This window comes from Scomber scombrus, chromosome 15 (assembly GCF_963691925.1).
Source record: "Scomber scombrus chromosome 15, fScoSco1.1, whole genome shotgun sequence".
NCBI lineage: Eukaryota > Metazoa > Chordata > Actinopteri > Scombriformes > Scombridae > Scomber > Scomber scombrus.
Window position 1 is genome coordinate 12,011,303 of NC_084984.1, and position 66,797 is coordinate 12,078,099.

Here is a 66,797-nt window from a genome sequence, read left to right on the forward strand (position 1 = left end):
ATTAGACATGTGTTTATTTAAAAGAAAAAAGAAAAAAAAAGAGGGTACAAACATTAGGATAGAAGTTATCTAGGACGGGAAAGAAACATCCAATCACAAAGCTTAAATTTATGTTACATGTGCTGCTAACAGTGAGCTGAAGTTAAAATTATAATGCTGTTGAGGAGTCGGAAAATACAATCAGCAGCTTAAATCAATTCACTTTAGGGCTGAAACTAATATATTCATCAATTCATCTGCAGAGCTTTTATCATTAATAGTTTTGCCTATAAAATGTTATTTATAATCTCTTAGAGCCCAATGTGATTTTGTCTGATCAACAGTCTACAAAAAGCTACAAATTCTCACATTTAAGATGCTGCAACCATTAAATATTTGTCATTTTTCCATTTAAAAAAAGTTGACCATTGAAATATTGGATTATTAAAATAGTTGAAATTGCAGCGGCTCTAAATTCACTTTTGGTTGAATTCAGCACTGTGAAGCGTTTGGAACATCCTTCCGTTCAGATTCACACCTCTGACGGGCTTCCAGCATTTCCAGATGGGAAATGTTAAAGTATCATACCAGAGGCTTAAAATGATCGAATTTTGAGTAAAATTATTGAACAAATAGGCATAAATGTGTAATTTAAGGAAACACGTATTTCTTCAGCAAACTTCTTTTTGATACCACTTACAAATCTAGCCACATTGTTTAAAACATTTAAATTGTGACATAGTTATATGATGCGACACACAACTGTGTCTTTCAGGATTCACTCATATAAAAATGTCTCAACATTGACACAAAAGCAACAATTCAATAAACTGAATAAATAACATGCTTACCTTATCAGCTCAAGTTCCACATAACCTATAGTCTTCAAATAGACATTAACTGGAAAGATGTTACGTGAGAAGATGAACATAAACACAGACGTAGGATCTATATTTCAGGAAATTAATAAAAAGAAATGGTAGTTGTAATCAGTCTATGCCAAATGTCACAAAATTATCAAATTATCGTACTTTATTGGATTTTTAGCATTACTGACTGTACAGAGCTTAAGATTATCATACAAATGCGGTAATTATCGTACATCTGGCAACGCTTCTGGCTTCCTCCCCATGGTAACATCTTTGAGCTGTCCACCATGCCAAACCCAGGGACAAAACATGATTTCTCAACACTATGTTCTAATAATTAAAACTGGTTACCACAATGCAACAGGATCTTTCAGGATTCATTTTCTTGTGTTTCTTTAAGTAAAATTAAGAATATTATTTAGAGCTTAAATGTTATTTGGGAAAATCACTTCTCTCTCTGGCTCCTCACAACTCACTACAAAACCCAACAATATGAATTTTTCTGTAATCATAACAAAGAATAGCAGCAAATCCTCAGTTTTGAAAAGCTGAAACCAGTGAGTTTTTGGCATTTTTGCCCAAAACGATAACTCTAATATCCAAAAAGATGCTCATTAATTATCTTTCGATTGACTAATTGATCAGTTGACTAATTGTTTAAGCTATGGTAAGCATCATAAACCTTTGCAGATTTTGATTTGAAACTTAACCATAAAAACAGCCTGTGTTGATCCATAAAACCAGGAATGAAAAGTCTCCTTAATCTTTCCCTCATTGTGTCTCTCTACGTCCACACAAATAACACCATCTTGTTGTAATGTGATCTGATTGTAAATTAGAGACACAGCTATAGTGTCTTCAGGGTTTAGGCTCCGACAGCAGAGCCAGCCATTGAGACGTTGCCCCTCAGGGCCAACGTGCCTGTTCAGCTGTCCATTTTCACTGCACAGGGCCAAATTAACCGTGATGCTAATTGTCAGCCAAGGCCGGCTCTGGCTTTCTTCCACCATTTGCATTTATTCCTCAATAGGCTCCCATACTGTACCAAGATCCAGGCATTTCTATATATAATCTATACGATTCCTCACTTCATCTCCTCCTACATTTATTTCACTTCGTCTGTCTTCCCACTTACTCTTTCCTCTCTTCTTCCACTCGGGCAGCCGAATCATTTTTTTCTTTCTTTACATTGTTACTGGATAAAATCTTCCCCATTATCCCGTTTGCATTTTTCCTGCTTGGAGGGTTAAGAGCAGCTTACAGGTGTTGTACTTCTAAATTAAAGACAAAACATTGTCATAAATCCATTTCTGTCAAGGACTCGACAGGGACGAGGAAACAAAGCTTCTATTACACTTATTATCTGTCAAATGTAAATATTCACACACTTGGAATGGTGTTGCTTGATGTGGACGAATGTTGAAGGACGTCCTATAGGTTGGCAGGACGGGGGGCCTCAGTAGGGAGGCAACCCCGGCACTGAGAGCTCCCGTTGGGACGCCCGCAGTCGGGGAGCCCCAGGCATGTGTCGGGGCTAACCAAAGGCAAATCACCAGGCCAAGGACGAGCTGCAACACTCACACATAGTTATTAATATTCTGAAGTGTGGTCTGTTTTAATGTGTGACGATGTAAAGGCAGAAATGCAAATGAGGGAGTTCCAGTGTGCACATGTATGAATTGTTAGTATAATGGCCTACTGTGGTGCCAAGATTAGTTACGCAGTCTATCTGGTAATGGTGGAGGAAACGATGTGTGCGCCATTGTGTGTCTTTTGTGTGATGTCTGAATATGTTCATGACGCCACACACGCTGATTTGAGAGTCGAACTCCCGCGTCACCGCGCTGGTAAGTGAACCCGACAGAAAACACGACACAGATTCTTCCGTCACATCTTTTTCCTGTTAGTTTATTTTTCAGGAGCTTAGAAAAACAAAACAAACAAGAGCTCACAGATGACCCACTATTGCGAATCTACAGCCTGTCTGTGCGCCAACCGGAGCCTCGTTTTTTTTTTTTTTTTTTTTCAATATTCATGAGAATATGCAAATGAAGGTGCGTCTCATTCAAATGTCAAGTGAGTCATGTGACCCGAGCAGAGGGGTCTAAGGGCACGCGGGGTGGGGAGGCTCCAGTGCCACAGACGAATGGGGAGGGGGCGGATCCCACCTGCCCCCATCTGCTGTGAGAGCGGGCCGCTCTTTGCATAATGCAAACTGACCGATGGGTTAATTTTTTCTTCTTTTCATAAACTAAAACACAGTAATACCACACTTACACACTTGCCAGCAAGCTAGGTATCACTGTTTCAGATGTCTTGAAAACCCACCAGAAGAGAAAATTATACAAATGAGCTAAATATAATTTAAATAGAGCCCTAGAAATAAAATACAGACAACAAAAGACAAAAATAAACAAAGACAAAATAAAAACCAATGAAACAAACCACATTTTGAGCAGACGCACTCTTTACAGATGATTAAGCTGCACCTGCAAAAACATTTTTTTCAGTTTGAAATCACCCTTCTCATCTAGCTAATCTTCTTGGATGTGTTTCTACCACACAGGATCTTAGTTCTTGATGCAAGACAGAGAAAATAATATAAAAACACTTAAAACTGCCCACAGAGATTCAATGGGAAACTAAGTATATGTATGCATGTGCATATGTTTGTGTGTGCGTGTGTGTGTGTGTGTGTGCGTGCATGTGTGACTGCTTCCAAGCAACGAGCTAATTCCTGATAGCCACACAACCACAATCTTCCTATGTGTAACGTTTCTGTTGCACGATTCCCCTCCGACAGCTCGATCACAATGCTTTTAAATACTTATTATACTGTATGCAGATTATATATAGAGCCCATTTACAAATGGTACATGATTGGCTTGGTACGTCAATATCATAGAACACACGTTAGCTGGAATAAGGGTCACATATGACTAGCTATGAGGTCATACAATTAGGATTTTTCTTCTTTTCATTGTCATCTTCAAATACACAGGTTAATAGTTGTCATTTTTCTCAAAAACAAAGCAAATACAGTCGATATTAAACACTTGCAAAATGTCCACTGCAAAGAATGGCTTGAATAGGAGAAAATCTTTAAGAAGCGTTGCACTTCTGTTTTCTTTTCTCTGTGTGCCATGCTCTTTTTTTTTTTGATGTCACATCACCTTTTTCTCTACTTCAAATGTGTATTTTTTTTTTCTTCAGCAACAGAATGATGTGAATAACTGTTCAGTCCTCAGTGTGTCCTCCGCTGCCACAGGCCCCGAAACAAGAGGGCTTCCTATAAAAATTGACAAGGCCACTAGTCCATTAAAACATCCTAAAATCCCTCACTATACTCAACCCACTTCTCTCACTACTGAGATTTTTAATATTAATCCACAAACACTGATTCAAATTCAATTTTTTTGTTGTTGTTGAATTTTTAAAGCAAATTCGCCTCAAAACAGTGCAAACAAATCAAACCTGTGCAATAAGGCCTACCACTATAATATCTCATACGTACATTTTTTATCATAAAAACGAGACTTCAAAATGAAACAACAATAATAAAAACAATAAATGATTAAAAAAATAATATCAATGATGTGGTTAACAAAGCATGGACATGCACGGCTTAACAGAAGAGAAGAGACATTCCCCTGTAGGACAAAAACAAAAGAATTAAATCTAATGCTGCACCCCCACCACACTGCAATATTTCTACTGTTTCTATTGCAAACACTGGCCGAGCGCGGGGAGCGGGGCGCTGGGGTGCTAGAGTGGTGTGTGTTGGGAGTGTGTCGTCGCACAAGGGCTCAAGCAGCCATCTGCCACCCTACTCTAGCCAGCCTGATCCTTTATCCTGAGCCCAGCCTGGCCCAGCAGGCCCGCTGTCTCATCCCCACAAAAAGGCTTCCTGCTGGGGGGGGGGGGGTGAAGTCGGGGGAGACAATGGCGGTGAGGAGCAGTGGGAGCCCCACAGCGAGGCCCTTTGACCTGGTCCCTGGCCCGGTGGGGCAGACGGCCCAGACAGACAGCACCGTGTCTACTCCCTGCCTCCTCCTCCTCTCTCTTTTATCAGCCACACAGACCCCAGGGGCTGACGGAGAGACAGAGAGAAGGGAGGGTGGTGGGCAAATGAACACAATGAAGAGACTGACACGGACTACCCTGACCCGTCTCCTCCCCCCACCATTCATCTTTGGGTACGGATCTCTCTATTCCCTACGGACAGGCTGCTGCCCTCTCCTCCTCTCCCCTACGTGACCCATCTCTTGTCTGTTCCCCTCCTTTATCCCTCCGCAGCCACAGCCAGGCAAGCTGCTGGACTCTGTGTGGCCAAGCACGCCCCTACCGGTCGTCTATTAGTTAGTGTTTTCTCAAATCTGTGTCAAGTAGGCTTTCATTGTTTGAACGCCACATGTAGTGTTGCCACGACGGCTCGGGCCGTTTGGTGGCTAGCGTGATCGCCCGTCTTTGAGAAATGATCGACTTGCGCGATTAAATTCAATAATAACTTAAAGCATGTATGTATTTAGGCAGGAAAGTGATGTTATTATTAAATTCTTGTGTTACGGGCAAACTAGAAGAGAAATTTTCCTCGGGGCTGTCTCCTCTCCTCCCAGGCAGGGGAGTTAGGGGAGTGCCTAGGCAGTGGTGGTAAGCTTTTGGATGGTACGGTTGTAGTATTGGGTGGTGAGAGCCTCCAGGGGGCTCCAGCGGTGTGCGTGCAGCTCGATGACCTCCATGAGGAGCGAGCGGGTCAGCTGGGACTCGGCCGGGCAGAGCATCTTGTCCCTGACGGCTGCTAGCAGCTCCGTCATCATCTCTGGAAGCTGCTCTTCCAGGAGACGGCCCGCACTCTGCAGCTGTAAGAGAAACGTGGCAGGAGGTCAGACAGAGAGTGTGTGTGTGTGTGTGTCTCCCTTTCGGAGCGCAAGACACAACGTCTGGCACCTTGTTACTGTGGATACAGTCAGACAGCAGAGGTTCACACACCCTGTGGCCATAGAGCTGCGTGTGTGTGTGTGTGTGTGTGTGTGTGTGTGTGGGAGCATGCTAGTAAGTAATCAAGACAGGGAGGCTGTGTTTGTGAGCATCTGGGATCTGTTTGCCAAACAGAGCTCACCTGTCTTTGCTCTTTCTGCTCTTGAACCTCTTGGCCTTATTTTCACCCTCAAACCTTGCGAGCGCTTTCTGCTCTCATACAATATGAATCAGATTTAATCTATAATTCTACTTCACCTGAACTACTTTATTATTCACAACCCTCGGGAGACCAGCAGAGCAGAGATGGTCAGAACACGAACACTGCTGCTTTAGAATAACAAAGATGTGCGTTTGAGATGGTTATAAAACACATTTGCTATTGTTCATACTGAAGATAAAACAGGTAAAAACCAAACATGAGCTTTATAGGATTCAATAAGTGTGATGTTAGTATTTGTTTATTACATTATTTCAGATGTTTTACTCTATTTAATCTTGCATGAATTTTAAATTAGCCTGTAGGTTCATTCATTCTGCCATAGGCTACTTTTGGGGACAGATTTTAGACTTGTGACCAATTAATTGGGGGCAGCTTGTCCAACTGGGGACGAAAATCATGTCCACATTTGGGAAAAAGATGACTTTTTGGGTTGGTTTGGATTAGGGTAAGTCTCCAGGAAATTAATATAAGTCTATGTGAAGTCCCCAAAAGTGACCAAGATCTGTGTGTGTGTGTGTGTGGGTGTGTGTGTGGTCCATACCTCCATAGAACAGCAGAGGACTGCATCCTCCTTCACATCTGTGGACTCTAACAGCTACAGGGAGACAAGAACAGACATGTATGGATGAATATAGCGTAACACTTTATTTTACAGGTCCATTAATTTTAAACAAATTTCCTGGAAATCTTTTTTATGTAATTTGTAGGTACCAAAGGTACTGATTGATTTTCAGGACAATTTGATGCAATTTGGTACAGATGATAAGAAACATGGCGGAAAGTTGGTTTGGACTGTTTGGATTTTGATTCATGTGTAATTTTCCAAAATGTTTCTTTTAATTTTCATGTAATTTGGTAGTAAAGGAACTGTGCTCATTATAGTTAGATAATAGTAGAGTTTTTAAGAAACAATCGAATGTACTAATATTACGTTTGACACAGAAAATTACACACTGAAAACTGAGTATTTTCTGTCAGTTTTGTAAGTTTATATATATACTGTAAGTCTGTGGCACAGTATTTAACTGAAGAGACCCCGCCCTCTGCCCGTAATTAATTTTTCTTATTATTCAGCTGTGTTCAGATTATTCTAGGTGTAACTTTTGGGCGGTAGGTGTGTAGCTCCCTGCCAATAACAGCCAGCAGGCTGTGAGGTTTTCACTCAGCAAGGTTACATTGCAGTGTATATTTGATTCAGTGTTTCCTCTGCTTCTCCGTCTCCTTCCTCTGCTGTGTGCTGCTCCTCTGCTGTCTGTTTGACCAACACGCAGAACAGAGACTGGACATGTTTATTTGAGCTTTAGAATGTAAACTGCTGTGAAACAATCAGGAAATAACATTTTATTACTCTGATTCACGGCTTCTCTCTTGAAAGCATCTTTTGCTCTCTTCATTTACTCTCTAGCTCACACGACCGCTGATGTTTTCTCTCTCTTGTTGGGACAACTTTGGACGCTGTGTGTTTACAAACACTAACTGACAAATCCTGCATAGCATACCTTTAATCAGTCTAATTTATTTCAAATTTTGGCAAATTTACAGCTCAAATATACTTAACACTTTTCGGTTTTTTGGTACCAAATTGCAGCACTCTTTCTGTAAAAATTTCCAGGAAATAAATTAAAGCGTTACAGATTTGAGCTGCACAAAAAATAAAAATAAACAGCAGAAATCCAAATGTAGCAACATCAAGAAGTGCAGCATAGTGAGCGGGAAAAACCTAACAAGGCTCGGAGATATACAAACATACATAATGTATATTTTATATATGGGCCACATGAGCAGATTAGGCAAATGCCAAGTGTTTGTGTGTGTTAATCAGTTCACAAGAGAAGGAGAGAAGAAAAAGACCTAATCCGGATTGTAAATATTTTCTCCATTAACATTTTAAATCTTGGAGGACAACAGAGCGGGCTTTCATCCTGTCGAGCTCGCCAACCATCACACATCAAGGCCTGCTTTATGCACACTGTATGTCCACATACTGTACACACAGTGTAGCCAAAAACAAACAGTGGAGCTGGTAAACATGCTGGCTGGCTTCTCCCCTAAACTGGCCCCATGAACAGATGGGCATACAACTGGCACTTTCAAACAATGCAGGGAGCGATGGCGACAAAGGGAAGTAAAACAACACGTAAAGAGTTTGAGCATCTAGCATCAGATTAAACAGGTGACAAGGTTGCCTAATACTCCTTTTCCAGCTCAAAGACTGTTTTCACTCCTTACAAGTCTGTTTATTAAGTGTTTGATTAAGAGAAGGAGGTTGGAAAGGAAGTGACAGGAAGGAGGGAGGGGGTGGGGGGTGGTGAAGTGATGTCTAATTAAGCCTTGGAAGGGGGAGACCTGCTGCAGTACGAGCAAAATAAGACATAAATGCAGGATACCAGGATTTACTTATGGAAGAAAAATAGGTGAGATCATGCGTTGAATACACAGGAAACGACTGTGTTTGGGAGCAGGATATGTGACTATAATGTGAATAACATCAACAGGATCAAACTGAATAATAGCAGTGTTTTCAGTTGGCAGTTACATACAAGTAAACCAAAGTCTGTGTTTCATTTTAACACTTTTAGAAGAAGTCCATACACAGACAAAATAAAGTATGCAATTAAAAAAAAAAAGTGTTCTAAAACAATATTCAAGTGCCCAAATAAACATTGACATGTTTTTCTTGCTATAATCATTCCTCCTGTTCATACTGGACATTTAGAGAACCCTTTATAATGTAACTGATGGGTCTTTCTGTACAAAAATGTATTAAATCAAATTAATCAAATTGAGATTTTGTCATTTTAGTGCCAAACTCTTTTTGTTATGATCCTTCCACTGGACAGGAAAACACCATCCATCATTACATATACTAAAAACATTCTAACTGTGGAAGATATCCACTTTATTTAACAAACTCAGGCAGCTTAATCCTCATATTATCTTCAGATACATTTTAAATGCATTTGTGCTCAAAAGAGGACAGTGGATTTAGTCTCCTATCACTTTGGAGGAGATCTTCTAATGGTCAGTATAAGCAGGAGGAATGATTACAGCCAGAAAAAACAGTTTCAATGTTCATGTGAGCACCTGACTGTTGATTTGTGAGACTATCCTTGAAGAGACAACACTGTCATGGAAATGATGGCTCAGTCTGTGGAAAAAGGAACAAAAAAATAAATAAAATAAAAATCACCATCTGATGCTGCGATCCACCTTCTATGTGAGCTGGCCTCTTATTTCCACCCTGTAAGCTTGATGGTATTCCACCTATCATTCAGGCCCAGCAGTAGCGCTGACGTCAGCTCCTCAGTATGCTTAAACGGGCGTGGTGACAGTGTGGCTGTTTGATGTGGGAACTCAAGTCTCGTTGCTCCCAGAGAGGGAGAACTATGCGACAAGCAGGATTAGCTCATAATGAGTTCTCTTGGGAGTCGAGGGTGAAGTTTTGCTCAATATGTTTAAAATGGTCTAATCTATACTCATCTATCATCTTTCCTTTGCAATGGCTCCTACACCATAACATACATTCCACTGCTTAGTATTACCTTAGTTTTTCAGTAGAAAAGGAGCTTTTTCAGAATGAAAGGTCTCTGTGAGAATGCTTAACACACACACAGCGTATTTCTGACAACAGTCACCCAGATCGCGTGTCAGTTACATCATCAAGTAACAAAGCTAGCTTCGCTGGGAAACCTCAGGGTTCTCTGTGATTTCCATTTACAGTTTATTCATTCAAAAGACATTTGATCAGGAACATAAAAAGAAACAAAAACTAGGACAGCTGTGATTGTCTTGTAGCACTGAATGGAAGAAATGCATCTGACATGACAACAATACCTTCAGTGGCTGAAAGAGCTCAACTAGAGAAACATCCTTATTCATGTACATTTTCTGCTGCGGCTTTTTGTCTTTCAGTTTGACGTTTTTGATCAAATACACATATATTTGTAAATGTTGAAACCTGTCATCCCACTGCTGACTTAAAAAGAAAGAAATGAAGCATTGAAGCTGAGAGTAAAACATGTTTCATCTGTATAAAAATGACACGCAGGAGCACTCAAAGTCAGAGCTATGACTACTTCAACCTCAACTGGGTTTACAGTAGTTGCATAGCAACAGCAGGGCTAGCGTAGCGCAGCACTTCCCTAAACCGGGCTCAGACCACATGAGTTTTAAAACTAAAAGATTTTGAAATTTGGTTGCATCACGCACATAAGGAGGAAGAAATTATGAAAAAGTGTTTGGAGAAATGCGGTCAACAGCTGTTAGTGACATTTTAACCACCAGTTTTAATATCTGTCAACAGCTGTGTGCTAGCTAACGTTAGCCTCAAGGGCTAGAACACTACCATTGCTTGGCAACACCGTCAGCTGCTCCGGGAACTTTAGCTTGTCTCTCTCATTAGCTACTGTGGCCCCTCAACCAGATTTTAACTCCTAAATATCAAACATGTTTGAAATGAAATGAGGTTTAAGATTGGATCTGTGAATCTCTCATGTTACGGGATAATCAGGGCCAAACATCGGGACCGACCAAGGTCCCAGACCAGATTTCTCCTCCGATTGTCAGGAAGTGTGAATCTGGGATAAATAGGCCCAAAACTCCCATAGTCTGAGCCCGGCCTTAGTGCTTTTTTAAACTGCTTAAGAAAAAGGCCTGAAAACAATTAAAAAAATATGAAACAGACATTATAATATTCAAGATACACATTTTTAAAGCAAACACACGTGTGCAAAATTATTGTCAATTAAATAATCTGAGTTGACTATGAGGGCTCATGGTGAATTTCAAGGAGGGGCACCAAGGCACAATATAAATAGCTAATGATGTCACCACCAGACACAGTGCATGCATGCTTTCTGCAGTCTGCAACTGCAAACCAATATCCTGATGAAAGCCTCTGTGGGCCACACGCAGGTCATTTGCTTTAATAAAAGATGGGTTTATCTGCAAGTTCAAGCTACCTGCTACCTCCACTCTGAAGTTCAGGACTATCATGCTCTGTTCCTCCATAAAAAACCCCAAAAAACATGTTTGTTATCTCCTATAGTAATTTTAAAGGTTTAAGGCATTTTAATAAGAATCCATTTTTTTCATCTTGCCTAAGCAACTGACTAAAGGTGGCACTTCATTTTTTTCCCTTCTAACTAAACATTCATTTCTACTTTGCCATAGTAGGTGTATTAAAACCTTTTATTGCACGTCTTTTGGCTCAGTGGCTGTTCTAAATTTAAACACTTGCCACAACGTTTTTTAACAAGCAGTGTAACCACAGTAACATGCTGAAACAGTAGCGAGCCGAGTAGACAAACAAAAGAGAGGAAACATTTTGCTGCAAAAATTTTGCACAGTGAGCCTCCATTCAACAGGAAAAAGTTGACATTTTGATTTACAAAGATGTATTTATATAATTTAAAGTTTAATTTTTCTTTTATCAGTATTTTTATTTAAACATAACAGCTGCAACTACTTATTTATTAATTGATTCATCTGTCAATTATTTTGCTCGATTCATTGATTAGTTTAGTCTACAAAATGTTGATTAATTATTGCTGCCACTCTAATAAGCAAAAGGATGAAATGACTGTGTGTAATGTAGAAGGAGTCGCCCATAATGACAAAAAATCACTGAACTCTGCAGTTCCCCTCAGCTCTGTGGAGCGTTTTAGCATCTTTCAGCTCATTATTTTTAGTTTTACAGCCCCTTTGATTTAACTGTCTTTGGTTCAGTCTCACCGCTTTCATCAGCATCGTTTCCAGACGCATCAGGCAGCGATAAAGCTCTAATAAACCAACTGCACACTACCTGCCTCGCATTTAACAGCTCACATAGTTGGAAACTAGCTGCTGAACATAGTGGAACATTTAGCTGCTTAAGGAGCCCGACATTTCACTCGGTTGGACGGTGGAGAGCAAAACAGAAGTAATAGTAGAGTGAATATTGGTGACCAGAAACACAACAACGAATGGACAACTGTTAAACTGCTAAATCAACTTAAAAGTTGAGAATATGTCGGCTTGATGTGCTGCTCCAAAGTTGCAAAAAAGAAATCAATTGATAAAGGTTGAACATTTCTCATGGTGTGCAAGGGAATAAATGGAAACTCATTTGAGAGTCTGCTTTACTGCAGTTTTACTTCAGGGTTATATAACTTATTGCATATGTGGATTGTGGCATTTTAAAAATCACTAGGAAATGTATATATATTATAACAGCCTGTCAGTCGTGAATGGATGAGATCACCACTCATTATGTATACTTTGTCTATACATACAGCTGTCAAATATACCAAAACACACCTCCTCACACACCCTCAGTTGTTACTTAATCCAGTTCTGTAGGCTACATCTACAGAGGAGAGCTGCCGCGAATGGCACAGGCATACGTATACACACATACATACAAGTATGACGTGCAGACACATGGCGAGCGCACATCATGGCAAAGCTCATAGCTGACATGTTACAACAGGATTGTCAAAAAAAAACAGCAGATGGATGAAAAAAATCAGGGAAGCACCGATTGAAACCTAAACACACATTCATATAATTATACAAATATTTGGACAATTGTTCGCAGGTGTGTTCTGACCTGAAGCACCATCAGCCTAAATGTGGCGCTGCTGATGCTGGAATATGGAGGTGTGTTTTGTGTGTATTGCTGACACTGATTACGCTGCGTCGTGTCCACACCCTCGGTCATGTTGCGGAGCCTCCTAACAAGCTGCGATAATGCCCCCGGGCATACGCTCAGACAGGGCGTGGATGACATTATGGTGCTGCGTTGCGATTGTTAGCCAGACGCAGGGTGTGTGTGTGTGTGTGTGTGTTGAGTGCCAGACCGGAGGAGGCGTGGACGTGGGTGGTGAAACTACCTGGCACGTGCCTCAACCCTGCCATTATTTCTTCCTCCCTCGCAAAACTACACATTAAAAATAATTTTCACTCCTGGATTCTGTCATCCCCCTCCTCCTCCTCCTCTTCCCCCCCATCCCATCTCTTTTCTCTCCTCTACCTGTCATGCCATGAGTTAACTTCCTCTGCATTAACTGTCAACCTGACCGCAGTCTCTGTCCGCTTCCTCTCACCTCCTCTCTTCTCTCTTTTCTCCCGCTACCCCTCCACTCGCTTCCCCTTTCAATATCCCATCTGCCGTTAACCACTTCTGTATCGAAGTGGGGCTGTTGTGGTTACCCTATATGGTTTCCATGGTGACTGAGGGGAGCGTGTGTAAGAGAGTGTGACTGGCTGATGAGAACTGAACCTGGGGTCATGCTTTTTCCTGGAACTCATGATGTCCTAACTTGTTTGCGCCACTAACCAAACCAACTGTGGTGTCTGCTGTCTAGACTGGGTCTGGCCTAAAACAGGAAACTCTGACTTTGTGCACGAATTGACCTCAACGGACAAAATATGCAGACGCGGCTGGGCACTTTCTTATTGGAACGTGTGGGTTGGGGTTGGGGGGGTGCTTATTGATTTAAAAAGTTGTCGTTGTGTGTGCTGAGTCAGATACAGACCTCTCGTAGGCAGGTGTAGATGGGACAGACCAGCACCCTGAAAGGCTCCCCGGAACTGCTCCTCATGGTCCCAAACACCTCACACAGGAAGGTGATGAATCCTAACCACCTCTCCACGTCGGACTGCTGGAGCTCGTCACGACGTGCAAAGTCCCTCTGCAGTGAAAGAAAGAGACAGATTGAGTTTAGAAGATACACTGAAACGCTACAGTCAGACTTTTGTAATTCTGTAATACGAGCTCTAAGTAGGCGGTAGGTAGGTGGATATTAAAGTGTTTCATAAATTTATCAGTGGTGATAAACTATCTTTCCTGGCAGAGCCATTAATCACTGTTAACATCTTTACCATCTCTCTGATGGGAGTTTTTGTAGGTGGAACACACACGTATTAACCTCACAACCTGAAGTACTTACAGCCAAAAAGCAGTTGAAAAACACATTAAACATATTCATAGATTTCTTTTATCTGCCAGAGGTAGAGGAGAATATGTTAATTTAGTTTGAAAGTGAAGGGTAGCGAACCGTGTCAATGCTGTGAAAAGTGTTGGGGTTAATATGGGTTAATGCTTAATGCGCACTTGTAAAGATGTTATACAGCAGGTTAAACGAAAACTTTATTAACCGACTCCGCTTCTCATATTTTTTTCTAGTGTGTGTGCTGCCTGTTACTGCGAACTGAAGAGCACTGGATGCGGCACAGACTTGTACAACCACACTGAAGGCCTGCCTGTAACACTGAAAACACTTTCCAAGCTGCAGACATACACACAGCTAACATCCAGCTTTGAGTGGATTCAACAGAGAGCGCCACACACTGTCACAAACAAACATGCTGTCAAACCAAGGACATCGCCCCGGTATGTGACACATAAACAAACCAGCGGAGAGAAAGAAAGCCGATCGAAAAGATGGCTGAATTCAACAGAAAAGACGAGCTTAGGTAAGTTAAGAAGGCGATGAAGAAAGTGAGAGAAGAAAAAAAAGAAGAGCCTGGCTAAATAAACAGCATACTTCACAGGTAACCGGCTGGCTATGTTTAATCACAGCAGCAACAAACCTTGATGCCTCTCTTTTAATAAGCAGAGCGGTCACACACTAATTGCCCTCATATTGAGATCCGGGGGTCTAGACGCGACATAGTACATCATTAATGAAGGCCTTCATGAGCCCACTTATGACATTTAAAATGTTTTAAAAGGAAAAAGCCAAAATGTCAAAGACAAGAAGGGGGTCCGCACTCGCTAGGAGGAGTGGAATAAAAAAGAGAGCAACAAAGAACAGGAGGGACCACACAGCTGGGAGAAAAAAAAAGTGGGGAAAAGGGGGTAAAAAAGGATGAAAGCATTTGTGACTGCTGGGTTTAGAATAAAGATCTCAATATCTGAAGATGTTTCAATGGGAAAAAAACACAAAAGCAGAAGGAAAGAAAAAAAAGTGTGGGAGTGAAGCCTAAAGGAGCATTTGCAAGAGAAGAAGTGAGGGAAGAGGAGGGAAAAGGAGGAGACACGACGAGGCGGCAGGTGGGTTAACATTTAGACTTTGAATGTCATCGTAAGACAGCTTGTTTGTCTTGTTTGCCGACTTCTAGACAGTTTGCAGCTCTGGCAAAGTTGTCTGGCCCTCGAGAGTGGAGCGAGGGGTGAAAGGGAGAGAGAGAGGGGAAGTATGCAGGGGAGAAGTAGTGAGGCACTGGCCCGTGTCGTTCTGGGTGAGGAGAGGCGATCAGACGAGGGGGCACGGGAATAGAGAGCTCATGAGGGACGGGGGGCGGGTGAAATGTAGAACGGCTGAGAGGATGTTTTTATTGCGGGTGTGAGACTGGAGCTGAAGGGATGGAGGGTGAAGGGAGGGACAGGTCTCTCTCTCCCCTGGGTGTTTTGATTTGTTACTTTGCCCACTGACCTTTACAACATCACACACACTCACACACTGTCTGCTTCCACCTCAAAGTGCTTTTCTGTATAAAAACTGAGGTGGAATCTAACTGCTGAAATTACAGAGAAGATTTTGCTAAAACACACAGTATAGAAAATATTTAATCTACAGTATTATCAAGCGCTGCTAGCTCAAAGTGAGATTTAAATAGTTAACAGTTAACAAGTTAACAATAACTTTTTCTTCAGATTCTTCAGATATTTGGATGGAGGCACCATAGGGAGGGTTAAAAAAACACTAAAGTAATGGACTTTTTTTTAAATAAAGGAAGGTCATTTTTCAGGTTAATTATCAATTAATCTGACTCATTTTTTCGATGAATCAATTAAGCTTCCAGTATATCATAAATGAATAAAAAATGCCACTCATAATCTCCTAGAGCACAACGTGACACATTCAAACTGACTGTGTCGAACCTAAAGATTTTTTAATTATATGAAACAGAGAAAAGCAGAGAATCCTCACAGTTAAGAAGCAGGAACCAGATAATGTTTGACCTTCTTGCTTTATAAATAACTTCAGTGATTCAATATTGAAACTGTTGCCAAATAATCTTTATGTTGATGGACTTGATTTATACTGAGAGAATCCACATCACGCTGTAATGGAGCCAACAAACTTGGAAAAAAAGGTTTTGGATATTAGCCATCAGTATGTGACCTAGATTCAATTATAATCAACTTTTTACTGAAGATAACATTATTTTCTAATTAAAAACTGAACATCCACATTTTTTGACCATGGAGAAGTTACTGTGTCAGCTCATTATCAAGAAAGCAGCTTATTGCCTCCAACAGCAACAAAGAAAGCTATCATTCAGGGTGAGAAAGGTGACAAAGATGCAAGTATGGATTAACAGTACAGTCTATTTTAGCATGAGGACGTCAAGAAAACTAACGCTAGAATTGATGTAATCTTACTGCTACAAAAGTTCAGGACTACAAGCTACATTAGTTCAGGACACTTGAAAAACACTCAAGAGTGATAGAAGAACATCCACCCACACCCATGTTTATGTTAAAAAAAATCCACATAAGTTGGCTTTTGTTGCAAATTGGGCCTGCTAGAAGACTACAGAGAAAATTGATGATATAAAGTTGGAATGTCAGTGATTCATTGATTATCGGTTAATTGACATTAATAATTCAACCAAATAAAAATATATTAACGATAATGCAGAAGACGAGGGACGTGTAGTGCGATTATCAGAAAATGTGATTCCTTGCAGTACGTGGTTGGTCCACTAGGTGGAGCCTCATTTTTAATGACATTGAGTTACAGGTGTGTTGGGCGACTGATTGTAAAACAAACGCCCCTCTCTGGTCTCCAAGGAAGATAAAAGTCTTAGTGTGCCTAAGTGGTGTTGATCTCTGAGGCATAAAGTTGTGAAAATTCCTCGGAGTTGTTATCTTGCAGATGTCCAACTTATCTGAACTATCATCTTGAGCAGCTGCTCGGTTAATGCCGGCTGAGAGCTAAGCGTCACACAGCAGAGAGCACCGCTGTAGCTTCTAATGTTCAGGACCAGCACGACTCTTTAGATACACCCTTCCAACAAAAACAACACAAAAGTGATCAACTGAATAAGAGACACTCCTCTGCTCAGAGTATAAATGCGTCACTAAGAGCTATGAGCTGGTGTTAAGCGATGCTCTGTGCGAAGATATTTTACGCTGGTCTGTGTCGCATACATGCATGCTGTAAACCATCTCATTGGCTCGTAAGTGTGACGATCTGAGAGGAGCAATGTCTGGTTGGATGCAGCTATCACCCTTTTTTTTTCATTATCTCTCACTCTCTCAACACCTGCTGTTGACAAATAACTTTTAATTGCTCTCTGATGGATAAAACTATTTAATGGAGACACTTTCTAAATTATCTGAAACATATTCTTAGCAATTGTGTACTCCAAGACATGAGGATCCATCTAATATATCAACTCAATAAGGAAATAAAAAGCATGTACCTGAAATGATTGAGACTGTTATGAAGTCTGAGGTATCTGAATGCTGACAAAAAATAAGAAAATAAGAGATGAGGAAAGCCTGCAGCTAACAAAGTCTCACCTGCAGCATGTTGAGAAGCAGCGATCTGAACTTTGTCCCCTCCACCATGAACAGCGCCATTTTTTCGCAGAGCTTGGCGGCTGTGGCAGCAAAGCTCCTGTCCGACACAGCCTTGGAGTAGATTGTGCTGACCACCTGAGCTAGGGTCTCCTCGGACCGCGCAGAGCACTGCGCCTCCTCCATGAAGGAGGCCAGCTGCTGCTCCACGCCGCTGCTGTTGCTCCTCATGCTGTTAAGGAGATCCACCAGCCGGTCCATGTTCTGCGATCCGGAGCCTGCCGCCTGCACACGCGCCTCTTCCTGAGGAAGGACATGAGACTGGACTTTAGTGGTAGGTGATGGGTGATGATACATTTTTCAATTTAAACACGAATGTGCGAATATTTATTGAGCGATTACAGAAAAAATTGTGTTGCAAGATGATTGCAGCAGGTATTATGAGAGGCAGAATTTTATATTTCTTTTTATTTTTAATAATTTCAAATATATATTCCTTAGGATTTGGGGTGCCTTTTTATTCCTTATGAAGTAGCTGCTCTAGTTATACTAGACAAACATCAAAGAACAACAGATGTTTACATTAAATAAACAGATTAAAGGCTGCTACCAGTCTAGTATGTTGATGAAATATAGTTGAGTTTCTTGAATTGTACTTACTTTGCTTTATATGCTAATTGATTCACCTGCATGACAGATTATACTCACTTTGCTTCCTGTGTACTGAGTACCCGCTAAAAACATGTCAATAGCAAGATCATCAACATGACATGAGACCCAATCAATGGCTTGTGACATAAAAAGCTATATCTTATTTTGGTTTGGTGATCTGTGTATGAATTTCTCCACAAGAACATGATGTCAGTAGTTAGATATGTCTTTAAAGTCATGGTGAAAATGCTACACAACTAAGAAACAATGCTGCTTAAATAGGTTGCAAAATGAAATGAAATATTAAGAATATTATTTGCTTGAATGTAGTACACCCTCATCAAGTTAATGCTGACTAGGAGTCTGGATTCATTGATTCACTGGCGTCACTGAGGATATGTTTATCATTTTTGTGCTTTGCTGCCTGCTGGGGAGTCCCGTGCTGTCAAATCAAACCACCCCTGCTGATAATGAGGTAGGTGTAGAAAGAGGAGGCTGAGAGTAGCAACACAGCCGGCTGACTCGCCAGTTTAGTGCACACAGTGGAAAACATCAAAAACAGTTAAGCTAATGCCACTTTAGTTTCGTCACCTCCTTAGTGAGAACATGTACTCTCCTCCCCGCCAGTCTGAGTGTGTCAATCTGAATGCTAAATAACTGAGTAGAAAAATGACTTAAGCAAGGCAGTGTGGGAAAAGTGTGTACCTTCATGTCTGTATTTTTTTAAAGTGCATGTACATTATGTGTGCAAACATAACGAAAGTAATTATAAGACTAAATGGCAGCGTGTGTACACATACACATTAGTCCTGATTGCATTAATACTGAATGACAGGCTTAAGCAGCTTTTCAGTACCTTGTCCTTTAGTCTCCTCCTCAGCCTCTCCTTTGATGACTGAAGCAAGCTGATTTTGGGCTGCTGCGAGTGGCCCTCGCTTGCCCTATCACTTCCTGGTGGGTTGGGAGATTCCTTAATAACTGTCAGATCTGGGAAAGCGGTCGTGTTGAATGTTGACTCTGATTGGGGCAACTCATTGGGACTTTTACTGCTGCCGTCTTGAGGCTCCTCTGTTGGTCTGTTGATCTGCTCGTTACCCACTTTTACATTCTCAGTCTCTTTGTCTTTGGTTGTTCGTGGGGGTAATCCTTTATCACACGTAGGATTTGTCTGTCCATGCCCCTGACCTTTCTGATTGTGGTGCCAGCGCCGGTTCTGGCTGTATCCGTGATGTGGGGGTCCTCCTTGGCGCTGCCCATGTCCCCCTTGATATTGACGGGGCGGCCGACCGGCGCTATTGTTTCTGTTATCTCCTAATTCTGTCAAAGTCTGCTGCTGTTGGTTTGGAGGCTGAGTTTGATCCCTCTGATGTGATGGTGACTGCTGTTGTATCAACAGAGACTGGTTCTTCCCTCCTCCGCCGCCGCCGTTGCCACCGCCACCTCCTCCTCCCTGAGGCCGCTGCTGTCTCCTGGAAAGTGAGCAGGTTTCAGTTAGATTCATTGTGATGTAGCAGTAGCAGCGGGATTGTCCCTTAAACTGTTGTCCTCCACTCTGACCACACATCTGTGTCACACTGACACCATGATGGTCTACAACCTCTTCTTTTCCCTTCTGTTCTCTCACAACTAACTACAACACCTCAGTTATGTAAAAAAAATGGTTGTTGTCTAGTCAAAGCGACTAACTAGTCATCCTCTGTCAATGTTACAAGGACAGTTTAAGCAGTAACAGTATCTACTAATACAAACTAACATTTCTAAAGCCCAAATGGCTGCTTACATGTGGATGCACAGTGTGCCTGTGTTTTCTTGTCCTGCATAGCTCTGTCCTTTTGCTGTACTGGCTCTGGACTTGACAAGCTGCTGACATATGGTCAAAGGGATTAGACACTTTGGCACAGAGGAGGTAACCAATTATCTGCCTCAGCCTGTGAACTACCACAAAACTCAACTAGCAGCTGATAACACACCTTTGTTGAGTTGATACGCTCAACTCCATAAGTGCTTTTCACCCCAGTTAAATAATGCATGCTGAATATGATCTACACATGAAGGAACTCTAACTCTAGTTTGTAAGAAGATAAAGGGTTATGGTTAGGTTTGCATCTTCTGGGCATCGGACTGTATATAGTTATTCAGTGACAGATGATTTGTCATTTAAGGTAGGTGATTCATTTTATCTTAGGTTGCTTGAAGTTGTCCCTCTGTGCTGTTGTGGCCAGACAGTTAGAAACTCAGATGGAAATGACTGAAAGATCAAGTTAGCTGAATTTGTCAGTTTCAGCCGCCAGATATATTTCACTGTAGTTCACCACAAACTTGCTTTTCTTCATTTTACCTGACCAGGCACTGCACATGCAAAAAACCTGGTACAAAGCATCTCTTCTATTTGCTTGACATTACTATTCTTCCTCCATAGTCCCTGACAAATCAATTTAATAATAAAAGACAGTGTTGGGCTATAACTCACAGAATAAAGGCTAACATCAAGGGCATGTTGAGAAAACCACATCGCCTCAGACTACAGAGCGAATGGGTAAGCCACTAAATGAGCCACAACAAATTAGATGAACCATCAAAAACTGTGGGGAATCCAGCCCTTATGTTTGAAATTATAGAAACCTTCAGTACAGTAGTTGTGTCTGATTTTAAGTAATTACAGGACATATAAATGTTTAATGTTGGACCCTGTCTGTCGGGCCATTTCAGCAATCAGGCCTGAATACTTGTGTTCTCAATGTGATCTCTTCAAAGACCAAAGAGAAGGTCGACCACAAGGTGTCTTTAATACAGATTCAAACAAAAGACAAACCTGTGACATCAGTTGGGCTGTGTACTGTAAGCCTCGTAGGAGGCTCGACTGACTAAAAAAGAAAGGCTGTGTAGCTTTCCTTAGTGCAACTTTCCTCAATGCCAAGAATAATGTGGTTTTCATCATTCCTCACAAAAGCCCTTCCTTGCACTTCATTTGCCAAAACTTAAAAAGCTCAATTATTTACACCCAAACATGACGAATGAACGAGCCAGACATTTTTGAGGTTGCACAACAAAAGGCACATGGACTATTCTACCTTGTGAAAGAAAGCTGTGTGACACTATCACAGACAAAGTTAAGTTTGCAAACGTCTTTCATAAAAAATGTAATTCCATCCCAAATAAATTAATATAACAACCTTGGAAATGTTCTTTGGGTTTAAAGGAAACCAAATGTTAGACAAACTACAGCATACTTACAGAGCATGATTTTATTGTAGTTAAAACATAATAAACTTAATAAACTTTACAAATTGACTTGTGTGTCACAGTTATGTTATTTACATGTAGTCTACCTTTTCTAACAATGTTCAAATGTATGCTTAATCTGCGTGGTGGAAGATAAACAGGCCTCCTGGCACAGCTGAGGACTCTTAAACTGAAGCAGACAGATTTATCTATATGTCGGCAAGATGTAAGTACAGACGGATCTGGTTACTGCAAGTTGTGTGTGTGTGTTGTGTGTTTTAAGCATTTCTTACATAAGGGCATGGACCAGCCCTGTGACAGTAACTTTGACGCTTTTAACCAGCACTGGGATGAGGTGCCACTGATAACAGGAATACACTCACTCAAAACTGAACGCCTGCCTCTAACATCCAGGCGATATTATTGGTTAGAGTAGCTGCATGGCATGTTTGCAGAGCAGTGATACCGGACTCTGCATGCACAGTGATCAGTCCGCTACGTGCTTTGTTGAAGAGGAGCACGTGATCAGTTTATCAAACAACCAAATCGGGCGGCGCTCATTTTCAGGTTGTTGTAGTCGACTAGTGGGGCCTGATTTGATTGTTTGATAAATAAATTGTGTGCAACCCTTCACCAGAGCACATCATGAACTGATTAAACTCTGTATCCAAGAACCCTTAAATCGGACTAAATTGTGTAATATCAGCCAGACTATTGTAGATTAGTCATGGAAAATGAGAACCTTGCACATTTTTCTTTTGTATCAAGTAGCAAGAAAATTATAGCCTGACATGTTTGAGATAATTTGCCTTCATTGAAATTACACTTCATGCGGTATGACTATTGCACATCGTGATGATCGATGCTGAAATGATAATATTGTGCAGCCCCAATAGCTAAGGGCCTGGCTATAGTCATTAAAAATAGCAACAGAAAAAGGTTGCCAAGTGCAGATGTCATCAACACACATATTTCTAGAGCTGCAACAATTAGTCAATCTACTAATTAGTCCATCAACGGGATTTTTTTTCGTCTTTTCTTTGTCATGCATTGCAGTAAATTCAATATTGTGGGGTTTTGTCACATTGGATTATTAAACATTTAATGGGTATTTTCACTGTTTTCTGATGTTTCAAAGACTAATCATTTAATCGAGAAAATAATGGGAATAATTGTAAACCCTACATAGTTCTTGATTGTTGTGAAGAACAATAACTTAAACTACTAGCAACCATTTCCACAGCTTGCGTGTCACGGTGTCTACCAACAGGAAAGAGTCTAACATGAACATCATCTCAGGCAGAGGACAGATGGCACTTTCTACCAACATCATTGAAACACAGAATGAGGGAAAATCTGTATTTTCAGAGAATGATGTTCTGTCCCTGCTGCACAGACTGTATGTTGGTTTGTCCTCTATTGTCACCCATTTGTGTGTGTGTGTGTATGTAATAGTATGAGGAGAGAACGTGAATGTGTGAAAGTGTATTTATAACCTTTTTTGTGTACAAGTTCATTTGGTTTATGTCTTGCTGGCCCCTCTTCTTCACTCTCTTGGGGAGGTTCGGAGACAGTTCATCTTGTGACTCTCCCCTTTACCTCCGACAGCCTTTCTGTGACACACTGCAAATATTCTCGATGTCTTTCTAAGTCAGATGTTCATCATCTTGACACGTTTTTAATTGCGTGGCTAATCTAAGTGTAGAATGGTAAATCGGATTTTTCATTTTTTACAGCTAACATTCTCGACATTTCTCGAGGTTTCAATATTTTAACCAATCTTTTACTTAATCAGTCTAATACTGTGGCTTAACGCTGACAGGCAGAAATTGTGACATCTCATTTCATATGACTGCAGAGGTTGAGATTTCTGAATCTTTTGCAAAGCCACCGACTGCTCGACAGAGACTCCGTGACAGTTGAAGACTACAGTCTCTCAAACACACACACAAGTTTGATGATTAATTTGATCTTTACAGCAGCTGTTAGTTTAGGCCCAACTCTAATAAGCCATTCTCCTGATCTACTGGCGATGCGGAGAGGTGAAAGTTAGACAGTAATTAAATGTTAATCACTTTTAATGACTGCAAGCTCTGCAGTAGTTTGAGTGTTGCTCAGACTGACCATCCATCAGTCACATTACTGCCAGGGAGATGTTTGCTCTAAGGATAAATGATGGGGCCACTGATGAAATTTCATCTCACAAAATCTTGTTACTTGGAAACAGGTTGTCTCTGGAGTGATCAACTATCTAATCAAATGAGAAACTGTATTTTTTTTCTTTTGGTTTCAGATGATGAGTCTGGTAGCATCGAGGTAGTAATCAGATAGAAATGATCTTAGTGTGATGCTGCCTGTGTGTGTCCTTCTTTTTTTTTCAAATTCCTCTATTTCTACTCTACCTACTTCTTATTTTAGGCTACTCAAGTATCTGATGAAAACAAAATGAAACAAAAGAAGCACTTTATTCTTGTCTCACCAATTACCAACTGACCTTCAGATGTTAAGCCTCTGTCGAGTAGAATAAATCAAATTTATGCCGTGCCATATGTTGAAAAATGTATTCATGTCTCACTCCTCCATCTTGTTGTCACTGACCTGGCTGAGACTTGCCGTCTTCCCCCTGGGCCAGTTGGCAGAAGTATGGTTAACTGGTCTCGGGTGAACTGATCAACCAGTCTACAAGCAGGAGAGGAGGGCATGCCACAATGCAGGTTGATTGGAAGGATGGAGGGATGAGGGATAGATGAAGAGCGAAATAAAATGGCAGAACAATTTGTAGAAAACGGCGGAGGGAGGGAGGGATTGGGATTTGGGGGGACGGGTTTTTTTTTAGATAGCATGAAGAAAGCAGGAAATTATAGAAGACAAAGGGGAGAACAAAAAAGCAAGGCAGCAAAGCGGAAACAAACAAAAAACTACAGGTTGATAACTATGTCATTCAAACAACATGCATAGAATTACAGGAAGTGGAGGGTACCATGGTAACTTAAAAAAAAATAAAAAAGGTGAAATGAATTTGGCAGATATGATCATGGGAGGAGGTAGGATACTGATGATCGATCATGGCTGTTGCTGTGGGTGTACGTGTGTGCGTGGATGGAGAACTAGGCGGTCCGTTGGACCATTGGTTGACCCAGACTAGCAAATCGATTGGCCCGGGGGAAAAGCAGCCTGCAGGCAGACAGTCAATAACGCAGCCCTATCTTTATACAGGCCACAACACACTGGTTTAATGGACTGTGGGGAGACGACTTTTGACTGCCTGACTGAGCATTTGTATTATAGCCCGACCGATACAGGACTTTTGAGACTGATACCAATATTGATATTTGAGAGTTTAAAAACAATCTGACAATGATACACCAGCTGGTTATTATTACCAGCTGATTATTATTACTTTATTCTTTTTTTACAAAACCCATAACATAAAAAACAACTGCAACCTGGAAATGTACTGGTCAGGAACTCTCTGGTGGATAAACTACAGAACAGAGAATCTATTTCAAACTATTTCTTTGGTTTTCCTGTCATTTATTGGCCGATAGTTGTATATCTGCTGAATTAATATACCAATATTATCAATCGGGCTTTTACTCTTTCAATTGTTTATTTTTTAAGTTTCAAAAGATACGGCTGGCAATTTTCTGTATTTTTCTTATTGTCAACAAATGTGCCATCACCACTGCGCTACTTTGTTACACTACTTATCACAACCTCTTGACTTTGTACTACATTGTACATTTCTCAAATAACTTCCCCCCCTATGCACAGAGGCCTCTGCCTTGCACAGAAATATTCTCCACAGTATGAAAACATTATCACTATTATTAGATACACACACAATATTTGTAAGTAGGATCTATTCTTTGTTGGTTTGTCTCTGCACATGAGATTTGGCAACAAAAAGAAAAATATGGAAAATTGCCAGCAATATCCTGTAAGATTCAAAATCAAACCTTAGATACTGAATGTGCATGCATACATGCATGTATAAATTGGAGAATATAGTCAGAAACCTTGAGTTGTCACGGCCAGAAGATATCAGCATAAAAGCTTCAGTAGGGGTCAGAGAATCAAGCAGACCAGCTGTTTACTTTTACTCGATTGAATAAATGCATGTAAACACACACACACACAGACACACACACAAACAGCAGACATGATATTGATTATAAAACAGACGGTGGCATTGGTACTGCATGTGCTGACATCCAAAACCTCACAAATAATTAAATAAACATTTCAACTCTCAGCTCAAAAAGCTCAAATGAGTGTGCGAACAGTGTATGAGCAGTGGATGCTCAATCAAGCAGGTAGCTGGTTTAGTAATGAAATGTTAAAAATCATATATCTTCAAGTGTGAGCGTGAACATACTTATGACTAAAAGAACACTTGTTGCAAGACGGACCGAATAAAGCCTACTGTTGATTTGTAAAAGCTCCACAAAAAATGCACAGACGTTCATCTTTTTTAGAAAGAGAGAGAGAGAAAAAATGGACGAGGAAGGAGCATATTAGCTCGTACTTTGCCCCTTTGCTGTTTGGAGCAGCGAGCGGTAAGCAGCACATTCCAGTAAATCACAACTAATTTCAGCCCTGCTTGACGTGCCTACTAAAGTAGAAACACATGCATCACCTCCCCTTTCTTTTCCTTCCAGCCACATCCAGCCTACACTTTTGCTTTACTCAATCTCACAGACTCACTCTGTTTCTTTTTTTCTTGTGCTGTACAGCTAACAACCCTCAAATCGCACAATGCACATGTTCTATTTACTGATACGCGTTGTACACAAAAAGATTAATATTCATCTCCATGTTTCCTCCTCTGCTTCCAGGTTATTACTATGAACTTTTGTTCACCCAGCTGTATTGATACATCACCTACAACATAACACAAATGTAACGTTATCTATGTGGTTTCTCACGACAGTGAGTATTTATTGTCATAGGCTACTGGTTTTATTTTGTTGGGCAACCTGTATGCAAAAGAATATCTATATAAGCGGCTTACCATGTTTCATGGGCAAACATGTGCAGTTGATGTGTTTGGTCAGCAAACACAATAAGCTTCATAAATGACAGTATGGACACATGAAAACTATGGAGGCTAGTTTGTTTTTGTTTTTTCTGTGTCAGTTGACAAATTCTTTACTACAATAACCTGTTTCCACAATTTCATATCTAACATTTTATACTCAGCTCTGGAGCATTGTTGCTTGGCCAGGCTGGATGGTTGTGATGACTCACTCACATTACATTATATTTTCTGTGTCTACTCTCTACGATGTATGAAAGCCTTCCTGACTACCAACAATGATGACATTCTACAGTACATTTCCTTTCCAATTTACCTGATATGCTACTTAAATAAACAAATGGCAGTATGAGAAAACATTACTAAAACCCCCAGATTGCTTTTATCCCTGTCTCACTTTCCAGTTGTTGATTATTCTAAAGAAAAGAACAAGATTCGCAGAAAGATCCTTTGAAATGGAGATCGCAGATTGTGAGAGTAGTTATAGCTTAATTTCTCTCTGCAGTCTGTTTTACACTTTTCTGTCTTCTTATCCTCATCTCTCCTTTGATATTTCTCATCAGAAAGCTAATCCCCTCTTTCCTCCTCTGCAGAGAAAACATTTGGCCAACCTGTGCAATGCATCTCTTTGGTATAAGGAGGCACAAGAGGGCTTTCCCAGGATATATAATGCAGCACAACATAACCACAAATAGTGACGAGTGCTGATACAATGCTACAGTTGGGTTCACATTACAGCTTGGTGGGACATTTGTATCAAAAGTTTCAAAGGCTTGAACTCAAATGTGTGTCAAATGTGTCCTATGATACTGCCAGACTGATATACAAACTCCTTCCCATGTTATAACACGCTAGTTTATTGTCACAGTGACACACTTTGTGCTGTTATGTTTGAATATTGACCTACTGGAAGGACTGCAGATGACAATGAGCAAGAGGCCAACTCTGGTACAGTACATTAAATGGTAATATTCATGTTTAACTCACAATAAACAAATTAGTACTGATTCTACTTTTCTTGTTACTACTAGATACAAAATTATTCTGTTTTAATAAGAAACTTTTCTTGTAATAAAATATCACTTTATCTTGTCATATCACAATCGTTGTCGTTATTTCGTCATCTTCACTTTTTCTAGCAGCTGTAGGCTATAATATCATCTCTTTAGGCACTGACTAGATCTTTTTCTTGTTTAAATGATAGACATCCATTAGGTGATATAACGAGAACGATTGAGAACAAGATAGTGGTGTGTTGTTCCAAGAAAAGTTTCTTGTTAAAATGGAACAATTTAGTAAATAATAATACCAAGAGAAGTACATCATCATTATAACATGAAACTATCTCGTTATAGTCTTGTAACAACACAAAAAGGAATATTTCTCTGTCATGGTGGCAGCAATATGCTGCATTAATTGGGTGGATTTCTTAATATTTGGTATGCCAAAATCACAGGTTGAACTCTTTAGGAATCCATAATTTGGAGAACTGTTTAGGCAATGTCTTCAGGCATGTCTTGTTATAGTATAGTATATTTCATAGTTTCTTTTTCAATTGTTTCCAAAAAATGCTAAATGGGTTGGGCTGGGGTGACTGCGGAGGGAAAGTCGTGCAAGAAAGGCCTTTCTTTTACAGTTGCTTTTCTTTGGACTTCAAACTCGCCTGGTATGCTTTTATGCGAGCCATGTCTCTGTAGAGCAGAGTGGCCCAATTCTTTGGTCAATGTGTAGTTGGTCCTGTGCGAGTCACTAACTCTGACATAAGTGAAGCTTCCACATGAATATTTCCACCACCCTGGTGGTGTTAAGCAACCGTCAGTCAATGTTTCATGTCATAACAAATGATAAAAACAAACACTTCTTGGTAGTTGACTCAGACTTTTGGGCCCCACTCTGCAAGTTTAACTTCTGCCCAGTTGCTAAATTACACCTCGACAACAGACACATACACACACACCAGACATGTACACAAACACACATACTGTATGTAAAACTGGACATTTTGTCAGCCGTCAAATACAAGCTGTAAAGTACTGACTGAGTGTGCTTGGAACCAGAGTGAACACAAAAAAAACAGGATGGTCTCTTGTTAATATTTCTAGTTCGCAAAACAAATAGACCGAAACCTAAGCAAACTGCTGTTGGTCCAAGTTTATGTTTTTGTTCTTTTCTTTTTGCCAGCACTGCGCTGCGCCCATCGCACATAAACACAATAGCTCTGGACAGCAGCAATTATTCTCTGTACTTAAAAACAAGGATGAAAGTGCTTTTGTCCATTTGGTACAGCTAAAATTTCCTCTTTTTAACCACAAATACAATCCAAATATTTTCTCTTCGCCTGTCTCTTAGCAACTGAAGAACAGTTTTCCAGTGACATCAGGGCAGGGAGCGAGAGAACGAGAGAAAGAGAAAGAGAGATGGGTTTTTTTTTCTCTCTTAAGGACCTGGTTTCAATGAAGTCAGACTTGGTTGAAATTAGATTTCAGAGTGTATACAATTAGAGCAGATGTGCCAGTGCAAAATTTAGTGCCAGAGTGGCAGACTTTTAGGTACAGGACGATAGGTTGAATGCCACAAAGCAAGACAAATAAATCCATAATCAGAAAAAAAAGGACAGAAAGTTTGAGGAGGCAAACATGGGTGACTGAATAACTGGCACATATTGTTGAGTGACCTATTAAATGTGAAAAAAAACCTTGAATGTCTCCTCAATGTTTTTTTTCTTCCTTCTTTTTCCTGTCTGCAGTGAAATGTGGAGCCTGCATTCCTGTGTTGACATTGCTTTGGCTGTGGAGAGATGTTAAGGCTATAGGACTGGCTGTGCACTGACATCTGACATCAACACAGAAAAACATTCCCTCTCACTGAGGTAGGCATGTGTGTGCAGCGTGGGTGTGTGTGTGTGTGTGTAGTGTGTGTGTGTGTGTGTGTGTGTGTGTGTGCAGGCTCGCATGCGTCATTACCGTCTGTCATTCCTCCTGCGTCGGAAGAGCTTTTTGGTGTGTGCAATCTCGGCCTCATTAGGAAGGGGTGGGAAGACCTGTTACAGACAAATCATAGAGTAAGAGACAGCTGTTGTCAAGAGCAGCAATGTACACTATATCACTTTGTCGAAAGTATCTGCAGCATAGAATTCGTCACTGCTATACAAGCAAAACTACATAGAAACCTGCTTGTTTTTCTTATCATTACAACACACAAAATCTAGGTAATTCTGAATCTTGGCACTTTTTGTGAACATGGTGCACTTGAGCATTACTGATGCCAGACAATTTCATAAACTTAAGACATTCTAACATTTAAACACAATTGCCTGTCATTTAAGTATTTGAATTATTTGTGCAAAGGAATACACTTAATAAATAATTGAAATAATCATTGGTTGCAGCCACTACTAAATTTATTTGATTCTGTCTGTTATGCACAATATTAAACCTCAATGTTACCACAGAAGCTTAGCCAATCAACTTTGAGCGAGGATTATTTGTGTAACCAATAGAATCAAATAAATGAACAGTAAGATGGAAAGGGAGACAGAGATAGATAAAGAGTTCATGTCCCTGTTTAGCTTTATGTTGCCAAGCAACACAAGGGAAAGAAATTGGGAGGTAGAGAAACTACATTTCATGATATTAAAAACAGAGAAATAAGATCAAAATTAGTTTAAGTAAATAAACAACGGGTATTTTTCAAATTCAACTATGCGTGGTATTTTGTAGCTGTTAAATGGTATCACGGTCAAATGTACAGCTTGTTGGTTTAAGTCCCTTAATTATACAGTCTATTCCCAGTCCAACGGAAATAAGACCATCTAATATCCATTAAACATCAGCCTTGTCAATCAAGCGGCACACCCCCCCCTTCGCTCAGCATCACTGTGTGCTGTTCCCATGGTTACAGTTGGCCTAGGACCAGCCCCGTTGTGTAGACATACAATATGCATTGATGGAAGGTGTTGTGGAAGAACAGGTGCATGAATACAGAAGTATACTGTGACTGTGTGCTGCTCGGTATTATGTGACAAGTAACCATACTGTCACAGAGCGTGAAGGGTGTGAGCCTGACGAGGGCGTCTGTTTACCCCATCAACAGTCAAAGTCAATTAGTGTCAGCGTATTTATAATATGGGAAACAATGAGTTCATATCTCAGTGCATCCTGTCTCATGACCAGTTTATGTCCACAATGTAATGACAATATTGTCTTCTTTTTATTAGCTATGGAGGCATATTGCATATTTGAGCAACTCCAATCTTTCATCCTTTCATATTCGTTCTTCACAGCCAGTTAGAATGTGGTTTTGGATTTTGGCTGCATTTTTCGTTTTCATTGGTAGAGAGAAGTTACAAGAGCTTGAGTTGATTTTGCAGTCACAAGAAAAAGTCAGAATTTGTTTTCACTGAGGCGCGCAATGAAATATGGGGGAGAGAGACAGAGACAGAGAGAGACAGAGAGAGAGAGTGTGAGAAAATGAAAGCCAGAGTTGAAGAAAATGTTTGTCAAATGTACTTTGGAGCTGTAATGGCTGAAGGCAATATTTTACTATTCCACAAGGACAACATTCATGTGTACAAATGCACCGTATGCCATACCTGCAGCTTTGAAATTAACTTACTAAAGTAAAAATTCTTGTTATGTGGAAAGTGTCTATAGGATTCCTAGAGAGTATCTGCCCTTTGTTTTCCTCTTTTGTGCAAACTTACTGTGCATTCAGACATTCAGAAATGCACAGATATTCAAATGAGTGTGAGCTTGATATTTGACACTGCTTCTCTAACCCACTTCTCCTCAAGCTGCTGGGGGATTGTTGCTTTCTGATTGAATCCAGATGTGAGCGGTAGAGTGTGTATGCGTGGAGAGCAGTGGGGTGCATTTGTGTGGCACAGTCATATCCAAAACGGCGCAGACAAACACGCACTTAAACTGTCTGATAGTGCAAAGCTTTTCATTTAACCGCAGCGATTCAGAAGACTTCATGTATAAACCCAAAAGCATTAATATCTGTGAAATTCTGCTACTTTTTCCAGACTTCATCTACTTGCCTCTGCAATGCTCTGACAGGGAGGAAAAGTAGGTGGGGACACACACACACACACACACACACACACACACACACACACACACACACACACACACACACACACACACACACACACACACACACACACACACACACACACACACACACACACACACACACACACACACACACACACAAGAAAGAAACAGAGGAACTGTTGCATGTTTAGCTACTGTAGTTTTCCTCTAGGATATCATTAGCTGTAATTCTGCCTTCAAATGGTAACCAGATGACAGAGTGCACACACACACACTTTTTTCTTCTAGCATTTTTCCATCACTATGTTAGATTGCATGAATAAATCTCAAAAATAATACGTAAGAAATTCCTCTCTTAAATTGTGCAAATCTATATGCAAAAAAACGAAAAACAATGGCATTTTAGACAGCAGCAGAAAAAAAGCTACAGTACCCCGATGTGTGCACAGTTTATAACGCTTCTGACAGAAACAGAAAGACAGGGAGAGGAAAACAGGAGATGCAGAATTGTCTCTGTGGCTGAAAGAGAGAGCGCTGCGCGTGTGAATATGCTATCTGCAGGTAGCAGCCAGCGCCGGGTAGATCAAAGAGAGGCGTTTGCTGTCCTGGTCCCCAGCCAGGAGACCTCTCACCTCGTGGCAGGCAGCATGAGCCCTGTGGACGTGACAAGGATGGCGAGGGGGGGTTGGCTGTGTGAGTGGGAGAGACACTGGGAGCAACACAAGGATGGAAACGGACAGTGTGGGTTTGTATGTTTGTAAGATGAAAAAAAATATATAAGGAGAGCATTTTTTTTTTCAAAATGGTGAGCAAGTGAGGGTTACTAATGGGGATAAAGAGGGTGTTCCAGAGGGTGGGGATGGCAGGAAGAAGCCCCTTCACCCTAGGATTTGTCTTTTCTCCTAAGTGGGCTTTCACACTGAAAATAGAGCTGCGTAAAAAAAAAAGAGGCTGTATTTGTGTGAATGTGTTGCTATGGGTACCCGTGAAGATAATGTTATCTAGGAGGTCCAGTTTAAATAAACAGATCCACAAACCCGAAGAGAACAGGAGGAAAAATTTAGAGAACATTTCATCCTGTGTCTCAGCAGAATGATTTTGATCTCATTACAAAGAAATGTGCCATGAATATGTGTTTGCACGTATATGACTGACCACTGAAGTGTGCTGCAGGAAGAAAGCTGCTCTGAAGACATCCTAATTGTGGGGGCGAGGGGGATGAAACATGCTGATCTGAAAATACGGGCAGTGGTGAAAGTTTGGAAGAGCAAAGAGGAATGAAAGGAGACTGTAATGGTGAACTTTGGTGAGATAGTCAAGGAGGAGAAGGAGGAGGAGACTTTAAGTCAGATTTTGGAGAAGTCCTGAGGAGAGGAGTCAAGTCTTGAAGAACAAAGTGAGCGGATGAGAGTTGGATGAGAAAGACAGTTTTGACAATGTGATTGATGCGAAGTTTGAGGGAATGAATGGAATCAAAATGCAAGAGAGAGAACTGGCAAACGGGGGGCTGTCAACACAGGCGGAGAAGCTTTGCATGTGCTTGTTGAGGGATATACAACCAGTGATGACGACTACAGAGTCATGACAGCTGAATATGAGAAAAATGGTTTTCATCCAGCTTTTTATATCCTTGAGGCAGTTGGTGGTGATAATGGAGTATGTGGCTGGCTAAGTAGCTCTCATTTGCTAATTTGGAGGCAGGGCTTTAATTTAAAGCATAACGCAAGACGTGGTCTTGCATAACACATGCATTTAATTGACATCTCTACTATTAACAGTTTCAGCCTCTGTTTTCCTATTTGTATGTGAGCCAGAAAAAGAATGAGACAGAGTGTACAGTAATGGTGTGTGTAGTGTACAGTATATGTGTCTGTTTGGTAGAAAGGTGAAAGAGCAAATTATTGTAAAGCACAAGCATCAAACTCAGGTTTTACTGGCTGTAACCAATGAGTGGCAGTACATGCCCCAAGCTGTCACACAGTGTGCCAACATGCACAGCCTGCAGCTCGTGCAGTGACAACATTAATTGGTTCGCTGTCACGTTTGAATTTCATAGCCCTGACCGAGGTGCATGTGTATGTGTGTGCATTGTATTACGTGCTCAGTTGTGCGAGTCTGCGTTCAAAGGAAGTTGACATACTTTACTCTGTGGCGTTCCAAGGAAAATCACAGGTCACCAGGAGAGGCTACCTGTGATGCTAACAGAGAGGATGTGTCCTTTTTAAAGTACCTTCACATAGCCACGTAGCTAACAGGCAACAAGAACGTGCCTCTTTTTAAAGTGCTGAGAAAGTGAATATTTTTAAAGTGCTGACCCAACGCCCACAAAAGCAAATTTAATGACTTAAACCCCCTGCAGTATCTAAAAAGGTTTTATTTTTCTCACTTTTTGTCAGAGAGGTCATGGACCCGGGCTAGATTGCACTGTTGATCCATTCATGACAATAACGCTGCTTTAGTGTGAACAGAGTATAAGTAACAAGGAAGGAAAGTAAGGAAATGAGAGAAGTGAACATGGATGGAAATGTGGAAGAATAGAAATGGAGAATAACGATTATAGAACTTTCTCTGCAATAGCATAGAAAGTGAAGTGCACGTCTTCCTGTCCGCTCTAGTGTATAACAATTCTGGTATGATGCTCATTCAGTCACTCCATTGTTTCTCTCAGCTTATTTATGTTGCGAGGGCCCTCAGCCAAAGACAATAAATTTAAAACTGCCCCAGGGGTGGCATTACAGGACAGGTTGTTGAGAGCAGAGGAGGGAGAGGGAGAGGGAGAGGGAGAGGGAGAGAGAGAGAGAGAGAGAGAGAGAGAGAGAGAGAGAGAGAGAGAGAGAGAGAGAGAGAGCAAGGATGACAACGAGAGAGACTGTAAATACAAGATAGCAGTCACGTAAAACAGACAGCGGGGAGCTAAAATGCTTTGGCTGAAATGATTTGGACACTTACCAGGTCCGAATCTGCTTCTTCCCGTGTGTGTGTGGAAATTAGGTTTAGCTACTCAGTTTGCTTTATGTGTTAGCGTATCTGCAATAAAAATGTCTTTCATTCAGAATTACACACCACTACATAAAATATAGTATTGTAAGTGTAACATTAACTATAAAGGTTCACATCTTTTGAAGACATTATGACAAGTATGTTGTTTAAATATGTAAAAGTGTTTATTCACTGTAGTTTTGAGTGTAAGTCAAAAGCGACTCTTTAACAAATATGGCCAATATTCATTACTTGCATTTTGATGTGCTACCGTCGATTTTACCTTAAAGTCCCCCTCCGCTCTTTCTTACTGTGACCGGACTGTGATGTCTGAGCTTCATCATGCAGAATGATGTATGAGTGACTTTGACAGTAAAAGGCTGTTTTCACATTCGTCTGCTGGTAGTGGAAAGTTTCTTTGTGCTCATCGAAAGTATGACGTTTGCATATTCATAGATTCAGGATCTTAGAATGAGAAGATGTAATTTTAGGAACTCAACTCAAAAAACAAGTCATGCTGTTGGTTGTAGACTTCTGTTTTCATCACAACATTTAATCACAATCTTTTTTTTATTCCAACCAGAGCACTTTAGATCTCTTAAAACATGTCTGAAGAAGATCTTTAAAACAATTATCTAGCTGTGTGCCTAATAATGAGCCCACATTTAGAGATTTTTTAAGTTCTCTGTCCAATTTTTCAATCTCAAATGTGAATTGTGTGTTGAACTTAGTTTAAAAACTTTATAATAAAACCTGACAGTAAATCCATAAGGATCATTTAATGATTATTAATTGATCAAAGAAATTATGAAAAATGTGTATTCCTACTATGAGAATTAAGGCGACAGGCAACACCATTCAAAATGAGCACAGACGACCAGCTGCTGATTCTGGATATTTGGTGTCTAGTTTACACATGTAACTGAGGATTTCCCAAATAGTTTTTCTGTAAAATCCCTGTAGTATAGGATTTGTTCCATGTTTCATGATCTCTACTTTAGGCCTTTTGATGTAACTTACTCTGCGGCTGACGCCTGCCAACAGTACAGAAAGAAGAGATTTAGAGCTGCCGCAGTCGGATACAGTGGGTGATCGGTGATAAGAGGCAAAGATGTGAGGTCCTGACATCCACGTCTCATTTAATAAGTGATCTGAGGCTGGGGCCACAGCAGAACAGACAGATAGACAGGTACATCAAAGAACTTGAGGGGGGGGATCTGGCTACAGGAGGAGATGGAGCCGTTGTGGGATCAAAATGTCAGAGGAAAAGAGGGGGAAAAAACTGTAGCACCCTATAGAAATGTAATCATGCGACAACCACCGCTGCTGCAGCAGGTTTCATGTGCTTACCGCTCAGTTCTAGACATCTCTCTGAATGATGAAAAAAAGACTTCAATCATATGCAGCACTCTGTGTTACATTACATTGACAGGTCACCTCATCTCCGCTACAGCACCAAGGCTGATGCTTTGTGTGCGCGTGTGTGGTCTGGTTTGAATTATATTTGTGAAGCCCAACTATTTAATGACCTCTATTCATGTGAGGACACATCGGCTGCTTCTTACAATCTCACAATGATACAAGCTGATTTTAATACCATTTTATAGCCTTAAATTGACACTGCGGGTGGTAATCAGCCTATCACGGAGAGAAAATAGGACTCAGGCTGAAGGTAACCTTGTTTCTTGGGAGATAGCACACCAGTAGTGCGGCATGTACATAAACTAGTTCAATAATTATAGAAGAAGAACAAGAAAAATGGGCAAGAAATTAGAGATAGAATACTGAATGATATGTTCCTGTTTAACATCATTCAATTTTTGGTACATTTTTAATATCTGGCTTTCATTCAGATGTGATCAATTTCAAGAGGACAAGCTCAGAAATGATAAATTTAACGTTTTACCACACAGCTGGTTGTACTCTATAGGACAATTACTGGACACCTCTGTGGAAACACTCACAAATTTCCCAAGGTAACCTGTATTCATGCATGTGCTCCAGTCTCTGGTGTTTCCCCCATGCTAGAGGCTGGAGCAGGACGGTGCTCAGTGGTGATTAAGCCAGTGTGTGTGCAGTTAATAGACTGTAGGAGCCAAGCAGCAGTAAGACCGGGACAATAGCAGGAAGAGACCACAGGGAGGGGGCTGCCGGTCACCATGACCCCCTGGATATTGTTCTGCTGCCCACCAACATTTGAAGGATGGAGGGGAGGAGTGAAGGACGACATGAGGATAGGAGGGCGGGAGGACGGAGCGTAATGATGGTGGTCAGAAGAGGATAGGAAAAAGGAAACAGCAAATAGGAAGAAGCAAAGGGAGACGAGATAAAAAAAGAGATAAAAGATGGTAGAAAAGACAAGCAGAAGAGTGTGTACAAAGAGAGCGGAGACATACGGGGACATTAAATGTGTGTAAGTAAATACTGGAGTGGAGTGCAGGTCTCAGATCCACTGACAGCTGACATACAGACCGCCAAAAAAGAATCCGGCCCGCCCCCAGTGTCCCTTCTCAACCGGAGCCTGCTCTGCGGCACGTACACTTCCAGACAGAGGGGCCAACCAGTCTATAATATCTCAGCTCCAGACTCCTGCTTTGTTCCCGTTGGTCGGCTTTGTTCACAGACCAGAGACCGGATGTCTCCTCAGTGACTGACCGCTCTCTCCCACTCTACTTGGTCTCACCCTGGCTTTCTGTTTCTTCTCTGGTGCCCTCCTTTTTTTTGTAATACTGTATTCTGTCACCGAACAAAGCAAAACACTTCTCTATGATGAACTACATATTTTGAAATGAAATTCTCTTAATATGGACACACAATCATAAATGTACAGTATATACTTGTTTCCTGTGATAACTCTATTTGCATTACTGAGAAAACTGGCTACTGTGGCCGTGTTTTAAAGGAATAGTTCAACATTTAGCTTACTTGCTGAGAAGATCAATACCACTCTTTCATCTGTACAATAATTATGAAGCTACAGTTGGAAGCTAGTTAGTTTAGCTTAGCATAAAGACTTAAAGCAGGGGGAAACCGCTTAACCATTTACAAAGTTTAAAAAGTCCAGCACTTTTAAAGCTCACCAATTAACACGTTTTATCTTGTTTGTAAAAAAAATCTAGTTTTTTAAATCTTTGAAAAGGATCAGTTGAGCAGTTTCCCCTCTGCTTCCAGTTTTCATGCTAAGCTAACCCTCTCCTGGCTGTAGATTTATATTTAGTATGCAGACATGAGAGTCAGACCTTCTCATCCAACTCTCAACAAAACAGTGAACAGGTGTATTTCCTAAAATGTTGAACTGTCTCTTTAACACGCCGCAATGACAGCTGTAACAAAGCTGAAGCTGACCCTCACGGTGACTGCCTGGACTCCTGATAACAGTGAGCTGACGTGATTTTGGCAGCCAGGACATGACCTCATGGGAAACAACATCAGGTCACAGCACAGTCATATCACTGAAACAGAAGCACCCACAGTGCTGCTAATGAGGAAACTCCCACGGGTGAAAAGAGTATTATGAGCAAACTTTTTATTAAATGATATGCATGCATCATTAACACACATCCTCCTCCACACTTCTTTCCCACTTCTTTCACTTATGATTTTTTTTCTTCATCAAAATAAATGTAATCTAGTCTTTAACACATACCGATAAAAAGATGTGTGGATAACCAAACATTTGCTGGCGTTATTTCAGGTACAGTAAGTGCTGAGAACACCCACATATACCCACACACACAAGTTGTGGCTGTCACAACACCGAGGATCACGCTGACACGATCACGTTAGCCTCTTTCACACATAGTGCCCAGTAAATTACTGGGATAACCTTTCAGGCACCGCTAGTGATTTTGACTATTCACACATGCAGCTACACTAAAGAACATTTCTGTCTTGCACCTTTTCACACACGTCATGACAGGAGGACAGGAGGAATGACTGATGACGCGTGTCATGTCTGTGTTCTTCAGTTTTTATAAACTTCACACAGTATTTTGATGTCAGAAATTATTTATTTTACTGGCATGTTATTTTTGTTTCCAGTGAGATATTATTGAGTTTATATATTGACATTGCCTGTCATCCTGTTCTGAATTAGGATTACTTTATCATCTTTGACCATATTTGTGTCACTTTTCTTCCTGCTAATGTCTGATTGCACTGTGAAAAAGTACAACCAGTGTTTTGTTTTTGTTTTTTAAAAATAACTACTATAAAAAGGTCCATATTAGGGCTGGGCGATATGGACAAAATCAAGTATCACGATATATTTGACCAAATACCTGGATATCGATATTGCAACGATAATGTAGAAATGACTCTTGATGCTTTCACAAAATATTTATACGATGTAATGTTTGATAAATTATCATCAGTAATTTGGATATAATGACAAAGTGGGTAAAAGGTAAATAACAGAACAGCTAGAACAGTCTGGTAAGTTCAGAAAATTACAAATTTTTACAGTAATGCAACATTTAAAAGCAGGAAAAGACACACTGATGACATATCACGATATTATGATATCCTAAATCTAAGACGATAATGTTGTTTTTAGACAAATCACATCAAGTTTTCTTTGGGGAGGAACCCCTAACCCCTCTGACTGTGCTGAGGTATTTAATTCTTTACCATTCATTACAACCTTTGCTATCTGGGCCTCCTGAGTCCTTCTGGTGTCAAAGCTCCTGTAAATTATTTCAAACATGGCTCAATGAACATTATAAAAAACCTATCTGAAACAATTCAAAAGTACTTTTAAGTTATTTCAATGCTTTTTCCTGCTATTGAAAAAAATCCAACGCAGGAATAATTGGGTAAGGGGGTGTCCAGCAGATGGTGGTAAAGCAACACTTATGGATGCCAGCCGCCATAAAACTCAGCAAAAGAAGAAGAAGATTCGGGCAAAGCGGGATATACGTATACACAGGTGAAGATGTCTCTTATTTCAGGAACATGGCGGGTGAGGAGCTGTTTGGTGCCACAGGCTTAATGTAATGTATTTAATATTCAATAAGTCTGTGAGACAAAATCACACACGAAAAAGTCACAGATTCAAATACATATCAGTGGAGTCTTACGTTTGGTTCGCTTGCTTCATATGAAAATTAATTTCTTAAACGATTGCTCTATCGATTTTCTTGATTATTGTTTCTTTTATCAGTGATATCTGCTCTGATTGTCTGTTTTACTGTTTTTATTTCTTGTTTATTTCATTTCTGTTTTGTTTATCCCCTTGTCTTCTTTTTAATTGGTTGCTGTGTCTAGAGGACTTTGTAACTTTGGTTTTAATATGATAAAAAAATAATAATAAAAGTTTTTGTATTGCTCCTTTTAAAACCAATGTTACCAAGTCTTTTACACACACCAAACAATAAAATGGTATCATGATAAACAGAAGAGGTACCATAAAAATATATTATCAATGAATTAGAACAATAAACTGTGCTGTTCACGTTCAATGTTTTCCAGGATACATGTGACACTTGGCGTGAATCCACAGATCAAATAGTTGCCCTCTGACCCGCGAATGCTTCTGTCATTACAACCTGACACTGGATGTGAAGATGGGGTTAGTGTGTGTGCAGGTCGACATTCCAGAGAGGCCAGTGAAGGTGCGGCAGAATCAGAGGGCAAAAAGAGGAAGACCTTTCTCAGTAAGTTGCTTGCACGCCCACCCACACACCCACACACCCACACACACACACACACACACACACACACACACACACACACACACACACACACACACACACACACACACACACACACACACAATGTTTTCCACATCCCAGAACTATTTGGAAGTCTATTCTGGCTGCCTGGAAAGGGGAAGCGAATCTTGGCAGGAAGTGTGGAACGTAGACGGGGACTTTGGATGATGTAGCCTCACCATACAGTAGCGGGAGGTGATGACTGAGGTAAAGAGATGTGTTGTTGTTTGTGCTCGGCTGCACGGATTATGCGGCTGTAAATGCTGAATACTAATTTTCATGATTAACAAACATCTTATCATCTTAGAAACAAAAAGTAAATATGCACAGCAACCTTTAAACCACAAGCTAAGAAGTGAGAAATTACAAGCAACAGATAAAAATCCCCTGCAGCACAGACCACATGCTACTGTTCTGGTTCGGTGGACATGTGAGTGTCTTCATTGTGACTAAAATGAAAGTGCCAGCAGAAAGGAGAAATCCATACACCGCAATTCAAAGCAGAAATCCATCATACCAACATTTTCAAACAATGTCTCTTTTACACACACACTCACCAAAAAGGTATCACAAATTCTGATACTAGTGAACATTCAGCTTTCAATCATGTAGACATTTGACAGGACACAAAAATAACTTATGGAGAAAGTCCAGACCTCAGTTCAACTGCCATTTTGAATGATTGTGGTGTGACTGTTTTATTTTAGCGTGGTCTCTACGAAACTGCCGGACAACTGGAAAATGGAAACTCAAGTGCCCTCCCAGTTGTCTATCAGAGACCAAGGAGGGTATTGTCAGTGGATGGCCTCATTAGAACAAGACACAACTGGGCATCAGAGGCCTGGCATTGCTACTGTGTGACTCCGCCTGGCAGAGCATTGGAATACATTTTAAAAATGGCAGGGTATGATACCCAGCGCTGACAGAAAGTGAGAGAGGGTGGTGCAAGTCAGAAACAGCTTGGCAGTGTGACGGGAGAGAAAGACAGAAAATGTGGCGCTCACTCCTTCAGCGCTAAGTGTCCAACCTCACTATGTCCTAGTGCCAACACATCCGATCCCAAGCATACCAGACAGATGCAGTTAACCCCATCTTTTTCTTTTGGCCCTAACTGAATGAACGGAAACGGCAACCTTGGCTCATGAACTGTACAATGAGGAAACCATCCAAGTAGCGCAACCAGGCCCGTCTTGGCTGAAACATTACAAAGAAGCGAAATGCACCTCGGCTCAGAGGCCAAGAGGGGAAGGAAAGAGGAAGACACTGTAGCTCAAACATGATGAAAGATGGAAGACATTTTGGCTCTGAGAGGCACGGGGAGGAAGAAAGGAGGTTGACATCGGTGACCTGAAGTGAACTCCACCACGCCAGTGAATCACAAATCATCTTGGAAAACAGAATGATTTATGTCTTATTATCTGCAAGGGTCAACACAGCTGCACAATCTATTCCACATATTCTTTTCAGGTTGTTGAGTACACATATATTCTACTCAGAAATACATAATAAAATTTAAATAGTTGTAATAAAACAGATAAGAAGTATTCTGTCACTTCAACCCACAGCCAGTCTCTTAAATTCAGCTCAATAACCAACCTACCTACATCACTCTCCTGTAGAAGAAGTGGTCTCAGTCTGTAATGGTTATACATACATACAACCACCAGGAGTCAGTAGAGCATTTTCTATTAACTTTTGATGTCAGTTGCAGCTCAGGTCAGCATTTGACCAGCAGGTGTCTCCAAAGGTTTTCTTTTATAATCAACCATTGGTAACACAAATGTAATCTACATTGACTAATCCCATGTATTTTATATATTAATAAATAATTCAACTGAAAAGAAAAAATTGATTATTTGTCATCTAATGCAGGAAAACTAGTGCCTTCTTTAGTTATTTTAATGATGTTTCCTCCTTTGATGATTTTATGTTGTGCTACAGCACCACTGCTCTGCTCAGTACACCAAGTGTTCTTCATGTACGCCACCAGGGGTCGCTCTATAACAATAAATGATCAGGCTGCTATTTTGGTGAGAGGTTTGCCCAGGTAAAGCCCAGTGTCAAATTAGTGCTGCTGCTGTAAGACGTGTAAAGTACACATAGCCAATAGTATAATGCAGCAATAAGTGTGTAAATATTGAAACCAATCTCCATAGGAGCATGTAGTTATTAAAAAGAGAAACATCTGTGACTTACAGAGCGCAGATGTGGTAGGAACCTTTCTATGTCATTCATGTCTATGCCGTCATCTTCCTCAAACTTGTTTTTGTTCATCCTGAAAGAAATGGAAATGAAAGAGACAAAGACAATAAATGAATGACTTCCCTCACAGATGATTCTGCCTGAGAGACAGATACACATAAAAGGGCTCAATAGTAACAGACGACAATCCTAGAGACAACTGCAATAATATGTAACAACTCAAACAATACTAAGACAGAGCAGGGCAGATCTTACCCCTCTCTGTCAATGTGTGGCAGGTGCTTTGGCGTGCCTCTGAAGTGTTTCCTGTGGAAGTGGCTGAAGTCCAGCTTCTCTGGCTGTACGTCCCAACCTGCACCTCTACAACAGAGAGACGAGATATAAGTTAGAGACATCCAGCATCCATGTATGCTGACGAGGAAAGAATGGAAATGGGTACAAGAGTATAAGACAGTTTCTACATTCTGCACACAGGAAAGTAGAAGTGTGAGTAGAACCTCAGGTTCATATTCATCTATTTAACACTGACATTCTTTATTTGCATTAACCCAGTTTCATCTGAATACTGCAGAGGCAAACACTCTGACACTGGAACTTGTCAATTATTCTGATTGATACCTAAAATAGAAAATTTACATTAAAGACTAACAACCTCTGTCAACTTGTATAACATCAGAGTACAGGTAATTGAATGAGTATGCTAAGGTAACTATCATGGTATCTTTTATTGTCAATCAGTCTTTGGCTTTCAATACAATCAAACACATACCAGGCTAGGTCTGTTTTTTTCTATGTAAGGTGAACTAGGTTATTTTAACCACTCTTTTCTCCAGCTTGACATCATTGTGAAAATGTGGTGCTGGTCCTGCTGTTTTCCGCTGATCTTGTCAAATCTCATGATATTTTTCTTTATGTCCACAGAACCTCACAAATGTACCCATACATAGACATTAGGAGCACTTTGAGGTTTACTGTCTTACTCAAGGACACTTCAGCATACAAACTGGAGGAGCTGGGAATCAAACTCCCGAGCAAGTGAGCTAAAACTGAAGCTACAATCAATATTTTTGTTTTAAGACCTACAGAAAGCAGAATCTTTTCCACTACAGATGACTCATTTCATTTATAAACATAATTTTCTATTCAGTACTCAATCTGTACTGCACTACTCTCCGTCTGAATCTGAATGGCACAGGAGGTGTTTGCTTGCATCATCCTTCTGTGCCGGCTCAATCCTTCACCGTTTGCTCAGATGTGCCAACGTGGCCGGAACTAAGGTACGTGAAGCTGCCGTGGAGCTGTTACCACGGCAACAAGTCTTCCCTCCTGTGTAACTGATTTATGTCTCACCCACTTCCTTTATTTCCCCTCTAAGCTTCAGGTCTAGCCTTTCTTTAAAAAACATAAATCATTTCGTCACACTTAAGTTGAACAAGATTTTGTAAGGACTTACACACAGACCTCACTGGAAGACTAAGTAGATTTCAAGCATTGAGGCCGGATGTTTTCAGGAGAAACAATCCAGTCTCCTTTAGCCAGATGTAATTTAAACATGGCTGTAGACAGACACTCTTGTAACAAAATACTTTTCATCACAACAAACTCCACAGTTCCACTGTGTGTAGCGTCTTAGATTCGTAGATTAACTTAAAGTGAGTTTGAAGAGATAGAGCAGGCTGAGCCAACTTTCCCAAAGTAAATTTTCTGAATGTGATGTCACCAATTGCATTTTGGTTTAAAACATTTTCCTTTTGATACACACAATAAATGCCAGCAATTATCTGGGTCTTGAAGATGAAAGTTGGGAAATAATGTCTTGGACTGACTAAGAGTAGAGTACTTCCAGATTTAGGAAACCGCAGATCCGTAATTCACAAATGGAACTGTAGATAAGACTGAAGTCAGGCTAAAAGAAAATGAAAGAAAATAAGAGGAGCAACCAAAAGAAATAAAGCAATGTTACAAGGCATGAGAGCAAGAGGCAAAAGCTAAGAGACTCATTATGTCTCTGAATCATTCACATGACCACCAGAAACTATGGCTGGAATTCAGACCCAGGAGACTGTACGACATGTTAGGTCTGTTAAAGAGCAAGGCACCTACCCATATGAGTCCATTGTGTTAGCGGCCCATATATCTGTGCCCAGGATGTCAAAGGAGCCTTCTCTGTTCCCGTTCTGGACCAACCACAAGGAACAGGGAAAATGCAAATGTTCAGTATGATGACAAAAGACTTCTTATCAAACCATCACATATCAAGCTTATCTCATTTCACATTTATAAACAGATGAATGACTAAAAGGACTCTTCTAAAAAGCTGATTTCCTTTTGAATTTTGAATTATTATTTATTTATTTTTAATTAAAAATTTGCAAGTAAGCTGGAAAGAAAAATCCTGGAAAGGTTTTCTGCATACTTGGTGATTGTAATGAGTATTGTGGCGTTATAAAAATCTCTGCAGCTACAGTTAAGTGTATTTATTCAAAGTTGATTAAAGGAGTATTCCACCAATTTAATGTTGCACTTCCATAAAGTTGGGGGGGGGCAAATTTAAGAAGGAAGGTCAAACTAAAATAGATGCAGCAGCTTTTAGTCGACAGTATGGGTCAAGCTCCATAAACACTGGATTTTATACTTCCTATAATGCAATTCACTATCTTTTGTCATTAAAACTTTCCTGCCTGGTAAATGTCCACATTGGCCAGTTTGTAACTCAGGTTTTCTGTTTTCACTGGCTGACTAGAACTTCTCATGACGAGTAAATCCATCTTGATGTGCAAAATTGGTGAGTGCCCCATTAAATTAATGATAGCCAAGAGCTGATTTGTGCTGTTTAAGGTGGTCAAAGACGGCTCAACATTCCCAGGAATATACAACAAGCGTGACAGAAGAAGCCAAACTGTTGGTCCCTCAAAAGTCTCAAAAAGACAAGCATTTTGTCTTTAGTATTTATTTCTTACAAAGGTGGTCACTCAATAAACATTGCGAGAATGCTGTAACAATAAGACACACACAAACACACACGGATGTGCCAGTACCTTGGCTGGGCCTTTGAACTGGTTGTTTCGACCCCTGCTGCCAGAGCGGGAGCCAGAACCTGGTCTGGACCCTGAACTGGGCCGGGAACCTGTACTGCCGTTGCTGCTGTGTTCCCACTCATCCTGCAGAGTTGAAAGAAAAAGAAAAAGACTAAGGATTCTGTTTTACTCATGCTTAAGCCCATATCAGTAGGGCCAGATAGGTAAAGATGTTTACAGAGAGCTGCATTAATATCCAAAGAAATAAGGTCATGACTAGCATATTGACCAGTATCTGAATGTCAGTTCTTCATATTTTGTGTGCACTTGTGTGCATGTTAGAAGAACATCAACATCCTGTATTGTATTCTACTGATAAACACAAAGCTCTAAAATTCAATACACTCAGTAAACGCAACAATTCAGCACACGGTTTGTTAAAAATCTGTTGAACTGTGCACTGCGGTTGTTGAGCTGAGATAATAGCTCCTATTTTTGTCATCACATGGTGGTTTCTGTTATTGCTGCATGGTTTCTGAAAGTCACTGGTTGTTGCCTAGTTTCACTGTGAGAGAAGACATGTAAAAACTAGAAGTCTCAGATATATTTTCAGCATCTGAATGTTAAAACAAATGAATAATGGAAAGGCCATGTTCTCTGGCATGCTCTATTGTTGCTGCCCGCATTGACAGGAAATCAATGTACTGATATACATACTGATACATACATTTCAATCTAGTCTCTCTCTCTTTACATCTCTTATACTGTAGATGCGGCTGTCTTTGAACCTCTCACTTACGCTGTTTCTGCCTAACCACTGACTTCCTGGTGAGTCATAGCAATGAATCTCTGAAGGGCAATAATACTCTAAATCACTGCAGACTGTATAGTCAGACAGAGCAGAGCAGAGCAGAGCAGCACAAAGCACAATATTTAGCAAACTAACTGACTGATAATTCATTTAGGATTATTCAATTACTGGCTACAGCATCACAGCATCCCATGTTAGTCATTAAGAGCGTACTTTGTGTGCAGCAACTGTAAGCAAGCAGACAGGCAGCAAATCGCTCGAGGCTTGATGCTTGATGTTACTCATCTCTTCTAATCATACACTTGAACAGCTGACAGAAAGGGAAAGAGAGAGACTAACTCAAACATACAAAGCTGAGAGCTGAGGAAACCCATGCTTTTATCAGTGTGGTGCTATAGTAATGAGAGGGTATAGATGAGCACAGGAGAGGACAGTGCAACATGGCGCTGACAGTAGAATCAGGGCTGTAGTGGAGGGTCAACACCCGTAAACATTTAGAGCTTTCCCTCTTATCAAATACTGAAATAGTGTTTACGTATACTTTGCACTTGTTAATGAGGTAAAACTGTGCCTACTCTTGCAGTTTGTTTGTTTTTAAATTCTAGGATTTCTTGTTTTTGGGTTTTTTGGAACATTGTATTTGCATATCATCACCTGTATCCTCTTCACATGGTGCAGCTAGCAACCATCCACTTGTGTGACACAGGATTTTCAGTATTTTAAATATGATATATTTCATACAAAAGACCAAGAAGTCATGAGCACTATGCTTAGGTGCAACTCTAAACTCAATAGTACAAGTTATATATCTCATAATCTACATTCTCATGACATTATGATATTGTGTTTATTTATAGCTGTATTGACACTGTGCTACTTTAACTAGTACTACGTGTGCTTACAAATACAGCCTCTTAATTTTTTTTAGAAAGAAAAAGGAGGGATGAGAAGAGATGACAAGTGCAGTTGCAAACAACTAGAATGTGATCAATTATTCAATTCATTATTTAAGGTAAACTAGATTCCTGAGATACAGACAAACATATAGACAGACTTACTGGCTTGAATGAGCCTCTCCCCCGTGAAGATGTCCAGCTGCCATCTTTCTTGTCAATGCAGTCCTCTGTCCACTGGAGGAGAGAAACGAGAGGAAGAAGATGCTATCATCATTCTGTTTACATGTAAATAAACACCATTAACAAGTAAAGTTAAAAGTAACAACAATGGATGTAGTCAAGCAGGAAACTACATCACACCATATTTTGCAACAAGTTTCTTGAAAATCTTTCTTTTATATGTGTCATATTATAAAATCTTTGTTAATGTATATATTGACAGTAGAAAAACTACCTCACAGAAGCATGAGTGTGTGTTGAGTTTCTCATGCAGTAAAACAGGAGAGTTATATATCCAGCTGCAGTGTTGGTGGAGTACCTGCACCTTTGTCTATGTTTTCATATAGATTACAACAATATGGGCAGCTGTTTTGATGCAAGCTGTATGCTGCCAGCATGTTTTAGAAGATACTATCCAGAGGTACCACCAAAGCCTGTACTAAACATAACCACTGCTGCGAACAGATATGGGAATGATGGGAGGGATGTCATCCAAATACGTAATAAGGTTCTGACCTGTGGCACCTTGCCACCGTTGTCCAGGTCCAAGTCTCCGTCCGCCTTGTCTCCCAGAAGCCCCTGCACTTGGTACTCCAGCACATAGCTGTCGATGAAGCGCTCCAGCTCTTCGATCTCCTGTGAGCGCGTGCTCCCGGCCTCAGACGATGCAGATGCCACTGACGAGTTCTCCATGGCAACCAGCGCTGTGATGGATGGGAGGAGGGGAGGAGGGGAAGGGAAGGAGGAAAGTGACCTGTGAAGGAAAGAAAGAAACAGAGAGAGGAGTAAGTTAAAAAAAAAAATAGTATGACAAGAATCTTTCATGTCAGATTGAAGGGCCAGTCTGTGTTTACAATATCAAAACAAAAATTACATGATTGTAATGAACAGACATAAGGTGTTAAGTTAACTTAATTTTTTTTTAAACTTTTTTACATTGGTAAAAGTCACAGAAACAACCCGTGGAACACCTTTTATGATTCTCACCACAACATCCCAACACTCAAAAAAACAGCACATAACTTACTGCTGTCAACAAACATCCATATCTGCACCGCTTGTTTACAGAGTATCTTAACAGCACGCCTGTCCTGGTGTGGAGCAACAGCAGGCCCAGGTTGGGTTTGAAGCTCCGATTACATCAAATCCATCTTTAGAAAACCTCTGACTCATCTCTGCTGATTTCTTTATAACCACACTCCCTCTGGTGTCACCGTTCACAGCCCTGTACACGTCCGTTTCTCTGTTTGTTTTTTCCAACTCATCCCTGCTGTCTCTCGCTCCGGTCGGTGTTTGTGTGCGATCACCTGACCCCTGGCCAACAGGGAAGCAGCTTCCTGCCTGTCTGTCTATTGCGACTAAGCTCCTTTACATCATGGCTTGATCACCAGCCATGCAAAGAGGATTTATGCCCTGGTGCACGCAGAATGGTATCTGCTGAGCCCTGGGGACTCACTGGGGAGCCCTTTGCATTTGCAGCCAACCAGTTGGCTATACAAGGTCTGAAGCCTTTGTTTTGGTTTTGGCTGCAGGCATATTAATTATAGTGGCAATGAGAAGCACTACATCCTAAAGAGTCTAAATAGTTTATTGTATAAACTGTTCCACACTACCTTATGGAACAACATTTTAAAAGTTTTTTAAAAATGAGTTTGCATGAATTTTTATTTATCACTACGTTGCTGCTTTTCTTTATTAACTTTTACGACCACGACTTTAATCTCTTCACTGCCTAGCGGGGTCAACATGTCCTAATCTGACCTAGTATCAATAGTGTAATCCACACTTGTCAATAATATAATCCATACCTGTTAACAGTGTAATCTGCAAATTGATGCTGAGGATGTGATTAGCCTGGTGACTTGCAACTAGCAGACTACACGAGCATCAGTGCTCAGACAAACCACCTTGAAGTTCATAATCCTCAAGAAATAACAAACAGCACAAGTAGTGCATGAAATTTATGAGATCTATGCATGTACATGTATGGACACACACATACACTGTATATGACTCAATGACGTTTTTTTGTGTCCATGTGGTTTAGTCAAATTTAAAGGGGTTGAAATTTGAAAAAAAAAAGGTATGAATACCTTGCACACTTTCTTTTTTTGTGGACCCAGCATAACATTTCTGCTTTTAATCCATTTTGAGAGAATATATTTGAGGATAATGGAAAAAATGTCCAAGTGGTGTAACCATAAAAACTTTGTACTATATAATTAAACTTCATGGAAAATGGTAAATTCTCAATAAAACACCACATCAACTAGTTTTTCATGATCTTACATTAGATCAGGAACCATTTCAATTTTTAAAAGTATTGTGCACTTAAATACACTGTAGGTGGTAGGCTCATTATTTTGTGGTTACACCATTTGACATTTTCAGGAGCATTCAGTCTTACTTTTGGTTAAAAAAAATTGTGCAAATGTCATTTCAAATGACATAAAACCAACAAAAATACAAAACGTACATTTTAACAAACCTGATGCTGCTTTTAAGACATTTTTACATGTGTTTGAGCCATATACAAACACATGTAATGTACATGTGCAACTTCTTCTATGCGTCCAAGTTAAGATTGTATTTTATTGATAATTACTACTACTGTTATTATTAAGACTCAGATCTGGGGAAAACAAATTCAGACTTTCATTGAATGTTAATTTGAGTGCATGAGACGAATAATTAACTTAGCACAGTAATCTTTCTGTCCCAGCTCTAACTCCACACTGCCCCAGAATAAGACCATTTATGTTGCAACATCATCATCTGTTCAAACTCAGCTCAAAAAAGGACAGAGCTCAGCCAATCATCCAAGTCATGATGCTCTCCAGCTCCTCCGCCAGCCCACTCTCAACCAGTGCTACTAAGCTCCTGACAGAGCAGTGAGCAGCGTACACTTGGCCAACAAACAAATATTCCCTCGCATTAACATGTGGCAGCTTTATAAAGTCATGAAGCATCTATTTTCTGTTGAGCATGTCATGTTGTGCAGTGTCACACTTTTTCCTTAAAAATATCTTGCTGTGAAGCGCAATATCGAACGTGAAGCACCTCTGTACTGTACTGTAGTGTAATGTGCTTCTATGCAACAACGCTGCAATAAATCTTATCTTAACCAAGCAAATAATATCCAAATTTTGTTGTCATTGTGAGGTCCTGATTCTTCTGTAAGGTAACACCTGAGGCTGCTGTTAGGGTGTTAGACTGTACTGTATTATACTGAATAGTTTTTGGTATTTTCTGTCCCCCTATTATACATAATGGTGTAAAAGCACTGAAAAGAGCTGCATTGCTTTGATTTTTATCTTAATTCATTCATTTCAACTGTGCTAAAAGGAGAAAGACGAGTCCCATTAATCCTATCACACTTTAAATGAATAGAGAAGCATTTAGTGAAAATAGAATAGTTTGCAATGCTAGGCTATTGATCCATATTGGTAGTGGTTGCAGCCCAGTCAAATGTCCTATGGACGCCCTTGACGAGTAGTATAGAATTACTGCCTGAGGGGAAACTGCTGCCAATAGCTATTGATCTGTCCATTAATACAGCGCCCATCTATTCCTCTGTCTTTTTGTCTTTGTATCAATCAGATTCTTTAATTTAGCTTCCAGTGGTGAGTTCATAGTATTTATGTGTTTACTGCGCATCAACCCACCCCAAACAACATCATCATTATTATCAATATCCAAAGTAAACACTGGTTCTGTGTGTTTATCTTACAGCTGACACAAAATCCTCTCTATCCCGCTGCTGGTGGTTACATTTACTTTGCTTTCATAGCAGATTTATCTTTCAGCTTAGTAACAAAAACATCAATATTCTCCCAGAGATGAGAAACCAGTTTGTGTTTCTAACATAATACCAGAATCAAGTCCAGGGTGGCACAAAATTCCTCATGTGAGAGTCAATAAGTCGAACTACCGGCGTCCCTTTAGGGTGCGAGAGAAGAGCCAGAAGTTGGGTGGAAACATAACATGAGGGACTCATCAAGCGTACATGAGAAAAACAAACAGAGAGAGAGAGCCGGACAGCAGGCTGGTGGCCCAGCTGATCTTTAACAAACAGAGAAACGGACTCCGTCAGTTTGAGAGCACAAACAGCATTTAAAGGCATCTCCTATTTACCAAACACAGACGCTGCGTCTCACTTCTGTAATTACACTTCATATTTTCAGTATCATTTAAATTATGCATTATCGATTCATAGGGCATGAGATCAATTTTTTCCCATGAAGTTTTTTTTATTTAATTTTTTTTTATAAAGCTTTATTGGTTGGCATCATTTACAGAAACAATATGTTTTAAAACAGCAGTAGTAATATGAAAATAGGGAAACAAACAGATATACAACGCCAGGGGTTACTTTAATAAACAATGCCTTAATGCAATTTGCAGTGATGGAATGTTGTAGTTCAAGTACACTTTCACTTGCAATTCCTTTCTAATTTCAAAATTGCACTTTTGAGACTTGAGACAGTTTTGTTTACAGCTCAAGTTTAAACTGTCCAATTTACAAGTTTGCACTTAAAACCTGTTTAATGTGAAGAGAAAAAATAAAGTACATTTGTATTTTGTAACACAGTTGAGCCATTTTTCATTATTTAAGAGCAGATTGAATTGAATCGAATCGAATTGTGATTCATCGATTCAGAACCTTATGAATCGAAATCGATTTAGGAAATTGGCCACGATACCCAGCCCTACTAAGCACCACTATATCACTATAACACTATACTGTTATCAGATGTAAACCATCAGAAGGTTTATTGGGTTAATTACGCAGTCTGTAATTATGACAGCGTGAACAATAACGTGAATGCTAACGCTAGCTTGCTAACTAGCTAATCGCCATTTCAGGTAAGTGCACAATGGCCACGTTTAATTTGCGACAACATTAACCTGTCGAAATTTAAGCATTACACAAATAAGTACAGAGTGTACACAGTATATTATCAGAAGTGGTTTGAGACACAGTGAGAGTCTTGCTTAAAGTCCACGAAGTGACGTGAGCGCTCATTACAAGATGTTCTGTATTGTTCCCAATTCATTTCTTTTACATGGTTAACGTAACAATCCTTTAAGTTATGTTTTGTCAGGAGCCTCGGTCCCCAGAGTTGCTGAATTCATCTAAAACTGATCCAAAATTTAAAAGTGAACAAATGTTTTCAGTTTTCTCAACGCTGTAATCTTTAACTCGCTCTTAGCTGCTCACATTATATTTTAAACTTGGTGACTGGATTTCTCTTGGCTGAAAATTCACCTTTGGAGTCATAATTAACTTCTAACTCAAAGTCTTTCTCTACACTAGCTTGTAGCTTAAACATTTTATCAAAGAACCACAAGTTTTCTATCATAGCTGTTAACCTTTTGTAATGATTATGTAACTTGGGGCTTCCGAAAAGGCTCCGACAACTCTACTATGTCTGTCATTTTCTCCACACTTACTCTAAAAGAGAAAAAAGAGAATATGAGAGAAGGATGCAGTGTGATAGCAGTCAAATCCAGTATCAAATCCACTTATCAGGACCAAATCATTTCAAAATCCCTTATCAAATCCTCAGTTAGGTTTATCTTTCAACCTTTACAAGTAACTAAAGGGTACAAAAAATGCAATTTAAAAAATATCAAGTCACCTTTTGTTTGCTGAGAAGGCAAAAAAAAAAGAAAGTTATAAGGTGCATAATATATGACACATAAAATTACCTAACAGCTGTAGCCTGTGTTTTAGGTACTGATTAAGAACTATTAAATTGATCAGATTAAAATATGAATTAAATGACATGAATTAAGATTTTAAGTCCACACTGTGTTACAGACCATTGTGTCTCAATCAGTCTTTGGTTGAATTCAAACACCAGCAGCATAAGGCACATTAAGTAAAGAATAGTTAAACTTTTCATTTTATCAAGTTGGGAATTAACATTAATTAGCCACAGCTGATATTATGTGTAGCTGATGAAAGAGAGTAAATCAGATAGATAAAGGTCATGGATGATGAAGCAGTCTGTTGCAGCGATCATCGCACTGAAAATGTGTAACAATCTCATGGCTGTAGCAGTTTTAGCCAGCCTACACCTACTGATGTCATTAAATCTAATCTAAGACAGTCCCCGCCACCTCTCTCTTCCTCTTTCTGTCTGTCCCGCTCTTCTCTCCCTTCTCAAACTACTGGTTTCCACACCCCAGACACCCTGACGACTCCTCCCCTGTTCCTTCCGGCCTCCTATCTCACTCTTCCTCATTCAGCTCCGCCAGCTGTTCCAACAAAGAAGACTTCCTGCTTTAATGTCTCGGGTCACACTTTAAAGCCTCACTGTTGTCGTGCTGCAGCAGCGAGTATCCAACACTTGCGGGCATCGCTGTTTACCTCTACACATTTTTAAAATACCTAATTTGGTCAACACAATCCTGTTCTCCGTTACTGAGTCGACTGAATGACACTCTAACAATGATGAACAGTCACAGTCGGGATAAACGACGTGATAAATGTCACAGCTGGTGACACTACAGGTCAGCAGAGATAGATCCAAGACTGTAAAATGCAAAGCAGCACGTACGACAGTATAGCCAAAGATAAAGACTGTGGTACGCAGCCCAGCACCATCCAGACAGATACTGAAGAGGCCAGACAGACACAGCATGGTACTGGACAGCACACTGCTTCTTTGTTTGAGATGCAGAGACAAATGCCAATCCACACCATGATTGCTCCATGATAGGATAAGTCACCAAAAAACTGACAGTATATGTATCAATGGAAGAAGTGGAATATTATACTTCCTTCTTTCTGCTAGTGTTACCTTCATGGATTCATGATTCACTGAAACAAACCCTTATAGGTTCAAATGTATTGTTTTATATAAGATTAGAGACTGAATCGGGACAGTGAGTATAAATGTTTGAATAATGAAGCAAATGTACTTTTCTCTAGTTTTATATCTAATAAAAGTGCATTAAATTACAGCTTGTAGCATAAAAACCACGTAAACCATAATCCCCTGGGGTCCAAATACATAAAAACCACTACGTAGACAAAAATCATCCTGGATACATCACGCCATACTACAGCAACACACCATTAAAAAGTAAGAGAAGCTATCAGACGTTGGTGATTTACAGCCTTTGATATAGTTACACAACAAGTACAAACCATAATCCTCACAACCGAAACAGAGTACAACATGAGACCCAGTCTCCTCAGTGGGAGTCCAAATCAACGCTCTCACCCCTCGCAGCGAGAGCTGCTAATACGCCTAATCTGGTCTACTACTGACTGGCTGGCTTAACAAACTCACAATTGGGTTTAGATGTCATTTGAAGTAGTCTATTTTTGAGAGCAGCAGAGTGGCACAGTGTCTTTGTGTCTAATTCATTTGACGTATTTGCTGATACATGTGAGCGTGTTTGTTTGCACATACTCACATAAGATGGAGTAACACTGCAAACACTTCACAAGAGTGATACTCTGCAAAAAGCAAAATGTCAGAAAAAAAGCTGTGACTGTTTATATAATGAGCACTATGTGAGCATTTGGTTGCATGAAAATAAGGACGATAAGGAAGGCAAATTGTGTTCATACTTGAGTGGTGCTGCATTAAAATTACCCGATTGTTAAACAGAATTTTTATCATGCCCTTTACTAAAGATACTGTGTGATCATGAGACAAGTAATGATGAATCATGAATCTTGTCTTATATGGTGTACTACTGTATTTTATATACGATCAATGTAGAAGAGGATAGTGCCACTGTGTCAGTTTAGAGGCATGGTGCAGCTACAAAATGATAACATTTATTTTCATTATCGATTAATCTGCCGATTTGTTTCTAGATAAACTGATTACTTGTTTAGTCTATAAAATGTCAGATAATAGTGAAAAATGTCTGTAATAATTTCCCATAGCCTGAGGTGACATCTTCAGATGTCTTGTACTGTCTGAGCATCAGTCAAAAACTCCCAAATATTCACTGCACAATTGTATAAAACAGAGAAAAGTAGCAAATATTTGCATTTGAGAAGCTGGAATGAGCAAATGCCTGTTTCTTCTTTAGGTTGCTCTCATTTTATAGTATTATCATTGTTTTTTTTTTTGTTGCTTTCTCGTCTTGTTATATAGCTGTTAATATTTGAAAAAAGCACATAAAAATATGCTGAAAAAAATAATAATAAATGGAGCTCCTTGGTAGCAGAGTGGTTACAGCGCATGCATATAACAGCAGCGTTCCTGGTTCAATTCCGGCAAGGGACCTATGCTGCAGGTCATCCCCCCCCCCCTCTCTCTCCCTGTTTCCTGTTGGCCTCTCTGCCACCTACTAACACTACTAACACAATAAAAGGCCAAAATATAACTTAATAAAAGGACTAAAACGATGAATCAATCGTGAAAACGGTTAATTATTGTTTTAATTAATCGACTAATTGTGTTTTTAGAGATAAAGTTACTCAAACTGAGTCCACTGTAAACCCCCGCCTCCCGTTCACTGTGACAGGCTGTTGTGAGGGGGAACGTTATTACTCATACAATGTGAGCAGAATGACCTGAATATAGAGGAACTCACCAGTAAGCAGCACGAGGGGGGATACTCATCCACATACACAAACACTTGCTGGACATATTTAAAAACAATGGTGCCATTGTGCCATTGTGCCCCCCCCTGCAGACTGAGCATGTGCAGAACTGTTGGGACTGTAGCCCGATGATGAAACAGAGCTGCAACAATTTGTTGATTACTTCATTAACAGAAAATGAATCTATTTATCTATTTTGATGATTGTTTTAGACATTTTTAAAGCAAAAATGTAGATTCTTAAATGTGATTATTCAAAATGTTTTATATTATACATGTTGCTAAGCTGATATCTTTGTGTTTTAGAAAGTGTATTGGACAAAAAGACACATTTAAAGACATCACCTTTTATTCTGGGAAAGTCACACTCACACTCATTTTCTGACACTGCAGCCCTAAAAACAAAATCCTGGCAAACAAGGGAGGTCTCACTGGATTCAAAACATGCATGGAGTGTATAGGTAGAAGTTCTGAGGCCTCACAGCTGAAAGGCAACAACAACAAAACAAAAAATGAAAAGAGAAGCCGACAAAGGTTAGACTATACAGAGCTGCGGTCATTATTGGTTAAGTGCTGAACACATGACATGACCACAAAACAACAAGTAACTCTGCTGACAAAAAGGGTCGGCCATAGAAACACAACAACGTACTGGTGAACTAGCATCCCTGCTCTAAGCTAAAAAGGCATTATATCTCTCCTCTTACAAAGCTACTGTATGCTTTCCTGAATCATGCCCCCCCCACCACGTGATCACAGTCTCCTCATTTTCCCTTTTTCCACACTCATTCTAACTCATCAGCTACACTACAGGAAACATAATGAGCTGCACTTCCCACGAGATGGAACAAGGCTAAATTTCTACGCAGCCTGAGTCAGGGTGTTCCAGTTTTCTGCAGGCTACTTCCACTCTCTCCATAACATGCCTCTCCTCCTCCTCCTCCACATTCTTCAAAGCAGTGCAAAACTACCCCAGTGTTTCAGTGTTTTTGAAGTAGGAGTCACATGCCACCACTCTTATCAACCCTGGGCATCCTTATTTGTAACGTGTGGTAATCTGGGATCATTCTTTTTGGTTCCTATCACTGTTTGACCTCCGAGGGCAGAGTTCACAAGCCCCACTGACTCAATCATTCATGACAAGAATGCAGCACTGATGTGAGCTGGGAGTGCGGCTCTCGGGGGTGATGATGCTGCACCGGCTCTGCTTAGATGGTCTAAATCAGGGGTGGCAAACTAATTTTAGCTCAAGGGCCACGTACTGCCCAATTCGATCTCAAGTGGGCCAAAAAAAAACTATGTCAGACCTGTTATCATAATTTTACTATAATAAAGATAATTTACAAAATAAACAACCTGAGATGTCTTAAGAAAAATGAGTGCAATTTCAACAATATTATGTCTCACCAATTCTGGTCAGGGTGGGAAAAAAATCTGAATCAGCAGAAAACTTTTAATGACTTTTCAGCAATTTATCCAGTGGGGCAGATTGGCCCCCTTGGTGGACCGGTTCTGGCCCACAAGCCTTATGTTTGACACCCCTGGTCTAAATGAATCCATCAAATTTAAAAATCAGCAATTAGTATTTTTTTCCACAAGAGGGTCATCGTGGTTTTTGTATTTCAGCACTGAAAAGTTAAAGTATGACTGACTTTGTGTTTCTGTGTGTAGTCAAGTAAGGTCCTGATTTAAAGGCCTGATAATTTAGATGAAACTATTGATCAGCCACCAGCCGTTTCAAAGATTAGATTGGATCAGTTAAATGGGAGGAGGGCCAGAGCTAAATACTACTATAATATCACGAGCCACCTCTAGCGTGGGATGATTAAACAGTTCAGTTATCTCACACACACACACACTAAGATGCTTTTACAATGCTCGCAGTATTTAAACTGAGGAGCATATAAGTGATGCTGATCAGAAAATCCAGCAAAAAATTGTGCATCTGACCGACTGAGTGATTGACCTCCACTGTCACAAATGCATCACGGACAGAGTTATCTTTGCTAGTTAGCATGACATTTGCATACCTCAGTTGACTGTTTAATCTCACACATGTAAACTTATTATCAAGGTTTCTAGACTAGCTTGTGTCACCCAGTGAAAGCGTGCGTAGTGGTTATATACTTACACATATACACATACACTAAAAATGTTCAGCATGTGTTTAAACATCTGTGGGGGGTTTTCAGTCGTTCTCGCAACTGGAAATAATTTTGGTCAAGTATGTCTGATGATTGACATCTAACTGAGACATAAAGACATTTAAAAATTGTTCCATGTATGTTTAAAGTTGACCCGTTACAAGCGAAGACGTTGCCGGCGGGCTGGGTGGAGTAAACACGTTGCCAAAGTTAAATGTCTGATTGAAATTAATACAGCGTAGCGGATGAGACACTGGCAGAACCTGATTTACCACCAGGCAGGCTGACTAATGACTTGGCCTAGACTCGGTTGATGCACCACAGAAGCGTGTGTGGGAAAATTGGGGAAGGATCATACACTCACTCCCTTTGTTTAAAAAAGGAGCACATTTCCCCCTCAGCAGGATTGAATAAATCTGATTATGGATTAATTAATCTTTTCCCCACTGAAAAAACAAACGACTGTCTAAAAGAAATCATTCAACTCAACCTGCTCTCACTTTTCAGCAGCCAAGTGTGCCAAATCCTGTCTCGCTCTAGTCAGGAGGGTCTCTTTTATGTGACTTGTGGTGGCACGCACGAATTCCTTCACTTCACTAAAGTCACTCTGATCCAATCAGTCTGTGAGCGGCAGGAATCACAGGAATCTGAGCAATGTTATGAGCAAACTAGACCTAAGAACAGCCTAAAAACAACAATCAGCGCTCCTATAGGATAGAATTCAGTGTTGTAAAGTTTGTTATCTGATAATAAAGAGTTATTATACAGTGTTGTGTTGATTTTTAAGCTGTATGGAGAAATTTGATGATAGCACACACAGGCCTAAATGTTTAGGTTTGTTCATCCTGTACTTATTACACATGCAAACTAATTTCCCCCAAACATCTGCTTCAACTACTCCAGTTTTCCTAAGAGATGACAGTTTCCTCTTAAGATATGAGTTGTAGGTGTAGCTATGATTACTTTTCCTACCTTCCTGCCTCTGACTAGCAGCAACTGTGCTCCACTCTTTGTTATGAGGGTCAAACAGCTGAGACAGGCTTATGATCTGCAAGGAGAGAGCTCAACCCCCTTTTCCAGCTTTCCAGGGCAGACTGGCCCCTTGTGTCAACGGCTATTCCTGTCATTCCTGTCCTGCAAGTACAACAACACAAGGATACTGAAACTAAGCAGGGTGCAGGGCTGACCTTAACTACTGACCGTAGCGTTTTTCAGCGTTACACCGGCTACAGGTTTTTGCTCTATTTTGCACTCTCATAACCACGCCCATGCTGGCTTGAGATGCTAGCACTGAATGTGTCAGTTAGCTAAGTGGTGTATTTTTTTATCAGGACGTGTATAGCGTGTTATCCAAAAAATGACTGCACCTTAAAGTATCTTGTCAAAAGCAACAAAAGCCACATCTGGAGGCGCCTCCGCCCTGCTGTGTCTGCCCGCGTATCATCGGTAACAATGGTGACGCAAGCTTTGCGGCTAATGTTAAGCTAGCTCCAAAGTACAACAGTAAACAACAGGCCCACACATTATTTTTTTTCACCAATTCAAACCAGCCTTCGTCTATTATATGATATCAACAGGTCTGCTAGTTGAGGTCATAGCAGAAGCAGGTCATTCATAGCATAGCTCCACAACTCTGCTGCAAAGGAAAAACTGTTATCTGGTTACCAGGGTTAGAGCACTCCAAAACGACAGACACCTTCACCGGCTTATAACGAGGTAAATCCTCACCCGAAGTGAGATTCTGACTCCTGGTGAACCCGGGATCACCTCCTGAGATCACGACCGTGTGTCATGGGCGTGTTTCCCAAAAAGAAAGGTGAGGAGGAAGAAGAGGATTAGCGTTAGCAGTGTAGTTGTGACTCCGACGTCCCAGACGGATGAAAAAAGGGAATGCAGGAATGTGACGTTCGGTCCGGTTTGCTGGCAGCATTGACACGTGCACTCCACCATGACGCATTATGGGAAATGGAGTCAAGCGTCAGAGTGAGCGTGAAAAGAGGAGAAGATATGTTGTGAACTTCAAATAGGATTTGTATTGAAGGAAAAAAAAAATTCTGGTTTTGTGTTTCAAAATAATAATAATAAAGTATTTGTAGCATTGTTGTCCTTTTTATTTTGTTAGGAAGATTTCATATCCACAAAGCCAAGAAATATCAAAAACAACTAAAATATTATTTCGAGTCTATAAAATATATTTTTTTAAAAGACAAGAAGAAAAATGTATCTGCTATCAAATTCTATTCAGAATGTTATTCCATACCATTTTTATTTTTTATTTTTTTCTCTACTGGATTTTTTTCTTATGTATACTTCCTTCTTCTTGTTTAATATTTTAGTTATGAACTTAAATGTCTGGTTGTTTATTTCTGCTACCTATAGCAGCAAACCCCTCCTTTGCCCCCTCTGTCCTGGATTGGGCCTTTACCACCTGGAAGCAAATGGGGATTTGTAATGTTGGCAACCTATACATAGAAGGGATTTTTGCTTCTTTCCAACAATGCCAGGAAAAATATAACTACACTGTCGCTGTTTTGTTTTGTTTTGGTTTGATTTTGGTTTTGTTTGTTTATTATTTATTTGTTATTTGTCTCATTTTTCATTTCTGTCAGGGATTGTGTTTGTGTAATTATTCTTATTTTTACTTTTTGTAAAAAAAAAAAAAAAAAAGGAAACATGACTGTTGACTGTCAATTTCTCTGTTAATTGATTGGTTTCCCAATAAACATATTTGAAAGAAATGTCTAGTTGTTTGCATTTCTTTTTTTAATGTATTGTATATTCTGTCCAACAAAGGATAAAGAATTTGAAAACAAAAAACAAAAAAGATATGTGGTTGTCAGGGTTATTATAGTTTTGAAATTTCCATTAGTTTTTATTTTTATTTAGTTTTTCAGTTTGTTTTGGATTATTTGAGATAGTTTGAGTTAATTTAACAAGTGATTAAGTAGAGGAAGTTTAGTTTTTTCAGGTATTAGGAGGAAAGCCTTGATTTGTAGAAGATGAAAAGGATGAAAGAATGCATGACACCAAATATGTTTTACCAACTCACTGTTGATTAAAGGTACCATATGCAGGTACGATAGGTGCAAAGCCATTTTATGATATTATTCTTTAACCATTAACAATGCTCAACCCACAGCATAGCTCAGTAATTATGACCTGGCGCTAAATCAAAAGCAAAACTTAAAATGGTCTGTGACAACGAAACAAATCTGATTTTATCTGCAATTCACTTTAGTTTTTATTTAGTTTTGGGGTATTTGTACAATATTATTTTTTCACTGCTAGTTTTAGTTTTTGTCTCAGTTTTTGTTAACTATAATGACCCTGGTGGTTGTTTGTGATGATGTTTGTGGTTTGACAATCCGTTATTGTTGCCTCCTTACCTCCAGGGCAAACAGTTTTGATGAATTAAAAGAAGACAGGAGCACCACAAACATTTTATCCATCCTTTTCATTTGGTAAAAAATACATAAACAGCTAGCATATTTCAGCCGCACACAAACTAATTATCATTGGGCCCCCCCTGCCCCAACATCAGCAACATTATTAAGGACGATACACATCCCTTCCATCATCTTTTCTCACTACTGCCATCTGGAAGAAGACGCTGCAGGGCCTTAAAGACCTGCACTTCAAGACTCAGGAACAGCTTCTGCCCAACAGCTTTCAGTGAACTGAACTCACACCTTTCCACCCACCACCTCCCCACTGCCACCAAAACAATCTTACCTCAAGTGCAAATTTTTTATAGCTTTTGACTCTTTCAACAGTTTATTCTGATGTGTGTGCATGTGAGTGAATGGATGGATGAGTAGAGTGACTGGGCTGCAGGTTTCCTTTTTTTTTAAAGAGAGACAGCAAATTTCTTTGTATGTTAACATGCAATGACAATAAAGGCATTCTATTGTATTGTATTGTATTGTATTGTATTCTATTCTATTCTATTCTATTCTACCATAGGCCTACTTGTTTGTTTCTTTCTGCATGTCCCATAAAGCCACGTGTAGTGCTCTATTATAAAATGAGTGAAAGCCTTATCAGTTATAGAGTGCATAGTTTATGGTCCAAATTACAGCAATATTTTGCTGGCTACTAGCCAACAGATTGTAGCGGTTGAGGACATTGTAATGTCATTCTAATAGCCTACTATATTTTTCATCAATTGTGAGATTATTTTGACAGAAGACCCAACACAGACAAGTCATGCAACTGCTTTTAATAAAAGATATATTACAATTAAAATAATCACCAACAGGATACTTTTGAGACCTTTTAATCTACAGAACATACATCGTGCCAAAGTTTTGCACACATTTTAAAATGGTAATAATAATGTTAATTAATAATTAGCTATGCCAACATAGCTTATTATATGCAGGGTGGTTGTCCATAATGTGACAGCATGCTGGCTGGTTTCGGTAATGTTATGTCAAAGGTTTTAATGTTGCTTTTTTTATAGTATTGAACTTTTTTTTTGTTTTTTTCCAATTGTTTGTGGTCTTCACAAAGGCCACCAGAGTCAGGTATTTTTAGTATATTCTAGTACATGTTTCCTAAAATGTTAACCCAAAATTCTGGTATAATACTTCCCAGAGAACTGCACATGACTGTACACTTCTAGACCAAGAATGTCAAGAGCTGTTAATAAAACTCGTTGCCTGGAGAAACTAGGGAGTCTTTTCGATGTAATCATGACCCCTTGTGGATAATAAGAAAAGTGCAGCTATGTGTATGCATACATATTGTAAATATGTGTACCAGTCAGGGTCATTAGTCATTATTAGACAGCTGGGTGATAGAGCCAAGACAGATTGACTGACATATAGACATACAGGCCTAAGAACATGACACAGAGATTCAAATAGTCGGTGAGACTAAAAAGCAGACATGAATACAGAGAATCAGACTGTGAGACAGGCCAAAGCAGAGAGACAGATTAACTAAACTTTGAAATTGTCAGACAGATATATGTGAGAGTAGACAGGTAGACAGACAGCTGAGTGGAAAGAGTTCCTCCCTGCTCCAGATGGCTGCAAAATATGTTTCCCACCACAGTCAGAGGCTAATTAACTACCATGGCGTGATGGGGACTCCAGCAGGTTTCTGCACCCACTGTACCCCCCCACCCCCATCTTCCTCTTCTCCTTCCCCTTAGTCTCTATTTTGTTCTCACTCCCTCTCTCCCAGTTCTATGTCTATCCTTAGTCATCCCATAATTACTTTGTTGTCCTCTTCATAACACCCGCAGCACCGCAAGCCATTCATCCCTCCATTTGCTTCCCATAGTGCTGTGTTTTCTCTCTGTGCAGAGGTTCCATTTCCCGCTTCTCACGTGTCCTTACCAATAACTTTCTTCATTTGATACGTCAGAAGGAGTTTTCATGCTATCCTGAAACCTCCACACACTGATTGTGAGCTGTAGCAGGGGACGGACAGCAAATGTCAGAAAACTAATAAGAAAGTAATAGTGTAATTCTGTCCGTCTCATAAATATTGTATCTCTTTTAAATCAATGATTCTCTGGAACTGCAAAGGGATTTAAAGTTTGTTTGAAGCTAAGTTGTAAAAGTTGGTAAGATTCAAAATAATTTGCTCCATTGCCAAGGAAACCATAATGATGGACTGCTATATAATTTTACTGTTCTAAAAACACTTGTTGCAGAGCATGCAATAGTTTAAAGAATTGTTCACAAAAACGAATCCATTAACATCATTTTCTACTTTATGTTTTTCTCTGTAAACTTCTCAGCACTGTATGTTTAATGAATTTGAAGACACCCACAGAATTTGAATCCTTATATGGAAATCACTTTGTTTTAAATGTGCTTAGTTAGAAATGTAGAAGCTGTAAGCAATTACAAAAATCTCAGTCTCTCAGTAAGATTTCTTTGTGCCCACAATTCATGAATATATATAAGCAAGCATCTTGGTACACGTTTATTCAGTCAGTTTTCCTTTTGTTCAATTGAATTTGCAGCAATATCTATTTTGATCTATGCTGGATGGCGGTACAGTAAATTATGTGGAGCGAGAGAAAGCAAAGTTAAGGCTGAAATTTGCGTTGGTCCTCAGGTTCCCCGGCACAAAGCTGAATCCTCACCAGAGGGATGGTACCAAGGCACCAATTAGCAGTGGAGAGGGCGCATGATGATATTTCCGTGTGCTTGTGGCCTGGGCAGCTACGTCTGTGTGTGTTATAAAAGGCAAAACCATAAACATGGAATTAGACAGTACAGGCCCCACAGCTCTTAAGGTCACAGACTCTCCCCTCCTGTGGCTTGGGAGAGCAACGGTGTGATATAAACAACACTGGCCAGCAAACTGTTATTACTGTACATGCAGGTTTTTATAACTGGGCGGCTGATTATTTGTGCTTGTCAGTATTAGGCCAGTGGCCCCGATGCAGCGGTCTGCTGTGGTTTTGCTTTTTATTGTTAGGTTGACTGGGTGCAGGAGATAGGTGTGGGAGAAAGATCACTGTGAACTAGATAGAGAGAAACTAAGTGGGTGGAAGTGACTGAACATCTCTTTGTGTAAAACGCACACGCGCGTGTACACACACGCATTAACGCTCAGACAAATAAACACACTGAGATTGGCCAGGGTTCAATTTTTTGAGTAACAAAAACATGATAGCTTTCTAACCAGCAGGTGGGGGCAGTAGACAGATCATAGGACTGTTGCTGTGCTATTATAATGTTCTGTAAATCATAGATTTATTGTAGCCTACAAATACAGAGGGGTGGAATGAATATTATGAAAAACTGATCTAGCACAATACAGTATCCCTGCAATAAGTACTGCTTTGCTTATTGGGACTGTATCAGGCAATTTATTAAACTATGTCTCAAAAATAATACAATATTTATGCATAATGTAAAAAATGGCTCACATTTCTTAAACACCTTCACTGGCAGCTAGCTAAATGCTGGTTGGGAGGAAGAGGGGTTTGTTACCTTGTTTTGGATGAATACTCGTGCAACCTTTGCAAACTATATATGTTTTGAAAGCTAAAAACCTCAAGACCTCAGCAGCATGAGGTCATACCAAACAGGACGCTAAAAGATAAAAAGAAAAAAATATTTTTACTGTATTTGTGCCTCTGTGAATTTGGTTCAGTATCATTTCGATCTGTTTTTCGTGGGTTTTTTAAACCTCAAACAGCCCACTTTCAGAAGAGTTTATTAACCAAAAGGATTCAAGCACACTAACCATGTTATTTTGATTGTGTCATTTTGGGGCCTCTGCACAAAAGTGCTTGAATGAAGCGAGGAGGAGGAGGAATTCATCCTCTAAGTATAGTGGATCAGACATAAATAATAGATCATTCAAGTTCAAAGACAAGTGATTTCTAAAACAAGCAAAGAAAAAAAGAAGATTATATTCCATTCATTTGATCTGTACTTTGTCCTTCAGCCTCCCTCTCCAGGAGCACAGGCGAGGGGCTTCTCTGCCTTCACCCCCTCCTTCTGTCTTGTCCTCAGCAGCTTGACACTCCCCCTGCTGTTGAACTGCGGTAGAGCGTGGACCGTCCGAGGAGTGCACTGACAGCTCTGGGCCTGTGTGTGTGCCCGCCCGCATGTATGGTGAGCACCCGTTGAGTAGGTGGGTCTGCTGGAAGGGAGTGGGAGAGGTGGGAAAGGGGCAGATGGAACACAGAAGGAAGTTCACCAGCAACACATAGAGTGTCAGAAAGTAGAGAGGGATGGAGAGGGAGGGGTTCAGCAAGAGCCACAGGGACAGTGCTAGGTAGCCTAGGGTGAGCAGACCTGAAAGAATGAGAGGGCAGATATGCAGAGAGACAGAGAGAGATGAAAAGGTGGCGGGTGGTAAGCGAATTAGGGAGAGCAAAGGATGGAGAAAGGGGAGTATGAGGGGTGAGGGATGTGTCAGGTACCAGAGGGAGAGGTGAGAGAGACGGCACGAGCAGCAGGGGTAGGAGGGAGGGTGACAGGTAGCCTAGGGATGGAGGGTGGAGGAGTTGGGGTTTTGGGGGGTGATAATGATATCAGGTGCAGAAGGATACTGGGAAGGGTGGACTGTGGAAGGACGGGGAGGGAGAAACATACTTTTGACCTTCAACAATAAATTTGACAGCTGAATGTTATGAGACAAGACAACTGAAATATTTGTCCTTTATGAAAAGTCAAGGTAATGTGTGATTAGCTTTAAAGTCGTATAATTTGCCCTAAAAATATCTAGTTAATAAAGTGAAGATGATTAAAAAGCCTCTTGATCTGTATTCTCATGCAACCACTTTTCAAAAACAGACACTACCCAATACGATGTAATGTGTTTGTTTAAATCTATTAAACTTACACTCAAGTCTGAATATTTGTGACAGATGTGATGACATGTTTCCTGCAGAGTTAATTCATTTACGTCAGTCCTCAGAGATTTTTTTTTTGGTTTAATTATACCATCTCCCCCGTGTCAGTGTGGTGGCAGTTTAATCTTGTCTAGTCTCTCTCATTTATGGGCTACGTAGGGGCATTATTCTGTCTGGACATAAATAAGTTTCATTTCAGTCGTGTGGAGACAAAAGGAAAGTTGTTTTTTTTAAATGTTAAGAATTGCATTTACAGCCCATCTTACAGCATTTTAATTCAAATATGTGTTGCGAGCATGCAATGATATTTGTTAATTACTAATATGTTCACTTTGTTTAAATTGATTACAGATAACTTGTAAATTGGCCAAATTTGTC

At 40.1% G+C, this 66,797-nt stretch overlaps 1 protein-coding gene across 2 annotated transcripts; it reads right to left on the reverse strand.

Moving 5' to 3' along the window:
* Window positions 1-2,743: 2,743 nt before the first annotated feature.
* Window positions 2,744-59,953, reverse strand: ctif (CBP80/20-dependent translation initiation factor). 2 transcript variants are annotated; one of them, XM_062435106.1, is made up of 14 exons: window positions 59,816-59,953; window positions 47,883-48,120; window positions 47,310-47,381; window positions 45,462-45,584; window positions 44,527-44,600; window positions 42,679-42,783; window positions 42,418-42,496; window positions 29,438-29,514; window positions 24,035-24,115; window positions 19,071-19,683; window positions 17,567-17,866; window positions 13,566-13,721; window positions 6,590-6,643; window positions 2,744-5,707 (listed from the first exon to the last, which is right to left on the reverse strand). In XM_062435106.1, exons 2-14 carry the CDS (start codon window positions 48,057-48,059, stop codon window positions 5,486-5,488), a joined length of 2,133 nt encoding a protein of 710 aa, XP_062291090.1. In that variant the 5' UTR covers window positions 48,060-48,120; window positions 59,816-59,953; the 3' UTR covers window positions 2,744-5,485. The 2 variants fall into 2 exon arrangements, with proteins under 2 accessions (XP_062291090.1, XP_062291091.1); XM_062435107.1 differs by lacking the exon at window positions 24,035-24,115.
* Window positions 59,954-66,797: the final 6,844 nt, after the last annotated feature.

Bases quoted from the DNA above. Each gene is read 5' to 3' on its own strand.
- ctif (XM_062435106.1), bottom strand. From the start codon at position 48,059: ATGGAGAACTCGTCAGTGGCATCTGCATCGTCTGAGGCCGGGAGCACG. The intron at 17,867-19,070 runs GTACTGAAAAGC...GTCCTTCCTCAG, and splicing joins GGAGGAGACTAAAGGACAAG to GAAGAGGCGCGTGTGCAGGC. The intron at 5,708-6,589 runs GTATGGACCACA...TTTCTCTTACAG, and splicing joins TCCTCTGCTGTTCTATGGAG to CTGCAGAGTGCGGGCCGTCT.